Source organism: Mytilus californianus, unplaced genomic scaffold (genome assembly GCF_021869535.1).
Source record: "Mytilus californianus isolate M0D057914Y unplaced genomic scaffold, xbMytCali1.0.p SCAF_8, whole genome shotgun sequence".
NCBI lineage: Eukaryota > Metazoa > Mollusca > Bivalvia > Mytilida > Mytilidae > Mytilus > Mytilus californianus.
This window is the reverse complement of record NW_026262734.1, coordinates 70,362,485-70,434,573: the sequence shown is the minus strand read 5'-3', so window position 1 is coordinate 70,434,573 and position 72,089 is coordinate 70,362,485. Positions and strand designations below refer to the sequence as shown.

The window sequence follows — 72,089 nt, the reverse complement described above, 5'->3', positions numbered from 1 at the left end:
TAGTTCAATTTGCAATTTACAATATTTGCATGAAAATGGGTAGTATATTTAAAATCAGACTATAAATTTACAGAAGAACTATAGTTTCATTATAAATATTGCTTTACTTTTTTTTGTATACGAAATTTCAAATTTTAGAAATTTCTCGTTTCTTGGCATCTTGATTTACGTAGAAATTTATAAACTGATATTTTTTTAAAGTGGAATATTGTATATATTTTAGTCAAATTTGCATTGAAGAATTTGATTGATTGAATGTTTTTCTTAACGTCCAGTGACAAATATTTCAATCATATTCAAGGCAGACATTACAGACGTCAACCAAAATCCATATATTTATATCGAAAAGAACATACGGAGTGAGAGACTCACCGCTTTGCAGTAAATTATTCTAACCTTCGGAGCAATATCATGAGCCTTGTTTATTAAATCTGGCTTAATCTACTCGACACAATAAGTCAGAAAGTTCTAGCTCCACCTCGTCCATCATGTTCGGAGCAATTTTAACTATATGCAAATCTAACGCAATTCTAACGGTAAAGAAAACATCAAAATACCTTTTGTACGGGCCGCGGTAAAAACTGCATGAGTATGTATATGAAATGAAACATTTACAGTATCTATATGAGATGAAACATTTACAGTATCTATATGAGATAAAACATTTACAGTATCTATATGAGATGAAACATTTACAGTATCATTTAGGATTTGCAACTGATTTTTACAAGGCAGTGAGTTGCGTGAAGATATTTTTGTCGCATGCGTGACTCAAAATTTCCATAACCATACCTTGTAAATCCGCTACAAATCCTAAATAATACTGTAAATATCACGTTTAAGAGTAGTAATAAGTAGTAGTATATGTATAGTAGCAGGAGGCGGGGTATAACACTAGCTATAGTGCTTAACAAAATTTTGTGAGGTCTGGGACTATTATACTCACTACAATAGTCCCAGGTGAGGTAGACGAAATTGATCTTAAAATGATTGTATTGAATTATGATGTACAAAAATAGGCAGATCGGACATATTTCGACTTTATTTACTGACTACTTTTGTTTGGGATTAATTGTAATTATAACATTATAATGAGACTGAAAATTGTTTTGTTTTTTTTGGTTAAGATTAACAATAATTTTACCTGGCGTAGCCGTGCGTAAAATGTATTTCGGCATTTCTCTTCGAAAAATGACTTGTTTAATGGAATAAAACGTCTGATTTGTAAACTTTCTCTTTTTTCAAATGAACAGGCTATAAAAAAAATAATTTATTTACTCTATATGTGGAAAATTTTGTGAAAATATGAGAAATTCTTATCTTTCATACCTTTAGTTTCATTGATAAAAAATAATATGGACTCGTCTAATGTCCAGTTTGAAGGTCATTTAAGTTACTGTACTCATTCATGCACGTTCTGATTTTATCAATATACATGTATGAAAAAATAAACAGCCAGTTTTGAAGGTAAACTAATAATAACTTAATCCAATCAAATTGCGTAAGATTCAATAACAATGACCGGTCAACATCATAATATGTAATAGGGGTAAACTGGGTAGGGAGAAAATGACAGATATTCTAAGTTCAGTTTTTGCAATAACGAATAAAAATTGGCAACCAAGAAAACATGTCGTTCTGTATAGGTATAGTTTTCGGATCTTTCATTTGCGTATTTAAGGCAATAGAAAGTTTTGGCTTCAAAAGTCTACATAATTATTTACTTTACACAGAAAATTCGTCCTTTTAAAACATTTATTGTTTCACAACATGGATAAAAAGGAAAATCATTTCTTAAAACACTGCAAAAAAAAAAAATCATTCTGATTGGTACAGTGGTATTTTCATAAAGTGCGTTGAAATGAACCGCGGTAAAGCAAACATCGAATTCCCTCACAAAATGTTATCACACACTATAAGAAATATAATTATTTAAAAAATCATTGTGAGTATATTTAGCACTGCATTAATGCAAATAATCTTTATTAAGATTAATTTCAAGGTTGATCCCCTAATTGATAATCTGTGATTTTTGGATTGATTTTTTTTTCTTTTCCATTTTAATATCTAGAACGCCGAATCAGATGCAAACTGCTTCTGTCCTTTATTCTCCAGTCACAAATAAAATGATTACATATACGCTATCAACCAATAAAAAAATCAGATCGATTACATCTTTTATTATACAATAATATAGGAAGTTTAAATGTGTATGTGTATTGGGATGTCAATTTAATACAAAACAAACATTACACCGGAAACTGGACAAGTTTCCCTTAAAATAAAAGGTTACTATTGCCATCATATTTAAAGTTTGTATAAGATACTAATCTTCAATTTCACTTGAAAGCTATTAAGATGAAAATGAGCTTTGATTATTTAAAGGTAAGGATAAAGATACCAGAGGATTAGATATAATTCCTTTTCGAGTATTTGTTATTGCTCTACTACATGGAAAGAATTTAATCTCTCTATCTCTCTCTTTAATATATTTAGTTTTAGTTTTAATTGAAGGAATATGTTAAAAATGCATATTAATCATTAAAATGTAATTCTGTAGGAAAACTTACATTAATTTTGATTACACAAAACATCGAAATTTCAAACTGATTCAATGCGAAAAAAAAAGAAGATAAAAATCTATGTGAAAAAGAAGCACACACTAAAAAACTTAAACGAATCCACTAGCGTAACTATTAAAATTCATAAATCTTTAAAATAGAATAATAAGGTGTCTAGAATATCTTTGCGTCGAAGACCTATCCAGAAGATTTTGTGTTATTCGAGATCAGTAAAAAGACAATAGCATTATATGAAAATAAAACCTATTAAAAATTTCCCTTTGCGCAAGTCCAAATAATTACAATAAGCATTAATTTTGGTAGACTCTGTTCATATGCGGGTTTTACTCAAATTCTGAATATTTCATATTCCTACAAAACTTAATTTTCCTAGGATGATTATTAAGAAAAAGTGATGAAATATTATTTAAAAGTATATTTTAGCGATAAAACAATTATTAAATTTATAAATTTTCAATAATGAAACTGAATGAAAATAAAATATATATTGAACACATTTAATTAAAGGATTACATGATATTTTTTTCAGCTGTGAAATTGTTCTACTGCATTTTTTTATCATTTACCTTCAAATTGTGATTCTATTTAAACAACGGATGTTAAGAAAAGTCCTCGCTAGTAATGCTAATGCAAAATTTCTAAAGAAGTAGGACGGAGAGAACAATTTGTGTACCATTATTTAAAGAAAACACCTTCAATTTTTTTTTAAAGATTTTGACAAAACTATTAGTGTTGTATGAATAAGGGAATGTAAATAAATGTAGTAGCTCCAGAAATCATTTGGCTTATCATTTATTTGTTCGTAAGCTGTCCACTGGACTGCGACATTTTATCATCACTAAAGCACTTTGGAATGGGACATTGTTTGAATTATTGGTATAGGGGATCATGAATGTACTACACTTGTAAATATTTCCATGATGGGACCAAGATGGCAAATTGTTTTCTCATTAGCATGCTCATGTTAGTTGTTCTTTTTATCCTACACAGTTTTCAAATTCAGTTCAAATAATGTCAAAATATCGCAGTGTATTTACTATGATGTATTTTTTTATATAGATTTGGGTATATAAAAAAATAATTTGTTTTACCTTCTGATTATTATTCTGATTGAACATTTTTTCAAGAACTATTACTTTTATTTATAGGTTTCTACTTGTTTCAACGTAGTAAACATTATGATTATTTTGATACTGCAAACATATGTGGCTTCAACCTCGCCATGTAGACACCCGGATAAACGGAAATTGAGGAAAATTAAAATTGAGTTCCTGAAAAATAGAAGCACAATTTATTCTGATAGTTTTAATATGTTATATATAAATGAGAAAAAGAACTATTATCAGATTGACGACAAATTTAAGTCTCAAAGAACTATGCATATTAGCTGGCTTAATAAAAATTGTCCAAAATACGATTATGAAAATCCATGTCCGCATTACTTTGCACTCGATGTAGACGACAATAGGATTCCAAAAGTTTTATTGCAAGCAAAATGCAGATGTTCCGAATGTCTACAAATAGACGGAAATAGACCAAAACATCATGATCAGACAGGATTAGGTTGTCGTGAGATATATCATTATTCTGTGGTAATGAGGGCAACAAAATGTTCAGATGACGGAGAAATGTTATTTGAAGAAGTATATGAACCTATTTCTGTTGGGTGTGCTTGTAAACGACCAAAACGAATAACAATGTCAAATGATTCAATTGGAAATCGAATTAATTGAATTGAATAAGGTTACCTTAAATATCCCACCGTAAAATGATATGGTTATAGGAAATGAAAACAAATTAGATATTCAGGGAATTTGATTTTAAATACGTAACCAAGCAATGGCAAGATGAAAGCACCTCCTGCGAAGAAATATGCGTACATTTGTGCATATGATCGTAATTGTATATGCAATGTGTTATAGTAAAATAAACTGGTGGCCCTACGGCAATATGTCTCTTAAAAACCATGTATGTGTTCATATTATGATCTTATGTATACCTTGTTAATTTGTGTGAAATAAAACGTTTAATGCAAAACTGGTGTTCTGTATATGATTATATATCTTTGCACTTCTACTTTAACCGCGAAACATTTCCTAGAAAGATTGAAAGGCCGGGAATATACATACCAGGGACATGATGAATATGAAAATAGAGGAGGAGATACCAACGGTTCAATCAAATGAACAACGATCCACAGTACACTACAAAATCAGAACTAAAATTTAGTCACAAGAACCCCCCCCCCCCCCCTCCCCTATATCCAGGAGGGAAAATAGTTGCTCCGATATCATAAAGCATTTCCTGTTTTACTATGGTGATATCATAACCGAAGAAACTATTTTATTTCGGGATTGTGGTAACGAGAAGCGAATATATCCGTGGGGTTGTCTTACACATAACGGTCAATGCAACCACACCATGATGATGTCCGTAAAACTTTTGAAGAGTTTACTATTTAGAAACATTGCTTCAATTGCTTTTTTGTTAGCATCACCACTCTATTATGAAAATCATATCAACCATATGTCGTTTCAGAGCTATACCTGATATGCAGGTGCTGATGAAATTACAACGGGGAAAATTGAAATTGTCTCTTTTGTCATAAAATTTAGTTCTCAGAATTTTTGTCAATATCAATATGTACATTGTAGGTCAAGATATGAAACTCTATTTGTAGTATGATTATTTTAAGTTGAAAGGCATTGACGCGGTCAACTCAGTCAACAAACTTTGATCTACATATTTACGTAGCGGAACGTGTATTTAAAAAAACAATGCTCGATTTTCGTTCCTCTTGAAAAGCCCTGTATGAATTCAGTCTCATATAAGAATAATTGCACAATTCGACGTAAAGAGGAGCACAGTTGATTCCCTTAAGAACGCTACCTGTCAACGTAAACGTAACAAATATCTTGACAATACAAACAAATCAACCATCTTGACACTTGCAGTTTCAAGGAAATTTTTTGAATTAGAGCCATTATGATTTGTTTATTCCTTCTACAAGATTTTTCTATACGTAATTTATTCTTTTAAACAAATAATTGGAATGAATTTTTCAATGTGTCTTTTAAGTTTTAAATGAAGAAAAAAGTGTGTGCAGGGCAGAGAAATTGAATATTATTTTTTTAGTACAGAACGATGATAGCTTAATTCTCGCTTACTTAACGTCTAGTGGCAATTATTTCATGCATATTAAAAACGAGAAACTATGAACAATTAATAAAATAGATAGGTTCTGTAAGTTGGGACGACAGGAATGAAGGGCGGGAAATTCGGACTACCACCGGATAACATTTGTATGTTGAATAGGGGTAGATATATTTCCTTGCAGCATGACACGTACGGACCCCCAAAGAGTTGTTGCAAGAATTTTTTAAATGTGCAAAAAGCATGGCACTCTCTTCACACGAGTCATCGGATTTAACGTCCCAATTCTGATCGGACGTGGCTGTGAATTTATACATCCCGCAAAGCTAAACCGATTCCCCACTTTGGCCAGGGTTTACCCCTATGTTTTTTTATTTTTAGCCATGTCGGCCATGGTGGTTGGAGGCGGGATCATTAGACAAATTTAAACTAAATACCCAATAATGATTGAGGCAAAATTTTGTTCCAATTGGCCCAGTAGTTTGAGAGGAGAACATTTTCTGAGGACGGACGACGGGCGCCAAGTGATGTAAATAAAAGATAGTTTAAAGAAACTCAAACTCAAACGTTTTACCGCTTGAAATGGAATTATCTCAATAATATCTGATGTTATAAGCACAACCTTAAAACCTCAAAACGGAGTAACATGTAACACCTTCGGGTCAGGTGACCTAAAAGGTATTAATGTATATCCAAAATACTAGTATATACTGATAAAGATAACGATTTGAGGAATTTAAATGTTACCTTGATCTGTTTATCAATGTGCATCGTCCTTGGCATAGTGTTACTTCCGTATTTATATGTGTAAACGTCTAACAGATCTCTTAGTTTAAATAAAAACATGTGTAGTTACTTTTACGCATTTCCATATGTTTCCAACGTATTTATCAAACTTTATGTGTATCAATAAAAAAATAATGATCTAAAAAGATAAAATAGCAAAAACTATAATATCGATTCCTATGCACACGACATTTTGTTTGATGACCAACATAAATTAAAACGACTGAGAGCATAAAAACCCAAAGACCATAAGCTAAACAATCAAACCATTAACAAGTTTACCTGAGGAAGTTTAAAACTTAAATATAGAAAAAATTACATATTTCATAAGCTGAAACTTTTTCAGACAAATTAACATATAAGTCATCCCTTTTCCAAAGCACTTTCTACTGAGTGTATGGTACCTTCATGGGCGATATTTTACCAGCATCGGTACCGACTCAGTGGTTTAAATACTACTTCAAGACACCAACGTAGTCATGGGCAAAAACATTACCATCGGCCCAATGTAAAAAAGTCTTCCAAATCTAGATCGCCCTCCGGGAGCTTTGATGGCCTTCTTTCACATTTTCATCGTCAGCTAGGCTTACATAATATTAAAACTATTCTTTTTTCACTGCCTGTTAATTTTCTAAAATGTTAGAGAGATTATGCACTTGACAAGGGATGCTTAAATACATTTTCTCCAATATACAGACTGGTCAGTATAATTTGTGATGTAGCTCTTTTCCGTCTTTTTAAACCAGTGAGATCGGAACCTTTACATGACGGAAAGAGGAAATTCCTTCCAGTTCAGTTTACTAATAAAGGAATCGATGCTATCAACATCAGCAACGTTCTTCATCACAGAGAAGTAACAAAAATTCCACTGTTTTTTCAAAATCAGTCTGTTCAAGTATTTAACTATAAGTAACTTATAAGTATCAGTATGCTGGAGCTTCTTATTGATAACATATATTTGTTGAATTTGGAGGTAGACTTTTTCAATAAATTGTCGCCTCTCCTTGCCGACCTCTTTTTATTTCCATATGAGTCGGAGTTCCTTTAGACACTTGTCAAAACAAGAAGATAAAGAAGCCAGATCATTTAATTTCACATTCAGATATATTGATGATGTTCTTTCCATTAACAATCCAAACTTTTCTGATTGGGTTCCATCAATATATCCTCCAGAACTAGAAATTAAAGAAACAACAGACACGGCTTCTTCCGCCTCATTTTTAGACTTATACCTCGAATTTGACATAAGCGGTCATCTCAGTACCAGAATCTATGACAAACGAGACGATTTTAATTTTGAAATTATCAATTTCCCCCACCTTAGTAGCAATATACCAACTTCACCTGCATATGGGATATACATTTCCCAACTCATTCGGAATTCAAGAGCTTGCAGCTGCTACTTAGACTTTATACAACGTCACCAGTATCTGAGCAGAAAGTTGATGAACCAGGGTTATGTCAAAGAACGTGTCGTCCTTTCCAAAAAAAAAGTTCATCGGAAAATACCAAGTGTTACGGCCAGAAATCACCTTTAAATTGTAGCCAACAAAAGACACAAATCAATAATAAAGATTTATTCTACACAAGTTTACAAGAAATATTATACAAATTAAAATGTCAACTTAACTGTTAAAATATATGTCCGATCCTTTTGTCTTTTCTTTATCCGGAATTCTTCTTGTCACTGTTGCGGGAATCCAAACAGAATATAATGTCCAATAAGTCACAATCTAGTATGATGTAGTTAACGTAAATAAAAGTGTCAATCCAACTGAGAGAACTTCTGAGAATATCAGTTTATTAATGTCTAATCTGAAAGTCTAACTTTAGTGTCTGTATATATATAGTTGTCACAGAAATCTCTAGAACACTGTAGAAGAGAAACTCCTAGAAAACTTTAGAACGGAAACTTCTAGAATACAATAGAAGTTTAAATTACACATCGTAGATTATGATCATTCCAGAATTATTATGTAAGTCAAATAGAAAGTTCTAATCATTCCATCAGTATCTATTATTGTTCCAGTGATTTCTAAACTGCACAGTTATAACATTATTTTGTAAACAACTAAAAGTATTATGTAAACATATTATACATGTTATAAGGCCACACAAAACAAATTAGGCCAAAAGAAATAAACATAATAATTACAATATCAAAACACAAGACCTTGTTGATAAATATTACGTATCAACTTCACAAATAATACATGATGGTCTTGAAGTATAGATTCTAGGTACTGACGTTGTTTATCATCTTAATTACGTTTTATAGTGTTCTTTTATATGTCTTTGTAAATTAGTTAACTTTACTGTTTAGTCCATTTTTTTGGTAATATCCTTTTGGCGTGGCTCGGTAGTTATACATCCCGCCATTGTGTTATTTTCTATGGTCATTTTTTATATTCTTGTCTTTCATTTTTGCTTATGTGCTTTGTCTATAGAGTTTCTATATAGATATAAGAAGATGTGGTATGAGTGCCAATGAGACAACTCTCCATCCAAGTCAAAATTTATAAAAGTAAACCATTATAGGTCAAAGTACGGTCTTCAACACGGAGCCTTGGCTCACACCGAACAGCAAGCTATAAAGGGCCCCAAAAATTACTAGTGTAAAACCATTCAAACGGGAAAACCAACGGTCTAATCTATATAAAAAACGAGAAACGAGAAACACTTATGAACCACATCAACAAACGACAACTCCTGAAAATCAGATTCCTGACTTAGGACAGGTGCAAACAATTGCAGCGGGTTTAAACGTTTTAATGGTACCAAACCTTCACCCTTTTTCTGAAACAATAGTGTAACATCACAACATAGAAAGACACACTATAAAATATCAACTGAAATGGCTTAACTCAATCAATTAACACCAGTGAACATACACTGACCAAATAAATTTGACCTATGATACTATGTAAATACAAAATAAATAAACTAAGGGAAGAATAATAAAAGTAACATGTTATACCGCTATGAAATGTTAAACAATTTAAGAAAAATAATATGCTCGAACAAAAATATCAGCCATTTGCAATTACTTTAAACACATGCCATTTTGTTTTTCTTTGTTGACATATTTGTTTGTTTTTATAGTGATTAAGATTATAACACAATGTTGACTGCTGTACCCCTATTTTTGATAATTTTTCCTATTGTCTGTTTGTTTTGTTCCCACATTGTTGTCAATATAATGGAAAGTAATGCAATTGTCATACAAGTGAGAGGTTTAGCTAGCTATAGAACCAGGTTTAATCCACAATTTTCTACACAAGGAAATGCATGTACCGTGTCAGAAATATGACAGTTGTTTTCAATTCGTTAGATGTGTTTGAGCTTTTGATTTTGCCCTTTTGATAAGGGACTTTCCGTTTTGAATTTTCCTTTGAGTTCGGTATTTTTGTTATTTTTATTTTTTTTTTCAGATATGGGACTAATTTAGTGAGTCAGTAGACAAAGCACTTGATTGTGATTTTAATTACGATATGTTGTCAAACACAAGTAATTCTTTTTTAAAATTACTAAACTGTTTAGAAAATGTTGTTTGGAAGTCTACCAACTTTACAACCCAAACTGGAAATTGTATTGATTTATGTGTGACAAATCGCAAAAACTTGATTAAATCAGTAACTGTTCTTACTGCGATATGCAGTTCTCAATCTACTGTTTCAGTTGAAATTTCATTTAAAACTTTTAAACAACACTCGTTTAAAAGACAAATTCGAGATTTCAAACGTGCAGATTATGAGGGTCTTAAAAACCAGTTGATCGAAACTGACTACGATGATGTAGTTTTTAACTCAAATAATATTAATGATGTTTATTTGAACTTTGTCAAAACATTTCAAAATATTGTCAATAGATATATACCTACTAAAACTATTACAGTATGATCAAATGATACCATTTATGAACAACTTAAAGACATCGTAATAGATTTTACCATAAAGCGAAAACTTCAAATAATCCAGATCACTGGAAAAAACATTTAGAGAAATTCGTAATGAAGTTATCAATTTAGTTAGCAAGGCAAAAGACGACTATAAGCACAAACTGACATCACAACTTATTGATAAAAAAATATTCCTCCTGGAATGGTGGCGCATTGTCAAGTATGTGTCAAATTTTACAAACACAGAGATTCACCCTCATTTTTAGAACATGATGGCCAAATTTTTATTCATCCATTGGACAAATCAGAGGTCCTGAACAATCATTTCGCTAATAAAGCTAATATTGATACGGAACTAGACAATCTGATAATAACGAGCCTTCTCCATGTCATTTAAACAAATTTGTCATCACTGAGAAAGATATTTTAGACCAGTTAAAAATTTTGAATATAAATAAACCAGCTGGACCTGATGGTATCAGTCCTAGAATTTTAAAAGAGGTTGCTAGCTTTATTTATAAACCATTAACTAAATAATTTAATATGACTCTTTCAGTTAAACAGGTTCCATTGTTATGGAAAATTGCACATGTTAATCCTATTTTCAAAGGAAAAGGTAATGCACATTCAGCTCTTAACTATTGTCCTATTCCTGCTACTATAAAAAAAAAGAAGATGTGGTATGATGGCCAATGAGACAACTCTCCACAAGCGACCAAATGACACAGAAATTAACAACTATAGGTCACCGTACGGATTTCAACAATGAGCAAATCCCATACCGCATAGTCAGCTATAAAAGGCCCCGAAATGACAAATGTAAAACAATTCAACGAGAAAACTAACGGCCTAATTTATGTACAAAATAATGAACGACAAACAAATATGTTTCACAGCAAGAAACGACAAACACAGAAGTTTTGTTTGTAAGATTATGGAAAAGATTCTTTTTAAACACTTGAATATTTAAATGAGGAGTAACAACCTTTTTTCAAAGTTTCAATCTGGATTCCAGCCAGGAGATTCTACTGTTAATCAGTTAAATTGAAATATATCATAAAATTATCTGTTATATGGATAGTGGGAGTGATGTAAGGTTTGTATTTAATGATGTAACTAGAGCTTTTGATAAAGTTTGGCATTAAGGACTGGTTAAAATAACAGCTCTTATCTTGGATAGAAAGTTATCTTTCAGATCGCCAACAAAAAGTAGTTTCAGAAAGCTTTTCACAACTCGTAAAAGTATACACACAGGTATCTCTCAGGGATCAGTTTTGGGACCTTTTCAGTTTCTCATTTATATCAATGATATAGTAAATGATATTGTTCATGACACTTCTTTATTTATTATAGTAGACGATGAACATGATGTAGCAGCTGACTCTTTGACTGATGACTTTAATGTTATCTCAAACTGGGCTAAATCATGGGCTGTTCAATTTAACTCAAAGAAAAAAAAACCCAATATTGTATATCCTAGAAGGGAAAGGAAGCATCCACCTGAATTTGTTTTTGGATTAATGGTGAAGAGGTAAAAAAACCCAAAATAATCACTGTCATCTTGGGATAACCTTTCAGTCATCAGCTTCTTGTAACACACATATTGATAATAGGTATAAACTAGAGGCCCTAAAGAGCCTGTGTCGCTCACCTAGATCTATGTGCATCTTCCACAATGGACCCTCTCCAGCATTGTAGACTAGAATAGAATTCATGACAAAAATCTCTTGTCTTCTTGACCATTTTTGCTATCTAAAGTGGCTATATATCATGATTATAGTTTTTTAATATACTGTAATATGCAGAACATTAAAAATGTTTAAAAATCGTCATTAAAGAACAATAACTCCAATAAGGAGTAAACTGATAATTATAGCCAGTAGGTTTATTTGTAGATCTTATTTTGCTGATCTTATTTGGGTTTTTTAAGTTTCTATCTAGCTATCATAATTTTTCAGATATTAGGCAAAAAACAACAAAAATCACCGTTAAAGCGTACTAACTCAAATAAGGGGTCGTCAAATTAATTCAACCCTTTCACTTATCATTTTTGCTTATTTAAGTTTCTATCTATTTATTATAGTTTTTAAGATATTAAGCTGAAACGCAAAAAAATAATAAAATCGTTATTAAAGTGCAATCAATCCCATAATGAGTCATCTGATGATTTTGACTACGTTGACTTATTTGGAGATCTTGTCTCGCTGATCATGTTTGCGATGTTTGCTATCTATTACAGTTTTCAAGATAATAGACAAAATAGAAAAAAATGGTAAAATTTCTCATTTAAGGGTAATAACTCCTACAAGATGTCGTCTGACAGTTTTGATGATAATAGACAATAGGTAGATCTCATCATTCTAAACATTTCTGCTCCGTCAGATTTTCTCTATTTATAACAGTTTTCCAGATAATAGACAAAACTTGCATTTAACACCTTTGTTCTATTTTTTATGCTTGACGGTCATGTTGGATCACAGGCGGGGTCATTGGACACTTTTTTTTTAAAAAAGATACCCTAATAATTATGATGATTATAATAGTGATGAGAAAAGCTCACTTGTCCCTTTCGGCCAGGTGAGCTAAAAATACTCGTTTATCTGTACTTCGACAAGCTAAACATTTATTTGACAGGAATTCACTTATACGCATTTACTATGCTTTTATCAGAACTATATTAAAGCATGGTGGTGTTGTTGGGGTCAACTGCTCTCATCATGAGTCCGAGCTTCTTGAAAAAATTCAAATAGAAGCTGCTAAAACTATTACTGGACTACAACGTATTTCCTCAAGACATAAACATAAACGTCGCTGGAGAATAGACGAAATAAACATAAGATTATACTGTAAAATATTAAATGGTATGATACCTGTATACTTATATGAGTTAGTCAAGTCATAATTTCCCAGACAAACCCCTTATACTTTGAGGAATGAAAATAATACCCCCCTCCCCCCCCCCCCCGAACGCACTTACTAGAACTAGCTCTTACTTTAATAGTTTACGTTACATATCTCAAGATACTTGAATAAATGATGATTAATTGCCTACACACCTAAATATACTATACATTCAGTAATTAAAACTGTAAATAAGTATTTGTTTGTGTGTGCTCATAAGTAGCATGCATTTTCCACTATATAATATAATTTTAAATACAGTTGTTAATATTTGATTTATACCTTGTACATGTAATATGGAGAGAGCTTTTATAGGCTGTGCTCAATCTTTTTCATATTTTAATGAATAAAATATGTTTAAAATCAAATCAACACAATTATCACAAAAATGTATATTCGAACATATATCCCAAATGCAGCATACCGTCATATGTTAAAAAAAAACTTTATATTTTCTCTTTGGTGCGTTTTTCTACCGTGGAATGATTTTATTTTTTCTCCAGCAGTAAGTATGTCATGCAAGGCAAGATAATTATGAGATAATCAACTTTCAAAACATAAAATAATTGTGTCGCGTATAATATGATTTAATTTTCATATGAAGCCGTCTGTATATCTGCATATAGAATAGAATAGAATAGAATAGAATATTTTTATTTCCCAAATCACAGGGCCCATAAAGGGCATAAAATCAGATACAATTGATTTACATAATTGGTAACAACAACAATAATAGTCACTTGAAAATATATATTTAGTATATTAGCATTGGTCAGAATCAGAGCCAAAATCCACACATATTGTGAATAAAAGAATAAAATTACATTATATGCATTCATTCTCAAATCATTTACTTGACTTAGTGTCAATATGCATACCTGATCTCCTTAATTCAAAACAGTCACAAATATAACAGCCCAGTTTTTCCATAAGAGTTACATTTTCTTGAGTCAAGAGCCATACAAATTTAGAAGATTTATTTAAATTTTTAAAATTATAACAATTGTCAGATATGTATTGAAAAAAGTCTTCCCTTTGAGTATCATAAAGAGGACATTCTAACAAAAAATGAAGCTCATCTTCAACTTTACCAAGTGAGCAATTTGAACAAAGACGCTCAGATCTTTCTATATATTTTTTTGAATATCTGTCTGTCTCAATTTTTAAAGAGTGAGCACTTATTCTTAATTTACAAATTGACTGTCTTTTTTTAAAATCCTGTAGTTCTAAATATTTTTCTTTTTTAAAACAATTTTTTATAGAAAAATAAGTACCAAGCTTCCCTTTTTCAGAGTTAATTGTTTGATACTTCAGTCTATTCCAAAATGTTAAATAACTTTCACATAGTTTATTTTTAACATACTGACATAAAGAACCAATTGATTGGTCAAAATTTGGTAAATCAATCTCTCTCTGAATATAATCTATACTAGAGTACCATGTATTTACATTAGAAATATGTAATTGTTTACAACATATGAATGCATCAAATAATAATCCTTCTTTCAAACCTTCCAGTCTATGACAATATTTTAACATTGATAAAATTATAGTAAAATAAATAGGAAATCTACCAAGCTCTGACATCACAGCTATGTTACTGGACTTTCTGTTTACACCAAGAATATATTTCATAAATTTGTTATGAGCTTTTTCAGAGGAATCCTGACCAAAAACTTTTTCCAATATATAATCATTATCTTTTTTACATGCAGCTGAATCAGTACGAAACATTCCCCATATTTCACTGCCATATAATAGTATGGGTTTAATTGTATGATCATAAAGATGTAAAAAAGTGGCAATACTAGGGTTAGATGATGACAAGCACATCTGTAGCTTAAAACATGCTTTTAAAGATTTGTTGTATAATTCATCTTTACACTGCTTGAATATACCACTAGATGTAAATGTGATTCCGAGATATCTATATAAGTTTGCACATTCTATCATATATGTGTGCGTGTGTGTGTGTGTCTTAAAATTGTTGAATATGAATTAATAACTATCTCGTAAAAAATATGATTTTTATTAACATAACTACACAGCTTGTGTGAATCCTGATCCCCGTTGCTTGTGTCATACAGAAACCTTCCGTTTTTCTTTGGAAAATGTAAATATGTCGTATTAACCATATGGATCAAATGAATCATTCACAAGTTACAAAGTGTGTGAAGTTTTAAATGTTTTGTTAAATTTTCTATTACTTAACAGAAATAAAAATAGAAAATTTGTTAAATGAGATGGATTCATCTTTTATCTATACATTCATGTAACTTGTTCTTTTCTCCACAATAAAAAAAACCCCACAAATATTGCATAAACACAAATAAAAACCCGTTATAAGGATAATAGGATCAAAATATACAATTGTCAGCTTGCTAACCAAATTGACATTTACCTCGTAGATCTAAAATTTGCAATGTATTTTTGATACAAGTCAGTTTGTTTCCCATAGTGCTACAATTGTATGACGTCATTTAAGTTCTTGCAGGAAAACTTGATGTTTAGTATGATTATATGCTTCCTGGATAAAAAAAAATAATCAGTTATATACAGTTACACTTATCTTTACCTAATCAATTTACCTGTTGTTTAACGATACAATAATCTACTTTTTCTATAAACAGTCACTTCCTCTTCCGGGTTACTAACAGTTGTGTCCGATTGATGTTATGTGCAACACAAACGAACACACATGGCAAATTTGATATTCAAAGCTGTCTCAAAAATAGTTTTATTCTTTATCATACGTTTGAAGCCTTCTGTCTTAAAGTTAGACTGTAAATATAATAAAATACTAAAATACCGAACTTCAAGGAAAATTCAAAACGGAAAGTCCATTATCAAATGGCAAAATCAATTAAAAGCCCAAACACATCAAACGAATGGAAAACAACTGTCATATTCCTGACTTGATACAGGCATCTTCTTATTTAGAAAATGGTTGATTAAACCTGGTTTTATAGCTAGCTAAACCTCTTAGTTCTATGACAGTCGCATAGAACTTCATTATATTTACAACAATGTGTGAGCAAAACAAAGACATAATGGGTAAAAATGTCAAAAATTTGGGTACAGCGGTCAACATTGTGTTATAATCTTAATCACTATAAAAACAAAGAAATATGTCAACAGAAAAAAAAAACAAAATGGCATATATACTAGTCAACAAAACTAATGATACACAAGTTTCAACTCAAATTATTATAAAATATAATAAATAGGAAAAATGTTTAATTATCCAATGAAAAACATTTATTTGCAAAGCAAATGCATATGATTGAAAGAATCTGACCAAATCGGAAAGTGAGAAAATACCGTGTTATTGAACACAGGGGTCAAATTTATTTTGCGGAAAATGATGACAAAAGTCGGCACTTAATTTCGAAGATGAGAAATAAGTATTTAAATTTCTGCAAAGGCATTCAAAATTTTAAGCACACCATGTTTAAGTTTAAAGTTTTAAATTTTGATATCGATTTTTGAATTTTTGGGTGAAAATACGATTTTTTAAATAACAAAAATTGCTAAAAAAAGAAATCGCGGATTTGCCTTAAATCAATGGTTTTGACATGAAAATAACACTGTGTAAATATTAGACCAATTGGGCAATTATTTACCTTGGTACAGTGTATCCAATTTCATTATATATGGAAAATACATTGCCTTGTATCGTTTCTTTTGTTGACTAGTATAGAAACTCTATAGACAAAGCACATACGGAAAAATGAAAGACAAGAATACAAATTAAAAATGATTGTGGGATGTATTAATACCGAGCCACGCCAAAAGGATATTACCAAATGGACTAAACAGTAAAGGTTAAAAATATAAAAAGACAAATAAAAAGAACACTATAACACGTAATTTTAAAAGATGATAAACAATGTCAGTACATTGTATCTGTACTTCAAGACCATCATGTTTTATTTGCAAAGTTGATACGTAATATTTATCAACAAGGTCTTGGTATCTTTGGAATCCGATGAACTTTTTTAGAAAAAGGATCCTGGTGCATTAACTTTCTGCTCAGACACTGATGACGTTTTGCAAAGTCTGAGTAGCAGTAAAATATACTATCTCATAAAATCGATGATTACAAGCAATCTCCTATCTTATTTTTTTTGTACCCAACTGAATTTACGATGACACTTTTTTACATTTCCTGATTGTTTCCTATTTGACTATTTTGTAGGGCACGACATAAGATATATACTTATCATTATATCTAACGTTTTATCCAATGATTTCAGATTACTAGTACCAGAACGTAGACATTCGACTAAATATTTGTTATACATTAGGTAGAAAATAATTAGTTATTGGTGTCAACGCCTTTCTGCTAAGACTTCGGAGCCAGTTTCGAAATATAGGACTTATAATACTTCTAAGATTGCCAATCTTATTAGCCCTATTACTATATTTGGAGCTTTCTACTTGTATTTTTCTTATCTATTTAATTCACATTAAAACACTTATCCCATGCTTCGCATCCATGTTCCAAAATTTGTCTTTTAAAAGCTATATATTTATGATAAGCTGTTTTTTGGAAAGTGTAAACTTTAGGTTCCTTAGTATATTTACCTGTTTTAATGCATGATACTTTGTAATATTATTTATATGGTTAGTCCAGTTTCCATCAGATGAGAATGCGACACCTTAGTAGATATCAACAATTTCAACGTTTTCACAATAAAATACAATTGTAATTGCCGACGCTTTGGTATCTTTGGGTTGCAATCTTCCACGCATTTTTTACCCATCATTCTTTAGACAGTCAAGCAATAACTTATTAGGTACACACACGACATAACTATATAATATTTCCTATCAAGACTTTTTATTCCTTTTTAATCAAAAAAAGAATACAATTTACAAATATATAATTGATGACTAGAAATACAATGTTTGGCAGTGAAGGCTTGGCAAACAACATGTCATATAAAAGGTTAAAGGAAATGGACGCTTTTTCAATCGTGCCAGAATTGCCGATATTATCAACTTTTGCAATGAAGACTACACATTTTTTTTGCTGACTGAATACATCGTTTTTTTTCTTTTTCTTTTCCAGTAAATTCTAATTGTATTATTCTTTCTTTCTATTCGCATTTCTGTATGTGCTTTACTTCCTACTCTGTCATTGAAATTCAGTAACGTTAAAATCTATTCCAAGACTTTCAGTGCGTAAACTAAAATTTCAGTAGCAATTCTTTCAGTGTACAAATGATTGACAATTGTATTTTTTTAAGTAATATTAGCTTATCCGAAGGATAATGGTTTTTTATTGTTTTCTGGAATTGAACTAGATGTTAAAAATGTCCTTGATTGAAGACGTGGAGTTGGGGTATTCTATATCATTTTACTATAAATATCCGCGATTTATTCTCATATGATGAGTACACATATTATTAACTCAACTAGTTAAGATCTGTTATATCTTGGTACTTTCTGACATAGAAAAAACTGCAAGCGTTCTTGGTATTTTCTGACATACAAAAGCCACAAGCATACTTTTCTATGCGTTTACCCGAACTTGACGTTGATTAGTACAACGGCATGCTACTGCCACTGGTTCCCAAACTTCGTCATATTTAAAATAACCATTTACACAATTGGTAACACGAAGAACCCGGCTGTAGTAATCTACAGTTTCACATCCAGCATATGAACTGTTTTGAAATGAACCATACGAATTGAGCTCCAGGCATTTAGAACATTTACATTTAGCTTGGAGAATTACTTCTGGTATCCTATTATCGTCTACATCCAAAACGAAGTAATGCGGACAAGATTCTTCTACATATTTATTTCTTGGACATCTTCCTTCTTTTGGGTCATCACTAATGTGTCGTTTGTGAACATATTTCTGTCCTTCATTAGTTGACCTTCGAACTGTTTGTTGTGTAAGATGTGTTAAAGATCCAAAACTATCGTGTAACCTTCTCTTAAGTTTACGAAAGAACTCAGCTCGTATCCGTCTCATTGTCCGTCTACTTGGCCGGGTACATTTTTTAATACTGGCACTTTCTACAGTCATTATGTAGTCCAACAGTAGAATAAAAACAATAAATGTAGAAATCTGAAAACATACATACAAGTTAAAGTTAGATCCGTAACACAAGCTTAAGAGATGAATTGTAAAAGTTGTCGAATATAAAAAAAAACAGTTGTGTTGTGTACGTCTATATAAGACAGCAACAAAAGAACACAGCAACAAAAGAACACCCCGAATACCGACCGTGCGAGGGCTTTGTAGCCAGTCAAGGTCGTTAAAAACCCCCATAAGCACCCCGAACAAATAAAAAAAAGTAAAGACCAAAAAACAAAGCAAGAGTTCAACATAATAAGCAATTGCATGAACGGTATGACATCGATCTAGACAAATACAACCGGAAGATATGCGGTAACCGTTTCTCTTTTCTTTTAAGGAATAAAACTCTACAATATATATCACGCCATTTACAAGTTTGCGTATTTTATTCCCGAAAAGCACAAATTCGAATGCATTAAATATGTAAATAAGTCAGGCGTGGCTATATTCATGTGTGACTTGTAATTATAACCGGCGAGACTTAGAATGTTGGAACTTTTGGAAGAAATTATTACAAATCCAAGTAAGTTATCAGGTATATTGTATAAAATATTGTATACATAACAAGGTACACATAACGTGTTTGGCTTTAAATGGATTTAGTGCATACATCAACATTTGATAATATAGGTTTATCTTATATATGGAATGGTCTATTTTGCATAATAATGATATGAATGGTATAGAAAAACAAAAGTAATTAGGTACTTTCTATCCGAACTGGTATAGTGATTAGGGTAATTTTACTAGAGATGAATTTTATCTCTGTGTAAGGATATATCATCATCTGTTAAAACTTGATAAAATTTATCGTTTTACTAAATGTATCCTAATATGTTCAAATATAAAATTTCCTGTCGAAACAGGAAGATGCGTTTATACATCCATGCCGGAATATAGGATTTGTCATTTCTGTAACTTGAATGAAATAGGTAATGAATATCCCTAATGTTTGTATGTAACAATGTTAAAGTTACATCTCTTAGAATACAGTACATTCCAACATATTGTACACGCCATTCATCTGATCTGTATATAAAATATATAGACTATTCTGACATCGGACTCGGACTTCTCTTAGACTGAGTTTTACTGTGCGTACTGTTGTACGTTTGATTTTTCTACATTGGCTAGAGGTATAGGGGGAGGGTTGAGATCTCAAAAAACATGTTTAACCCCGCCGCATTTTTGCGCCTGTCCCAAGTCAGGAGCCTCTGGCCTTTGTTAGTCTTGTATCATTTTTAATTTTAGTTTCTTGTGTATAATTTGGAGTTTAGTATGACGTCCATTATCACTGAACTAGTATACATAATTGTTTAGGGGCCAGCTGAAGGACGCCTCCGGGTGCGGGAGTTTCTCGCTGCATTGAAGACCCATTGGTGACTTTCGGCTGTTGTCTGCTCTATGGTCGGGTGGTTGTCTCTTTGACACATTCCCCATTTCCATTCTCAATTTTATTTTCATTATGTAATATTCAAGTCTTCAAGAATATAGCTATATTTTTGAGGAAATTAGAAAAAATAGAGAAAACTGACGTGTCAGCAAGGGCCCCGGTAGCACAATTCTATGTGAGATAAAGACACTGATGCATACAAAGCAATTTGTCAATTTTCATATATTTTGACACCAGTAATTAATTCAGGATGTGTATTCGATCAAATCCAAGCACTATAAAATGTATTTTGATGGGCTTTTCCGTAAATGGTGGGCAACGACATCCTACCGCAAGAAGATGCTTCTCAAAATTTCAGTATTTTTTTTATCAAAAAGCACGGTGTTGCCATTTTTTTTAACTTGTTTGTCACTTTGAAATAACTTAATACTCATATATATTAGTTTTTATTAAAACCCTATTATAAAAAGACATTTCTCAAAAATTGTTATTTTTATACAAAAAAGAAGTTTTACCCAAATTTAGGAGCTGAATTGCAACAAAATATAATAAGTAATATTATATATTATACAAAAGAACAAAAGAAAATTTCATAGGCCTCTTACCTATACTTTTGGAGTTTTTGTGTTTACAAAAGACATTTCTCAAAATTTGTGATATTTTGATAAAAATGAAGTTTTCCCCAAAATTAATGAGCCAAATTTTACCAAAATGTAATATGCACATCTACATATTATGCACAACAACTGTGCAAACTTTCATTGGTTTACTTATGGAGTTTTTGTGTTCACAAATTGTGACGAACGAACGGACGGATAGACGGACGGACAAAGTGAAAATTATAGGGCTCCTGCGTGGCCCTACATATTGTAAACAATAATCTGTTCTGTTTGATAAAACTTTATTTAATGATATATATTTGTATATATTATCTGCCATTTCCATTTCAGTATTCATGTATTGATTTCCCTCTTGAAACCTCTGTGTGTCTAAGACTTTACAATAAAGAATTTAAACTTGAACTTGAAAAAAAGGTTGAACCCTGGTCAATGAAAGTCAACTGAGCTTTTCAAATGTCATTGCGAATACAAAAAAAAACCTGCTAAAAATAGACATACTTAATCATTTCAGTCCCGGCCACACAATGCGCGTGTGTGTTCTATTACTTTATAATTCATTGTTATATATATAAGAATAAGGCTATCAACCAAAATTCAAATGAAGTGGATGTAAGCAATTAAAAGCAACCGTACGGCCTTCGACAATGAGAAAAACCCATAACGTGTAGTCGGCTCTAAAAAGTCCCGACTTGAAAAATATAAATTAATCCAATTGAGAAAACTAAAGGCCTAATTTACAACAAAACAATTTACGAAAAATAAATATGACAGACATGAACCAACGACAACCACTGAATTACAGGCTTCTGACTTGGGAAAGTCACATACAAACGTGGCGGGGTATAAACATGTTTGCTGGCTCCAAACCCTCTACCTAAACTTGGACAGTGGTGTAACAGTACAACATAAGAACAAACTAAAAAAACACTTGAAAAGGACTTAACTCATCAGATCGATACTGTTGTTGTTGTATAAAAATCAGTCGAAAGGGGCCTTATTCATCAGATCGATACTGTTGTTGTTGTATAAAAATCAGTCGAAAAGGGCCTTACTCATCAGATCGATACTGTTGTTGTATAAAAATCAGTCGAAAAGGGCCTTACTCATCAGATCGATACTGTTGTTGTATAAAAATCAGTTGAAAAGGGCCTAACTCATCAGATCGATACTGTTGTTGTATAAAAATTAGTCGAAAAGGGCCTAACTCATCAGATCGATACTGTTGTTGTATAAAAATCAGTTAAAAAGGGCTTACGTGACATATAATTGTTAACTTCTATGACTCGGGTGGAGAGTTGTCTTATTGGCAATTATACCACATCTTCTTATTTTTATATTAACTCATCAGATGGATATCAATCTGGAGCATTAACTCCAAACTAATATTTACACGTTTTTTTGATTTTTTTTGTTTGTTTTTTTTTGGGGGGGGTTATAATTTCTCTTTTCTTGCGACCCTTTATACACATCCGCCTTGATGTGGGTGGTATATAGTGGTGGGGAGTCTGTACCGTCGTTCGTCCTAATGTCCTACCGTTATATTTGCAATGCTCCTGATATGCTTTATGAAACTTTCAGGTAATCTTACTCACATGATGTTTCTTTATCTGAACTATTTTGGGATTTTCTTGTGTTTATCGGGTTTTCTTAACACGATAGCAAAAACATGTTGGTATCCAAATTCAACCATGTATATAAAAACAATTAAACAAACAAAATGGTTCTTTTTTATGAGAAGGTCGTTTATTTTAAGAAACCTTTAATGTGACAACCAAACTGCAGTTTTCAAGACATTTGCCATCAGTAATGATTTTTCACGAAACATGAGAGACCGTTCAACTTGATACGTTGATATTTTTTGTCACAAGTAATATGTGAAATCGTTACTTCGTTTTTGAAAAAAAACTCAATCTATGCCTGTTTGTTGTATTAAAAGAGGTGGTATCGACGAATGTAGTGTTTTGAGATGAAAACTGAAAAGCCGCTTAAATACGATGATTTTAAAGATATTAATGAAAAATTATGGTTCATGTCATTTTCAGTAAAATAGCAGAGCACAAGGGCGCATTACATTTGCGCGCAATAAAGGGGTTACATTTTGACGTTGGCGCGCAGCTTTTGATAACTATTGCGCGCATTCATTTTAAAGGTAACAGAGGTAAATATAAAGATAATTTTTAATAAATGTGTCGATAGTTATTAATTTTGAACATATTTATCATTTTAGATTATGAATATTTCATATTAATTCGAAAATGTAATTATATTAATTAAGTGATTATCCATGTATTTTTGTGTTTCTTGAAATTATTTTAAAATTTCAAATCCATCAGATATAACAAACTAAGAGGACTTGAAACATCAGCAGTTGAACGTAGAAGTGAGATAGAAAAAAACTTGAGTATTTGATGGAGTAATTCCGATAATATCAGAATAGACTCCGAGAATATAAATCTAAAGCTTTAATCAAATATATAAATTTTGAGAGAGGAATGTAATTCATTGTACTACTTTTCACCTGCAAACATTATGTGTTTTATCTTATTATGACAACTGTTTTTTTAAAAATAGAACATTTTTTGTAAAAATCATGTTTTCAAATTTGTCATATAAGGGGAGATAACTTGAATAACCTTACTTATACAAAGGAATGTCTATGGAATTTACCTATTTTGTTTTGTAGAAAGAAAACGAGTCCAGTGAACTCAATTTTTCTTTTTATTTTCTGTTTAATCTTAAAAATTCTTTCGTTTAGTTTTCTTACTATCACACAAAATTGGTTTTCCATGTATAATTACACACAAAATTTGTTTTCCATGTATTAATTACACACAAAATTGGTTTTCCATGTATAACTACACACAAATTCGTGCTAGTCATGATAGATTTTTGCAATCGCGAAGTGAATCAATTTGTGTTAATTGTGGCATTCAAACTCAGCGTCAAATAATACTGTTTCCCTAAAACTTTTATGCAATTTCTTTTTTTTTAGTTGAATTCGTCGGTCTACGACGATTCCAGGTTGTTTTGGTAAACAATTTCGATTAATCAATAGAACTTTTACCCCTGAGCATTTACTGACCCAGGGAGATATGAATATGAACGGCTTTTTAAGGGAGTTTTTGTCGGACCGATAACAATTTAACTTTTATATAAAAAAAAAACAATTATCACGAAAAGACGTTAAAATTGGCACCAAAATACCTTTCGTTCGTATTCTATATACAAAATGTACTAAATCCTTGTAAAAACTGTGTGAATCCATTTTTTTGGGGGGAAAACCGTACGAGAACAGAGACATTAAATATCACTATAGAAATACTGTAAACAAGAGAAAATGCGAAAATATTTTTATCTACATGTAATTCCGATAAAAACCCAACATTTGTTGGATCTGTGTTAACGGTTGTATCTGCCTAATAGTGTGTGATGTATGCTTCTTTCTAAAAGGTATTCATTCAAGAATAATTTATTTACACTTATACCCTGCGTCCACATTACAGTTACTCACTATAGCAGGTATGATCGTGCTTACCTGTTGCAAACGAAGTCTCATTATCAAATGTTTACCTGAACTATAGGTAGGTTTCTATTTATACAACATGTACATATTGTACATCCTGATTTTCTTTTTGTTCATTTGACAAATGGTCGTCCATTGAAAGATAGCATTTATAACTTTTTTTTCCCTAAACAAATACTTACTACTGGCTCGTCCCTTCCACTACTTTTGACCAATTGAATATATAAGAAATAAAGCTACAATGCTCCCCATTAGATATAATGAATGAGATTTCATAGGTAAATTGAAAATAAAATATAAATAGTTTGGTGTTATTCAATCACAGTAAGAAGCTATTATTTGATTATACTAAATTGCTAATAGTATCGGAGAAATATGTGATCTATATAAAAATAAGGAGGTGTAGTATGATTAATAATTGAGAGAACTATCCACCAGAGTTCAGATGAAGTGGATGTAGTTTATTAACCTTTTTAATATCTTTATATATACTTCAAATAAATCATTCTTCGTATATAGAAAAATATGTAAATCTCCTTATTTTTATATATTATCATACCGCCTCTGCCAGTCTTGAGCCGTGGGTAATATTAAATTTATTGTTTAAGACATATTTCATTTTGAAGCCCTCATTGCAGTCTGTGCTTAAGAAATGTATTCAAAAATTTCTTTGAAAATCCATTGAATGAAGTCAATATTTAAGAGTAAGATTTTAAAAGCAGATAAATACTTTGATGACTCGACATTTTATTTTAAAGATGAAAAAGAGGGACGATAGATGCCAAAAGGATATCCAAACTAATAAGTCGAAAACAAACTGGCAATGCCATCATGGCACAAATCTCTATGGATGAATTCCAAGCTTACAGCTTAGCTTTCATTTTATCTCAGTCATTAGTTTAGAACCTTTTATTGTTCCCTTGGCAATGAACTTTTATGGTCGAAATGCTAGATCTATTTCTGTACCTTGTAATGTTTACTCTGTTTTATGTTCGTATGCTTTTCCTTTTAGTATACGGGCGTTTTTCAATAAAAACGTGATTTCTTGTCCCAGCCACTTTTAAAAAAATGTGATTGATCTTTACAAGTAATTTTTTCTGCAGTTAATACATTGAATTAGATTTAACATTTGTAAGCAAAGAAACATACTATTTTTAGAGGGATTAATAAGATATTGATTCCTGAATGGTTCAAAATAACCAAAATGACATGTCCCTAGACCTCCTGTTCAACATTCATACTCTAAAATATTGTAAAAAAAGGTAGAAATAAATGTTATTTTTACTTAATATAAGTTCTTTAATTGTTCAAAAGTATGTTTAGAGCCAACATATTTTATTAAACAGTTTTTGACAAAGGATTTTTAATTTTAGAAGGTGTGTCCCTTGACATTCCTGACAAAATGTCCACTACGAAACGAAGTCATTAAATTTTGCTAATAAACAGTTTTATGAAATCAATGTTTGCAAGAGATATAAACATTAGGGTCTTACAAAAGAAGTGATGCTTTTATAACGGCAGTTAAATTGTTGGCAAAAAAATTTGAGCACATCAAATGGACCAGAGTGATACCGTATTTTTGTTAATGTCCACTACGAAACGGGTCAAATCTCCTTTAGTAGCTGGTTTTAAAATTATGAAAAAAATATCAGTGTACAGCTTAGTATGTGCTTTGATGAATAGAATCATTCTTGTTACTATTGCAGTATAGGGATTGTAGGAAAAAATAAAACATGTGAATATGTCCACTACGAAACGGTCACCTACGAAACAAGTATGGAAGAAAAACGTTTCGTAGTGGACACTATTACTACCATGCAGTCGTTTTTTACTCTTTTTTCAATTATATTCGTGCAAAACAATTAACAAGGGTTAGTTTCATGTAATTTTCAGTATGTTTTTATCAACATAGAATAGGGTTGATGTCAACTGCGAAACTTTTTGTCCACTACGAAACGGTTTTGTCAACTACGAAACTCATCAAAATGTCCACTACGTAACGTGAGTTGTACCTTCATATGTGAAGTACTGTCTAATCTTTATCGATAAAAAATGGTTCTTCAATTCAGATAAAAATGAGATCTTTCTAAACGCACATCTTATTGCGTTTTAATGTCTCCTATAGACATTTCAGTTTGATTTACTTTATATACTAGAAGCAGTTTCGTAGTGGACAAATGTCCCCTACGAAACAGTACATAAATTATGAAAATAATATCATTTTAAAGAATATTTAAGATTGCACTTTTTATTTACAAACAGGTCTATAATAGAGGTATTCAAAATAACTCTTGAAATAAAATTTTAGACAAGTTGATTTTCCATTTTATTTAGGTCTGAAATTCACACTTTTATTGAAAAACGCCCATACACTTGTCCTATCCAGGATTTTGCAGCTGAGCACAAGACTTGATAATCTCGGACCAAAATTTTAAAATATGCATTAAGACAGATTCCCAACTTTCTCTTATGACTTAGATATGCATTAAGACCCTCTCTCTCTCTCTCTCATAACCGAGTCTCAACTCTGAGTGACGGTCTACATAAAAGCGAAGTAACAGAAAAAAATGTCCCTTCCTTGAGTCAATCTTTGTGAGATAAGAGTGACTTAAAGTTTTACTTATGGAAATCTAACAGGGACAAAGACAAAGACAAGAAGAAACAGTCCGGGTTAGGAAACTGAAGCCAAGGCACAATAATGCTGGTGCGAATATGTATGAAATAAAGATTTCGATATATGTATAGATAGAAAGAAACTTGTTTTTTCATTGTGGGTAGAAGGTTTGAATAATTGTCAAGGAGATGGTACATAATCTATTTAAGAATACTTTTACAAAGTAAAACCAAAAAATGCAATAAAGTTTTACAGTATTTCTATTGCTTTAGGTACAAATATAATCATCAACAATCTATATCCCATTCGATTACAATCTTAATTGTCTAGGATTGTCAGTTTTCCTGCCGAACACTCTGGTTTCATCCACCAATGAAAAAATTGCCACCATGAAATAGCCAATAGTGCTGAAAGTGGCGTTAAACAGTCCTTTGCATTCAAATATTCGGCTTTGAGCGTTCCTGATGAAGGTAAATCCAGAAAAGCGTTGCGGGCGCATGGTACTTATAAAGTGTTGTTTCCATTTTTACATTACTGGGTCGATGCCGCTGCTTCTGGACTAATATTCCCCGAGGGTATCATCAGTTCGGACGACAATACTTCGGTAATGACATGATTTGTTTAACAAACTTTTCTTATATTGTCCGTTTGTAAATTTAGAAGTAATGAAAAACTAATATTTCAACTCCCCTTGGCAAAGATGACATAAAATGGATTTGTATATTATTTTGAGGTACTTTTTTGGTCATATAGCTCTTCTACTGTTTCAGTTTTTATACATTCTTGGCTTTCAAATAATCGGGTTTGAGCGTTCCTGGTGAAGGCAAGTCCTGAAAAGCTCTTCGGACGGATGGAATTTATAAAGTGTTGTTTTCATTTTTTAACACATATCAATAAATCAATAAATCTTTATTCCATAAGAACAGAGATGGGCTGACACATAGGCTTTATAAATTATAATTAAATGTTTTAAACAAAAACATAAAACTTCTAAACTTGCCAATAGGAGAGTCCTCCTAGGAAGTATTTTCACCTTAATAACATCAAGCGATTCGACATTTAAAAGATGATAAACGCATTTGGCCTATCAAATTTCTTTTGCTAATTTTATAGCAGGTAATATTATAATATGTCGTGTACAAGTGGAAAGATAAATATAGATAGAAAAAGAGGGGACATTTTAAAAAGTATTTAAACATACGTACGGTTGCTTATAATTGATTACATCCACTTTATTTGAAGTTTGGTGAATAGCTGTCTCATCGGCGATTACCACATCTCCTTTTTTATATAGAATACAGGAATTATCTATTTGTTTTTCGAAAAGATCAGACACAAAAACACATCTTCAGGAATTAACCTGAAAATTGAGTGGAACGAAACAAAACGGCGTTTTACATTATTTCTTTTTTATAAAAGCATGTATACTTTGCAAATTTTATCAAATTGGAATTGTTTAAGTCAGAGAAACTCCATTTGAGTTTTTAATTTATAAAAAGTTGGCAACATATATCTCAGAGTCAATTCTGTGTCTTTTCCTCAAATTTGTGTCCTGTGTCGTAATGATACTCAAATATAGGGCCCTTTGTGCAGCCTCAAATCTTTGTCCTTTCCTCGGATCTGACACTCAAATCTGTGGCCCTTTGTCCAGCCACAAATCTGTGTCCTTTACTCACATCTGTGTCCTGTGACATTATGAAACTGTGACGTGACTTTTGACAAGCACACATATAATGTGGCAGGGTTAAAGCGCTCAAACCCTCCCCCTTCTAACCTTGGACCGCTGTAACAACGCACCATTGGATCAAACTGTAAAAATAAACTGGAAAGGACTTTGCTCACCAGATCGGTACAAATCACAAAAAATCAAAGAAACAAAAAGACACAAAGTAACGATCTATGAGTACTCAAATATATTTTACTGTTTGGCTTTCAAGGCTTCGATGCATATTTGACGAACACCCAAAAAGCGAAGATTTATATTCTGACTGTTTTCACTTCTATTTCTTTGATTTAAAAAAAATAATAGTAGTTTAATAATATTAAGGTAATAACTGATTGACAAATAAAAAGTATAAAACGTTACAATTTTATTCATAGTTCAACACACGTTAACTTTTTAATAGCCTCAACTGATATCGATTTAATTCGAATGTCAAAGTCGTATGATGACCCATGTCTTTGACAACAAAAATCTTTCCCCGATGGCGTTTTCATAATTCTGACGTAAACATATAGGACATTGTTGAAAGGGACAGATTTAAAGAAAAAATGGACATAGATTTGTGAAGTCTATGACGCAATATAGAATTGGACATAGATCTGAGGAAAGGACATAGACTTGAGGCTGGGCATAGTTTTGAGGAGGCTTACATACATACTATTTTAAGAAGGATATTCGGACAATTATAATATTCAAATTATTCTTAGTTTTAACAAACATCCTATATTTGCTCAACGAGAGAAAGATGCAGGGGTCATACTTTTTTTTTTTTTTTTACATTTCCCGGTACTTACTATGAAACTAACTCATGTGTTATATTAATATTCAATAATTGAAGACATAATATTCAATACAAACATAATTTATTAACTAGTTTTCTTTAACACTATTTCATTTAAGGCATCCACGTTTAGTCTTAAACATAAAAAACCCAGCACACATCAAACTTTCCGGCGAAGCATCATTGATGCAGTTTTCATGGAGTAGTAGTCACCCTTAAACTTTTCCCAATTGATACCCATGTTCTTTCCCGTGACACCATCGGTTCCCTTGATATACTGTCCATTGAGAGAGGAATGACTACAATTCTCGTACCACCATGCACCTTTATTTGACCCGGCGCAGTCTTTACGCTTTACATCATTATCTTGGTCGCGTGTACTGAACTTGACCTTGTGGTGTAAAGCTAGACCATCACCTGCAAGGAAAAACCTATCAAATTTATTTACTATCTATATTTTCATTATAATTTACTTAATTTTATTATGATTGTTTGTTTATGCTATATCATTTTAATTTGGTGTAAAATAGACAAACGATTGAGTCAAATTGTGATTGGAAGATCTTTAACTTTTTAATAGCCTTAACTGATATCGATTTAATTCGAATGTCAAAGTCGTATGATGACGATTTAATTCGAATGTCAAAGTCGTATGATGACGATTTAATTCGAATGTCAAAGTCGTATGATGACCCATGTCTTTGACAACAAAAATCTTTCCCCGATGACGTTTTCATAATTCTGACGTAAACATATAGGACATTGTTGAAAGGGACAGATTTAAAGAAAAAATGGACATAGATTTGTGACTACTACTCCATGAAAGTCCTTTAATCTGAGGAAAGGACAAAGGTTTGAGGCTGCACAAAGGGCACCGTATTTGAGTGTCATTACGGCACAGGACACATATTTCAGGAAAGACACAGAATTGACTCTGAGATATATGTTGCCAACTTTTTATAATAAAGACTGAATTGAAATATACTACTATTAAAGGATGTTGACCTCTGACTGTGTCTTTGATTTTATTGCATTTTGGGGTTTATGTCTCATCGACGTATATATCACATCACTATATTTATTCAAAATTATATTCATATTTAAAATCGTGAATTATTCATATTTAAAATTGCATTTTTGGGTTTATGTCTCATCAACGTATATATCACATCATTTTATTTATTCAAAATATATATTCATATTTAAAATCGTGAATTATTCGAAAAAATATCGTCTGATCTTACCAGCGTCTCCACTGTAACCATCTACATACAGTGTATACTTTGATAAAGCATCACCGAGCCTAAATGTCGAGTATTTAGCGTATCTTTTCTCGTTGTCCCATGCCATTACATCAACTCGAAGTTCTGTAGGTTCTTGTGTGAGTATATGTAGCTTTTTATTGCCTGTAATTTCAATTACTACAAAATCATATTCATCGATACAATTTCATACATGTGTGTTTCATAACAGCTTTACATTAATTTGTAACAAATTAAATTAGTAAGAAATTGAAAAGTATCATTTACTCATTGAAAGAAATGCACATATTTTGTTTATAAGACGTATTGCTCTGTACTGGGATAAAAGAACGAGTACCAGTGTAATAAACAGTAGAGTTGTAATATTGTAACACTGTAATATAACTTGACTATTGGTCTCATATTTACTAGTATAACCTTCAAATACAGAATGGCAGCATTTACCATGAATACATTTAGAACTTTGTTTGAATATATACTAAAACAGACTTGCATTGATTGCGTACAGAAAATGGATGAATCCATGCACTGTTTACCCTTCCGGAACACAGTAGTTCATACCTGGATTTTAGCAAGGTTCGTGTTGCTCAGTCTTTTAGTTTTCTATGTAGTGTTTTGTGATCTTTTGTTCTTTCGTCGTTTTCCGTTTTTTGTCATGGCGTTATCAGTTTTTCTTCGACCTATGAGCTTTAAATGTTCCTTTGGTATCTTCCGCCTCTTTTTACATAACCCGACACTTAAGTTATGTTAACACGAGTTTACATATAATTCAAAATATATTATTTTTGTATATATTGCCTTTGTATAGTTTAAAACTCACAATAATTGCAGAAAAAAAAACATAAAACAAACAACACTTTTGCAATTTGTATTATTGGTTTATTTTCTCACATAAGCGTAATCCATCTTGTATAAGCATATCACATAGATTTCGTGTAATAAATGGTTTAAATTCATTACTACTTTACAGGTTATGCTAGTATCCTTGATCTACAAACCGTCTAGAATGTTTAAAAATAATTACCTAACCAGAATTCCCTGTTGATGTCACCAAATCCGTTTTCATACGACACCCAATCTTTAAAAAAATCTATCGTACCGTTTATTCTTTTTTGGAAAACCTGTAATAAAGAAGGAAAAATGTTTTTCCATATTTAGAATAATCACTTCTTGTGAACACCTATGAAAAGACTTGAAAATAATTATGTTATCTTGTCAGACAATTTATTTAAAACACATTATGCAGACTGATTTCTTCTGTTCTTAAGTAGATAAATAGGTACGAGTTAAAAAAAAAACACACATTCACTGTCGAACAAGTATACTGTAATTATGAATCTAAAATGCAACGATTGATTATTTTGTAAGATCGACCTTGTCTAAATCTAGATGTAAAACATTTGGTTTCTCTGCCGTAATGTCTTTTCGTAGACGCATTCGTTGACTGACAGGCACAGTCAATGTACCACGTGATCAAAACCTAAGTCATCATTACCCAATTATATTACTTTTCAATTTTTGCACCTACTTTTTACTTTTATTTTAATTCATAGTTGTGTTATATCCAATAAATTGTTAGCTTTACATGCATCTATCCAAATTTATTTTTGCAAAGAATTCCGCTCGCCGGTCCTAAAACTTGCAGAGTTTTTTTTTTGTTTTTTTTTTTGATCCGTGTTGAAGGCCTCACTGTGACTTTGAGATGAAGAACAGCAATAAAAGCGCTGTTCCCTTGCTTATTGCGTGGTTTTTTTGCAGCACTTAGAAGAAATGGGAAATTAAAAACTGATCCAATTAACAAAGCAAATATACTAAATTATCAATTCCAAATCGGTCTTCCCCGCTGCATGTTCTATCAGTAAAAGAGATATTGTCAGGAAAACACTCATGACAGATCTACCAGAAAACCATCCAAACAGCGAACATTTATTCATCACTAATAATGGAGTGGAAAAACAATTGAAAAATCTAAACCCACTAAAGGCTGCTGGACCAGAAACATCAAACCAATGATACTGAAAGAACTAGCCAGTTAAATTGCTCCGATCTTCACCATCATTTACAATTTTGCAATGGAGAAAGGAAAGATACCTGATGACTGGTGAACTGCAAATGTCACTCCGTCATATAAGAAAGGCCAGAAATACATACCAGCTAACTATAGGCCAATATCCATAACAAGTATCTCTTGAAAAAAATCGAACATATAGTCACCAGTAACATCATGAAACATGCAATGTTGAATAACATCCTATAGCCTCTACAAGATGGCTTCAGGAGTAAAATATCATGCGAAACACAACTCCTTGAATGTATCGACGATACCACAACAAATATGGAAAACGGAAAACAATCAGATCTGCTAATACTGGACTTTTCAAAAGCTTTTGACAAGGTGTCCCACAGTTTACTCCTACTTAAACTTCACCATTATGGCATCAGAAGTAAAACAAACAAATGAATAAAGGAATTTTTCACGAACAGAACACCAGTAGTAGTGGTTGAAGGCGAAACATCAGACAAAGTGAAAGCAGAATCTGAAGTACCACAAGGATAATTCTTAGGACCAAGTCTCTTTCTTTTTTTACATAAACAACCTACCAGAAGGACTACACTCAACAGTAATACTGTTTGCGGACAATAATGTTGTCTATTTGACCATTTCCTCAAACAACGACTACCATAAACACCAAGAAGACCTGGACAAACTGGCCAAACTGGGAAACACTTTAGAAAAAAAGCAACGTCCTCACAGTCACAACAAAAATCATCAAGTGGGACTACAAACTTCAAGGCGATACAATTGAGCATAAAAAATCGACTAAATACCTGGGCTGCACCATCGAAAATTATCTAGATTGGAGAGAACACATAAACAACATCACATGTAAAGCCAGCCGAAGCCTTGGTTTTTTACATCGAAACATCCACATCAGCTCTAAATGCTTCAAAGAGCATCCCTATAACATATTACTAGTAAGACCACAAATGGAATACGCCACGACAGTATGGGATTCGTACCTGCAAAACCACATAGATAAAATTGAAAAAGTACAAAGACGAGTTGCACCATATGTAACCAGCAGACATAGAAATAGATCACGTGTCAGCAACATGATAAATGAATTAGGATGGAAAAGCTTACAAACAAGACGAAAAGAAGTTCGACTCATCATGTGTTACAAAATAACAAATGACCTTGTAGCCATAGACAAGAGTAAATACCTACAAAAACCAACAGGAAGCTCCAGTCGGACAGGACATCATACTTAATTATTACAGCCAGCCACTAAAAATTGTAGGACACGGTCAGTCTTCGTAGACACCGTCAAGAATTGGAACAAATTCCTCCAAATATCGCCACAGTAAAGTCTCTTGAGATATTCAAGTCTCAAGTGACCAACACGTCTAATCAATCAATTCAACAATTTGTTTTAACTAGTTTTTAATCATGCGCAACTTGCCAGAATATTCATCATGTTGAATGTGGGCAATATTTGGAAGAAGAAAACATCATATAGATCACAAGCCGGTATTCAAGAACAGATAAAAAAATTATTGCTTCATGTTGCCGTATTTTGAGATACTGCGAAGCACTTCGTACCTTAAGAAAGGCTAAACTTGTAAAATGTTATTTTCATTTTTAACACTTGATTAGATCTTAAGTTTGAATATTGTTTTATCGACACTAACATTTATTTTGGGAAACCTGATTTATTTATTAGATGTAACTGGCCTTACACTAGCTTTCCATTACTGTGAGTACTTTTAGATCGGCACTCCGTGTCTTTTTGCTAGTAGTTTTTTGTGCTAAGTTGTTACTGCACTGTCCCAGTTTAAGGAAGAATAAATTGCTCCAAACATGTTTGACCCCGCTAAATCATGTTGGGCCTGTCCCAAATCAGAAGCCTGTATTTCAGTGGTTATCGATGACCGCTGTCTATCATATTTGTTTTTCGTATATTGTTTTGTACGTGAATCAGACCTTTGTTTTTCTCGTTTCACATTGCGTCATTTTAGGGCCTTTTATAGCCTACTATACGGTATGGAAGTTACTCTTTGTTGAAGGCCGTACGGTTAACTACAGTTATTTACATCCACTTCATTTGATCTTTGGTTGATAGTTGTCTCATTGGCAATGATACCACATCTTCTTATTTGTATATATGTGTACCGGTTAAAAATTTTAATTTTGAAAAATTGATTGTCCACAGTAGAGTACTAATGACCGGATTAGATACATATTTATATATAATAAGCAGAACTTATAAAAAATATAAAAGAAATAAAAGCCACCAAGGGGCAATTATAGAAATATTTGTATAGTTGATTAAGAATTGAATCAGTTAACTGTCAACATACTATTAGGATGGCATTATAGACATCCTGTTCTATGTAAATAGGAAGGGTGGCATTATTGGCAATCTGCTCTATGTGAAAAGGAAATAGGTTTCATCAAGTATCAACCGATTGAACACCATTTAAAGGTAATGTGTTTCTTCCAATATTTTATTTCGTTGTAAATTCTACTAGTCTTCCTTTATAAATATATTTAAAAAGCAGAGCATTTCCGATGAGTTAAACACATCGCATATTGCCTAATATTGCATTCCATACTTTCTCCTTAAAGTTTGGTGCGAACTAGAGAAGACCCGAGTAAAATTACATTTGCACACACGCAGCTGGGATGAACAAGGTGGCGGGAATGGGCATTGCATCCTTACTTCAGGCATCAGATATACATTGGACAAATTATTATCAATGGTTCTGAAACATTTTGTACCATATTCTAATATGACTTGCTTTTTTCGCTTTGTAAACAACACCGTGATAAAATTCTCGATACATCTATACTTAGCGCAGACTCAGAAATGTACATAATAATGTTTGTTACAATATACCTCCCACGTAAATCCACATGTACCGTAACCTATGTGCAAACGCTATGCCGATTTCGCTGTGTTAAAAATTGCAATTGAAAAAAAAACTACAGAACCTTTATTCTTATTCTGATGCATAACAAAAAGAATTAATGCAGAAGAGCTCGGAAAAATGTACAAAACCAAAATAAAATAAAATCTGCAAATTCCAATAATGCTTTTGGCGCATTAAATTCATTTCAAAACATGACATCATACATATGAAAACGCCAAAGCTGAAGGTTTTTTCATTACGTGAACCCTCCAAATTCGGATAATACTGCATTAGAATGGAGTTTTGAGGTAGGTGCTGTTTTATTTTCTATTCTATTGCATTATTCGCACATTTACTGATTTCAGCAAGTCAATATGGCGGCTCCTTAGTAACGAAATGTCAACTGTGGATTTGACGGTAGCTTACGAGAAAAAAATGTAAATTAAAAATGGCAAATGTTGGGGTTGAGAATTAAAAGAATTAAACACATTTTTTTCTAGCAGTTATTTTAGAAATAATTCGTGCAAGCTATATATCTATTGGAAATTTTTAGCTTTATCTAACAGGGGTAAAATAGAACAGCCACACATAAGGCATACCTTCCCTCGCTTCAGTTTTTTTAAATGACCGTATTTGTCCTATTAGAATCGAAATAATTCATGGAAGCCATAAATTTCCAACAAGTCTAAGGCTTCCATGAATTATTGCTTAATTAAAAATGGGTTGTTGTATCAAATTGAGAATATTGTCCCTCACAGAATATCAATACACTCGCAATCTCATGAATATGATATACTGCTATAGCAAAGTTTTTTGTCTATAATAATTGAATACTCGAATATACTGTAACACTGTCGCTTTAACATGACCAGTTGTAAGAAAAATTAATACTTGTATCAGTTTGAGTGCAAAACTGTGGTTTCGGATGCACGAAATGTATCCATTGTTAAGAGTAGCTCTTTCTCCTTAAGTATTTTATGATAACAGTCAAGAGTCTTCAACTAAACTGTACTCATTATCTCCATAAAAATATAACAAGCAAAAATGAAAACAAAACAATTAAAAACAAAAAATATAGACAAATACAATATAAATAAACTCTACTTTCTTAAACATTCAAGCAGGGTTTTGCTCATACTTTTTCTTTTAAAAAAATATGTTTATAATGATGAAAGACAAGAGAAACTATGGAAATGTTTAAAATAAGATATTATCACCACCCCTTGTTGCCATGATAATTCATGGAATGTAAAAAGTTTCTGAATTTCCCAAATAGCTCTAAACTTGATTTGTTTTAGGAGGTTTGTTATCTTTTAAGTAGATAACTACACTTGCGCCCTATTTTTGTGAAATAAGGGTCTAAAAGACCCTAATCCTTCAATAAATTAATAGATATTGACTAAAAATCCAATTGACTACTCATCTACATTAATGTTGCATTATACTTACCAGCCATCCTCCGCCATCTGTTGTCATATCACAGTACACATCAAATGATGTGAATCCTATTGGTGTAATACTGTAAATACCATTTGTTCTCATACCACTCTGCTGCCAGTCGACACAATCTCTCATTACGTCATCTGTGTCAAATATGAATTAAGTGTGACGTAGGACATTTTTCTTAAATGCCTCTATTCAACGTCTTTTAAATTTAACTTTACCAATAAAGTTCTAATTATGATAATGCCAGAGGCTCAAAAGAGCTTGTATAATGAATCGCCCATTACAATACCCTCCCTTTTCACGAATGTGACTTACCGAATTAGACTATTTACCGGATTTGTAATAACATAAGCAACACGACGGGTGCCACATGTGGAGCAGGATCTGCTTACCCTTCTGGCGCACCTGAGATCACCCCCAGTTTTTGGTGGGGTTCGTGTTGCTTAGTCTTTGGTTTTCTATGTTGTGTCATCTGTACTATTATTTGTCTGTTTGTATTTTTATTTTTGGCCATGGCGTTGTCAGTTTGTTTTCGATCTATGAGTTTGACTGTCCCTCTGGTATCTTTCGTCCCTCTTTCAAATAACCCCTTAATTTCTTCAGAGAAAATAGCTTATGTAAAAAATAGGGGAGTAGTATTGGAGAATAAGATAAAAATAATGACTTTCCATAAGGTTTTAAATGGAATTATGTGTCGCCAGTTGTACTCGATCACCATTAATTTTAGACCCTCTGTAAAGGGTCTTTCAATCTTTTTAAAACTCAAAACATTCACCTTGTTAGGATAAGAATATTGAAATTGCCCAATCAAAATCAATGATTGCCATTAGCGGCCATGTTTTTAACCGACCTAAACTAAATGATAATCGTGCGTAGAAGACTTCATAAATCATTCTTACAAAGTTTGATTGAAATTGGCCAAGAAGACGCAGATAAGATGAAAATGTGATGTTTCATGGGGTGTACAATGATAAGTACATAAACTATGAATTACTAGTGTCTACATACAAATGCATATGCCACTCTGTCAACATTTGACAATTGTTTGAAGAGATATTCCAACTAGCAACCTCCTAAAATTTTAGAAATTGTAGTTTTAGAGAAGACATGATTAAATCTACTAATCAGAACCAGAGGTTAACTCTTGTGACTACATGTTTTGAGGCGTTTGAAATGAAATGACCACTGTTGTAAGAGACCTTCCACCCTGCTAAGTTTGGGGGAAAAAGACATGATGACTTCAAAGAAAATGATAAAAACGTAATTTGGCTTAAGAAATAAGTACAGGTTGAGTTAGACATCCTCATTTATCATTATTTAGATCTCATTAACTGCCGAAGTCGAATGTACCGTATGCACAACTACCATACAGATAAAATGAAAGGTTTGACTATATATACTTTTTTATGAGATCGGAAATGAAGATTATATAATAGACGGACTTGAATCGTGAAAACTAATTCACTCTCCCTTTCCTAAATTTACATGTATCACAAGTAGGGAATATAAATCTAAAAATGTTAGCTGTATCAATACATTACGCGTATATCATATACAAATGTATAACATACTGTTTGAAGTTCTGTTCTTGAAGTCTGCTAGCAGTTTAATGATTTCCTCTTTGGAATCCTTCATTGATAGCAAAGCTGAAAATAAGTGATTATGCATACTCAATTTTAACGCTTTTTGGACAGTGTACCACATATTAACAAAACCAATACCATAGAACAAAGAATTTAAAGCAAGCATTACTACATACATTTGTAATCACTAAATAATGTGTCACTTCGGTAGTGTATATCCGATGCTTTGGTTACGCGTCGGTTTTTTGTTGTTTTGCATGTCTGATGAATTTTTTTAATGCCTTGCAATTGTAGGCTAAGTTCCACTAAACCTAGCTTAACCAATCACATTTATCTGCATTGATAAGTGTCAACGACAAACTTTCGCATAATAAACTTAAAGTTGTACATTTGCGCGTTTCACATCTATAGCATTACAGAGAATTCATCATTATTAGAGAACATGTTCATCAAACGTAAATCAAAAAAGTGATATAGTGGCGGGTAAAGCTGAGGTCTTAAAGGGTGTGCATCTCCTTAATTGACAAATTAATTTATAAACCGCCACATATTCATGTGCTAAACCGAAATCAAGTTCAACCTCGTCAGTGGTTGTGTTCCGTCTTTTTTCCTGAAAGTTTTTGTTTTCATTATTCAGGAAATTTGATGTTGATCATCACGTGATGTCAGGTTGTTGATCGTGATGTCAGGATGTTGATAGTTTCTGTTTAAATAGGTCTTTCCACATTTCTGTGGAAAGACCATTTGAATTTGTTCTGATCATTTTTTTCTTCTTCCTCCACTTTTTTTTCTTGCATAGTATTGTGGTTTTGCAAGATGTCGATTAGATATTTTGCATATGATATCGAATACTTATTGTGCATTTGAAACTCACCCTATTTAACCGAATACTTTTTTGTAAGAGTTATACCCCCGAACACTGTTTTCTTGTCATTTCCTCGCTACCGTAAAGCAAAGTGACAACAGAAATTTCTAAATTGATCGTTATATCCTCAGGATGTTCTGTTCAATGTTAACTGAAGCGATATACAAAGATACATCATGAGTTATTTCCCCTTCTGTATTTAAGAGAGTGATATATATGTTCCGGACCACATGAGTATTTGGACCATATGCGTATGGTCATGACCATATGCGTATACCCAAATCATATGAGTATTATACTCGTTTTTGGTTATTAACGGGCAATATGAGTATTTAGACCAAATAGGTATTTTACAAATAAAATTCTAACTTCCTTGGCAGGAGATATATAAAAAAGAAGATGTGGTATGATTGCCAATGAGACATCTCTCCACAAGAGACCAAATGACACAGAAATTAACAACTATAGGTCACCGTACGGCCTTCAACAATGACACAGCTCATTCTCCGAACCCAAACCGGCCCGAGTTACTAACTGAATTCCTTTATCTTTACATATGCATTTTGTCTGAATCTTGGTAGATCTGTGCGCCAGAATCAATTTAAAGCGTTTTATCTTGTCGACTTTTTTCGTCCGTAAGTGAAACCACAGGCGTTTTGGGCATGGATCTTTTTTTATTTTTTCTTAGTGTTTAAATCATTATTTCAGAAACAATTTTTTTTCTAATCTCAACTTATCTAAATTATTGTGTTCTTTATCCTATTATTACCATTTTACTGTTATTGTAAGATCGTATTTATAAGAACAAGAACAGATTAAATAACGAAAAACAATTTAGGATGTTTAAGAAATTTTAAAACACTTATATAAATTTAAAAAAGAAAAGATAGAGGGTTCAATGACTAAAGTTCCGGCCGTGAGTAAGTAATAATTATTGACTTGAAACGAATATGTTCCGGACCATATGAGTATTTGGACCATACGAGATCATTTAGATATTTCTTGCAGTTATTTTCATAAGTCGACATATTGCGTTCCGTACAAATCAATAATGACCACGTAAAAAGGATTTTACTATTATTCTTACTTGAAAGTAAATTTCACTTTATTTCATTAATCATGAAACAATGATTACAATATGATTGAATAAGTAAAAAAAAAATTTAAAGAAACTCTTAATATACATGTAGGACACCTTTTCAATGTTCATCGTTTTAATTGACCGGACCATACGCGTATGGTTGGACCATATGAGTATATACGCTATGGTCATGATCACACGCGTATGGTCCAAATACTCATATGGTCCGGAACATATACATGTATCTCATGAACAATAAGTGATAGAGATCTAGGGAACTTTGATTTGAGGTCCTTGATAGATCAAAAGGGATTTGAGGTCAAGCTAATATTCTAAATTTTGACATTTACTTCATATCTCTTCTAATCAGAAACTATTTTAAGATATTGACAAACAAACAAAAAATTTAGTCTCGATATTGTCGGACAATTTTAATCGAGATGGTACCGTGACATCTTATTAGGGGTTCAATGCCCCTGAAATATTTATTTTTCTAAATCAACAAATAAACTTCCATTGTTTTATGTATTCTTATTGTATTTGAACCAACAAACTAAAATTGCAGAAATACCGAGCGTCCGTTCATGCGTTGGTACGTCCGGTCGTGTAAGCGCTCTCACATGTACAATTCTTGCCAGATTTTAACAAATCTTATATAATTTTTGCCTAAATTTCTTGTTAGATATTTATCAAAAAGTTAAAAAAAAATAATTATTTTAGTTATTGCCCTTGGGCAGATAAAATATGTTTAACGCGGGGGGAGGGGGGTTTCTTTTATTTATTTTGTCTTTAAAATGTAGTAGATTTTTTTTTTTTTTTTTTCATTTCGGGGACTTTTATAGCTTGTTATGCGATATTGGGTTTGCTCATTGTTGAAGGTCGTACGGTGACCTAAAGTTGCTTACTTCTATGACATTTGAATTATATACCACATCTTCTATTTTTAAAACTTCATACGTTTTTACCTTTTTCGCTCTCATTTTTGAATTTATGGAGCAAAGCGATAAGTTCTGTATGATCCTCTTTTGAGTATAGAATATAATTATCTGTAAAAAAAAAAAGATATCAGTTAGTTCCATAAGATCCCATAAGAATGAATTAATCTGCATGAAATGTTCTGGTGTTGAATACCTTTTTATTATTTGTTAGCCCAGTACATTTTTGTAGACTACAAGATACCAAATGAATCTTCAACATTCTTTTGGGGTAACTAATTCGTCTATTCATATAGTTTGTTTGGCCAAGTTATATTTTCACAATCAATATATGTGTTCCTGACCTAGGTGGATTATACACCTATCTTCCTCATGCCTATCTCTGATTCCTTGACCAGTTTTGGATTAACTTTTGATTTTATCAGTTCTTCCACGTGTATATTAAGTTTTGGACTTTCAAATATTTTGGCCTCTAGCATCACTGAAGAGATATTAAATGTCGAAATGTGCTTCTGGTGTATTAAAATTTGTACCGATAATGTTATCAAATACATTGTTTCTCGAAAAAAAAAAGGTATTCATGTGTATCGATAAACTAACCGACTCTGTTATATATTTTTCGACGGCAAAAGGACAAATACAATAATAAATTAAGTCGAAGATTACTATAAAGGGCTTGTGTATTTTTGTATTTTCCCTGTTCCTGTCCTGTTGTGCTTCTGGTCATAATAAGAAATTCGAATCGTTTTTCTGGATTTACCTTCAGGAGGAACGCTCTCAGGTCCAAAATTTTGAAAGCCAGGGGTGCATAACTAGAGGTTCTAAAGAGTCCCTGTCGCTCACCTAGGTATATGTGCATCTTCAAGAATGGACACTCTCCAACAATGTGGACTAGACTATAATTCATGACAAAAATCTCTTTTGTGTTGATCTAGTGTTGCTGATTATTTTTCTGTTTACAGTTTCTCTCTATCTACTTTAATTTTTGCCCAAGACACAAAAAAGGGTAAAACAAATTAGTCATTAAAGGTAATTACTCTATAAAGAGTCTACCAACGATTTCGGCATATTTCACTTATTTGTAGATCTTGTCTTGCTGATCATTTTTGCTATTTAAGTGTTTATCTTTCAAGATAATAGGCAAAAACGTAAAATATTGGTAATAATCGTCATTAGAGAACAAGAACTCCAATAAGGAGTCGACAAAAAATTTCGACTTTGTTTACTTATTTGTAGATCTAGTCTTGCTGATCATTTTTGTTATCTAAAGTGGCTATCTATCTATAATTATAGTTTTCAAGATAAGAGGCAGAACACTAAAAATCGTCATTAAAGAATAATAACTCCAATGAGGAGTTACTTGACGATTTCGACTAGTAGAATTATTTGTAGATCTAGACTTGCTGATTATTTTTGCTTATTTAAGTTTTTATGTTATCTATTATGATTTTTAAAGATATAAGACAATATCGCAAAAAAAATTGGTAAAAATCACCATTAAAGGGTAACTATTCCAATAAGGGGTCGTCAGACGATTTCAACCATTTGACCTATTTGTAGATCTTGTTCTGCTGATCATTTTTGCTGATTTAAGTTTCTTTTTATTCATTATAGTTTTTCAGATTAAGGCAAAAACGGGGGGGGGGGGGGGGGGGGGGGGGGGGATCGTCATTAAATGACAATAACTCCAATACGGAGTCGTCTGACGATTTCGACAATTCGACTTATTCGTTGACATGGTCTTGCTGATCATTTTTTGCGTGTACATTTTCCTCTATCTATCATAACTTATAAGATGATAGGCAAATATAAAAAAAAATGGTAAAATTCGTCATTGAAGAGGAATAACTCCTATAAGAAGTCGGGGATCGAAACCTTGACCACCTGGCCTTGAGACGAGCTAGGTACCACGAGACCACCGAGCTTAGATAAATATAAATACCACGATACCACCGAGCTTAGATAAATATATCAAATGCACATTGTCAAGAACATATATAACAAATAATGTGCATGTGTTAAAAATCTTTGTGCTATTTAAAGAACATGTTTATCTACATACCATAAACGACACTTCATAATACAATTTGAGTATTGAAACAAATATGTATAAGTGTATTTTATTGGAGCTAGACTAAGTGTTGTGTGTGGTGATCGATTTTATTCTAATTCATCTTATAATTAGTATCCAGTTTTTTTTTATATCTTAACTTCATCACCTTTATTTATCGTTGCATTTCCATCAATCGTTTCACTTTGTTGACGCTGCGCTGCATTCATTGATCCAACTGTAGAAAAAGTAGTAACATTTTAATATAACAAACATGCACACATCGTAAACGATCATCTGTTCTTTACCAAGCTAATGGCACATATTTAGAAATTATACAATATTGGGAGTACCATGAAAAAACCGTGTTACATTCAGTTAATAATCCAATTTTCTCTTAATTTATATCACACCAGAGTCATTTTAAAAAAAGTCTTGACAACATTTATGTACGTTTCGGTAATAAAGTTTATCGACAGATTGTAGGTATTCCTATGGGCACCAATTGTGCCCCTTTAATAGCAGACTTGTTCCTGTACTGTTATGAATCACAGTTTATTGCCAATCTCAGTAAAGACCCGTCTTAATTCTATTTAATTGATAAATTCAACAACACTTACCATTATCTTGATGATATATTTTCGTTAAATAATCAAGAATTCTCTAAATATACTGCCGAAATTTACCAACAGTAACTTACTTTAAATAAATCAAATATTAACAGCAATAAGTGTCCTTTCCTAGACTTAGATATTTCAGTTTTACACCAGAAACTCTACACAAAAATTGACGACATAAGGGATGATTTTTCTTTCCCTATTGTTAATTTTCCTTTTTTGGAAGGTGATGTTCCTCTGGCACCATCTTACGGTGTTTATACATCCCAACTCGTTCGTTATGCCCGTGTCTGTAGTGACGTTTTGGATTTCAATGAGCGTAATCTATGTATTACTAGTAAATTATCAAGTCAGGGTTTCGTTACCATAAATTACTTAAAACCTTTACTAAATTCTTCCATAGATACAAAGATTTGGTTTGCAAGTTTGGCTGTACCTGTAAAAAACTTATTTCAGACGGAATAGCACATCATAAATTTTACGGTGATGTTGTTAACCGAGCCTGGAAATTTATATACGATCCGGGTAAAATTATCAATCCTTTAAATAAACTAATTCTAAAAGGTTACCAATTCAACACTGTAATTAGATCTTTGAATATTGTTTTTATTGGTATAAATATTGATTTTTTTATCGGTAAATTAAAATCATACTAAATAGTTTTGTTATACACATATGCACTTTAACGGTACTACAATCTGTCGATACCTTTATTTTGGCATTGCACAAGGTCATGTTTTTCTCTGACTGTTAATGACGACTTTACACTAAATCCATTGGATGTTGGATATGTACTGATTGATATTTTAGTCTAAGATATATGATTTTTTTTATTAGTTGTTATTTAAACTATCTGTCAGTAACAGCAAGTACTCTAAGATCTGTACTTAGTGTCCTTTTTGTTGTTAGGGATTAGGGGTGGATAAAATACCCTGCCACGTCCAGTCTGTGTTTATGTTTGATGTTTTTCTGCTTTGTATCGATCTGATGAGTTAAGCCTTTTTCAACTGATTTTTATAGTTTGTTATTATGTTGTGCTGTTACACCACAGTCCCAGGTTAGGGGAGGGTTGAGCGTTCACACACATGTTTAACCCCGCCACATTCTTTATGTGTCTGTCCCAAAATCAGGAGCTTGTAGTTCGGTGGTAGTCGTTGGTTCATGTCTGTCATATTTGTTTTTCGTTAACTGTTTTGTTATAAATTAGACCGTTAGTTTTCTCGATTGAATTGTTTCATATTTTTCATGTCGGGGCCATTCATTGGCAATCATACCTCATCTCCTTATTTTTATATTTCAATCCGGCTTTAATAATCCATAGTATCACAGCCAAATAATATGTGAACTTTAAAGTGGTCCATTTCTAAACAGGCCACCAAATTATAAACGCCTGAAGAATGCCAAAAACAGCAATTTTGAGAGAGTTTGGTAAATTTAGAATATTTATCACAAAGATGTTTAAGAAGGATGTCGTTTTCCCAAACCAAAATTATGTTTGAAGTAATGCAATTTATTGTCTTTCGGATACTATGAATTAATTTTTGATTAGCAAAGTCCTCCGATTAAAATTTAACAAAAACCTGTAGAATTTAGCAACTCTTAAATTTGGACCCTGTGAGTCACACAAATACAGGGGAAATTGGCCGTACTCTTTTCAACTATTGATATTTTTGCAAGAGAAACCTAAGAGGACCGTTTAAAACTATCGTCAACGTTTTACAAATACAAAAAAATAAAACAACTCCCCCCCCCAAAAAAAAAAATAGATGAACGATAAAATAAAAACAACAACAAAACTGCCCCTCCCCCAAAAAATAACAACAACAGCAAAAAGAATCAACGTAAACAAAACCAAAAAAAACAAGTCCTTGACTTATATTCAGTACCTGTCATCAGTGCTTATTGCAGTTTATATTAATGCTTGAAAACAGTATAGTCAAAGGTCACCATGACCTTGAAATGTCACAAGATTGCTATTACTGTGAGAAATCAGGATTAAAATATATGCATTAAAAATGATAATTTAAAAAATACAGTACATGTATAAACTTTTTTTTTCAAATTTACCAATTGCTTTATCGTTGTGGAGAAAACTTTCCAATTCAACAGAAGTTTATATATAAGAGGTGTTCGTGTCTTTAGTTTTTCAAGTTAAGTTTAGTAGATTGTTGTTTTTCCTTGGTCGTTATTTCAGAGGTGAATAATTCTTCTTTTTACAGCTCATACTTTCAATGTAATGCGGATACTAATGAGTATATGGTATTGTCATTTAACGGGTAGTGTGGCCTAAACGCATCTAAAGAAATGTCAATCGAAATAATAGACATATACTTCATTTAAACATGTTCAAGGCACGACTAGTGAAAACAAAATCTCCATCATTCCGGACTCATTGATATTTTGAAATAATAGAACTTCTGTTTTAGTATTTGATGACATCATTCTATCTAACATAATTAAATCGATCACGTGACTTTTGTTTACAGACCTGGATCAAACAGTTAATGAACAAATCAAAATATGCCGTATTGTTAACGTATTCTCTTGCATAACGATTTAATCAGTAGTGAATTAGTTTAAAATAACTTTCATGCCAAGAAAAACGGCAACAATTGAACCACGGAATCTGTGACAGTAGTGTTGCTTGTAGAAGAATGTTATTTCTTTTTAGAGTAGATAGAAAAATGAAAAATCTCTCACCATTTGTCTGAACATTTCCTTGTGCATTGTTCTTCCCAAGAGAGAAGAAAAGATAACTTATTCCAACTGTTACAAAACATCCAACAATCAAACCACCAGCAGTGTATATCAATGTTCTATTACGAACCCAGAATGTGCGTTTCTGACTTTCAATCAGATGTTCGTCCATACCCATATTATCCATTCTATCTATTTCAGTATACGCTGGTCTACTATTTACTTCAGAATCAAGTTAAAATAATAGGTGGTGAGGTGAATTGTTCATACTTTAAAACTCACACGATACCTTTCACCAGATGGTACTTAAATTACATTTGAACGTCGTTCGTTAAGAGTTGTAAGTAAGGATTTATAAAATGACATCCCGTAATAATACACATTCAAGCAGTTACATCCGACGATGATAATCTTTAAGCGCCTTGGTTAAAACACTGGGTCAAATTCGTTTATTTACTTTAATAAGACGATGGACTTTAAGTCGTTCTTAACACTGATCACAAACGGATGAGTAATTTGAATAAAATAAGATCGTATATGAAAGTGACAGCAGCCCATTGAAACACTAGACACAAATGTAATCTTGAAATAGGTCTTTCAACATGCAGTTGACAACAGTTACTGACTATTCAAAACGTCAATCTAGAAAAATTCATAAATAAATTTAAGGTCAAGTTACAGTAAATGGGCTATGTCACAGATTTTCGTAAAATTTTGCATACAACTGTGACTCGTTGAATTCTAAATGAAAATCGAAAAAATAATGCATTTATCTCCTTTATCATCTGAAATATTACTGATTGAATTCTTTCAAAATAGATTAACATTTGTATAGATAGCACATAAAATTGGCGAAAAACCTTCTTAAATTTGTCTTAAAATCATAAAATCTCTAATTTCTAATACATAGATTTTTCTTAAATGTTGATACATAAATTTCCGTTTTAATAATGTAAAATAATGATAGGGTCTCCGACCTCATTTTTAAGGTATACATCATTCAAAGTGGTGTTCTATGTGAAAAAATACCACAAAACGTCGAAATGATCGTAACGTCATAGTCTAGTCAATTTAGTGAACAACCTGCAACTAATTGCAACACAAAGTTTTTCTCTGAAAAACAAGTCTGTTACTATCTATGAACAACATACTAAAACTATACAGAAATCTATTTTGCGGAAAGTGGTGTAATTTATAAAAATGTTTTGTAGTAAAAGTAAGGTTATATGAGTTGCTTCCCCTTATTTGCCAAAGTTGAAAAAAATAAAATTATACAAAAAAATGTTCTGTATTTTTTAAAACAGTTGAAATAATACAATACAATACATAATTATTTCAATTTAAAAGAATAATATTACAAATGAATCACTTTCCTGTCTCAAAATTTGTATATTTGAATAAAGATATAGACCGAGATTGTGTTCTGCTATTTTACAATTCAAGAATCTAATTCTCCAAAATAGTGTTGGTAAGTAACCTTTAAATGGAAAACTATACTGAATTAGAGTAACCTACTTAGTCACATTCTTACTGGGTATTTGAAACAATTCTGCCCCTGTATTAAAGGCACAGACAGTTTATTTTATGTTCCAGAAACACATGTTTTGTTCTTTATAAAAAAAATGTTATTTGCAAGATTCAATGTCTTTAATGTATTTTTTCTCCACAACTTTAGAAAGAAAACAATATATTTTTTTCATTTACGTTCTGGAACAAACATGTTAAGATTTAGAATCCAACAATGTTTCATAAAAAAATAAGAATGATGAGTGTTAAATAATTTTATGTTAAATATTTTTTCACAAATGAAAATTTCAGGCTCCTCGAAGCAAATAGCTACTCATGTAATTTGCGACGATCTCAGTACTCACACACTATATAAATAAAGCTATGACTGTAACACTGAATCAACTTTTCACCTTGGTTACTAGTAGGATGTATATTTTTTTCGGTGCCAATAGTATTTATTTATTAACTGTAATTACTAAGCTTTGAACTAACTATGATAAATCAGTGTCTTTTTGTTAATTGGTTATATACTCCGTGCTGGTCTTTTTGAGTTGAGCCCTTTCCAACTGGGTTTTACAATTTGTTTTTACGTTGTTTGCTATTTAAATAAAATTGAGAATGGAAATGGGGAATACTGTATGTCAAAGAGACAACAACCCGACCAGATCAAGAGCAGATAACAGCCGAAGGCCACCAATGGGTCTTCAACGCAACGAGAAAATCCCGCACCAGGAGGTGGTCCTCAGCCGGCCCCTAAATAAAAACTGTTCCTGATTATTGGAGGGTTGAGTGCTCGCAAACAGGGTTAACCTTGCACACTATGAATATGATTATCACAATTCAGTGGCCATTTATTACTTGGTTGTTATTGTTTGGTGTCTGTCATATTTGTTTTTCCGTTTATTGTTTTAACATTAATCAGGCCTTTAATTGAGTTTCTCGTTTGACTTGTTTTATATTTTGACAATGTACTATAGTTGTTTACATCCACACCCACATCATTGGTATCTCTTGTGGAAAGTTTTCTCATTGGCAATCATACAACATCTTCTTATGTTTTTAAAGTGGGGAGACTTTATAATAAGTGATGGTTTCATTGGCAAGCGATCAAACTTACTACCAAGAGATCACTGATAGAGTTTAGTGGACCTTAAAAGCTAAACATTTATATTCTTTTGGCATGAGGTTTTATTTTTTAAAATATTTTTATAGTTTCGTTCAAATGAGTTGAATACAGGTCAGCATTCCGGAAGCAGAAAACAGCGTCTTTAACATTGATATATCTGTAATAGAGTATATTTATGAATAAAGAGAGATTTGAGGTTTTTAAAGTCAACGAGAAAGCAACCCAAACGACTAACAAAAACCAACAGACATACTTTCAGATTAGACATGACTAACTAAACGCTATCTCTGGCCATCAAAGTCGCCCACAGACACTACAAATTTTAATTCATACACAGATGATGCATGGTTATTTTTTTTTACAGTTCTTAGGCTAAAGCTGATTACCTTTCATTAAATTAATTCAATAAGATATATTAAATAAAGAACTTGGTAATGCTTTTCTTTATATACTAGTAAGTATATATATTATCTTTGACCATAATATTTTCATATAGCAGACAACCCATGTTAGTTCTTTGTCATTACCATTTGGTTGATGTTTCAGACCACCACATACATGCATGTTTATAGGGTACACACATAAGGCGTTGTTGCTATTAACACTTCCTCCAGGAAGTGATCCCATTAATTCATTCAACAGTGCTTATCTCATTTTCAACATCCAAAATTGGACCACTTTAGTACAATTACTATCTAAATTCAAACTCTTGAGGTAAACTTATAATCGTACTGATAAAGCTGCTCTTGAAATTGCCTTAAACAATTTCAGATCTACATTTAATTTTTGATCAATGAGTTTGACTGTCCCTCTGGTATCTTTTGCCCCTCTTTTAATGCTAATTCAGTGAACTAGTATATGTTCCTAAATTAAAAAAACTTATACATCTGAAATTAAACGTGGATATTGATAGAGCTTGCTAAATAAAATAAGCAACACATTAAGAGAAATCTGCAATCGCATCGTCTGTGTTAAACTGTGACTTTATGCAATTCAAATATTGTAAAAGTAGCTAATGAAAAAATACACAAAAAGGACTACAGTCAATGACGATGCAAGGACACTAGAAAAATGACTTTTCCAGCAATCAACAATTACATGACAAAATTAAAGTCAGTTACCAAACTGATTTGCAGTTATTTTTTAACACAATCATTTTTTGTTTATTATACCTACACGTATAATTACTATAAATACATAACCGAAACATAGGATAAAATTTCAAACTCCCACAAAATGCACATATTTAAAACTGAGTTTGACTGTGTGTTTGTTAATTCTATATTGTCTAGAGAAACTAGGGGAGGGTTGAGTTCTCACACAACATGTTTTACCCCTGCCACATTATTGCACCTATCCCAAGTCAGGAACCTCTAGCCTTTGTTTGTCTTGTGTGTGTTTTTTTTTTGGTGATAATTTTGGTTCATTTGTATGTACTGGAGTTTAGGGTGGTGTCCACTTTGCTGAACTAGTGTACAAAATAATTAAGGGGTCAGGTGAAGCCCACATCCGTGTGCCGGATTTACTTGCTATGTTAAAGACCCATTAGTGGCCTTGTTTTCTCTTTGACACATTCCCTGTTTCCATTCTCCATTTTTCGTTTTTAAAAATCAAACTAGAAATAACCAAGATTTTAAAATTTTCATTTTATATGCCCCTCACTTAGGGGCATTATGTTTTTCTGTCTGTGCGTCTGTTCGTTCGTCCGTCTGTCCTGCTTCAGATTAAAGTTTTTTTTTAAAGTTTTTGGTCAAGGTATTTTTTGATGAAGTTGAAGTCCAATCATATTGAAACTTGGTACAAATGTTCCCTATGATAAGATGTTTCTAATTTTAATGCCAAATTAGAGTTTTGACCCAATTTCAGAGTCCACTGAACATAGAAAATGATAGTGCGGGTGGGGCATCCGTGTACTATGGATATATTCTTGTTTTGTAGTTAGTGTGTAAAACAAAATATTTCACACAACAAATTGATTATTATTGATATCGATAACAAGAGGAATACATATGCGATAAACATAAGATAATATAGTCTGTCTATAAAGATCCTATGTTAAAAGTTTTAACCTCTGTCTATAAAGATCCTATGTTAAAAGTTTTAACCATGAATAATCGAGTTTTTTATTTCCATTTTCACAATTTTTCTCTACAAATCACATTTTACACAAGAATGACATTTTTTAAATACTAATAACTATAGGACTCCTTAAGATAAACATTAGATAGTATTCTCTATTTTCTGTTAAGATCCCATTTTGAAAGTGTTAACCATCAATAAGCGAGATATTTTCATTTCCAGTTTTCCGGGTTTTCGGTCTTAAAACATATATTCAACCAAAATTACCAAAATATAGATATAGATAACTAAAGGACTTCACAAATAAAACATAAAATAGTATGTTCTTTTTTTTATATAGATCAAATTTCAAAAATATTAACCATTAACAACGGAGATTTTCTACGTTTCCAGTTTTCAGCGTTTTTTCATTAAAAATCACTCATTTCACCTCAAAATTACTTCATTATGAATAATAATAATAACTAGAGGACTACATAATACTCTATTAAGATAAGGTTTCCCGTCTTCAACAAGCTTTAGGTCTAAAAATGTAACCATAAATAACAATTTTTCTTCTTTTCCAGTTTTCAGCATTTTTTCTCTAAAAAACACATATTTCACCCCAAATTAACCTTTTCCGCAAATTATATCAATGTATAGTTTTAGTATGTTGTTAGTACAAGTCTATATTATAATTTGCACTAAAAAAACCTTGTGTTGCAATTAGTTGCAGGTTGAGCAATTTTAGAGCTAAATTGACTAGGCTATCATCGCGTTGCAGGCCGTAAAACGTTATTTATTTATTTACTACCAACTAGGTAACAGATTGATTATTAGACAAAAACGAAGTCGGTGACCATATGTTAATTTATATCATTAAAACGGAAATTTATGTATCAACAACATATAGTTTTTTAAGAAAAATCTGTATTAGAAATTTGATGATTTTAAGATTTTATGTGCTTTCTATACAAATGTTCATCTATTTTGAAAGAATTAAATCAGTAATACTTCAGATAATAAAAGAGATAAATGCATTATTTTTCTATTTTCAGTTATAGTTCAACGAGCCAAGGTTGCATGCAAAATTTTACCAAAATCTGTGACTAACCAACCTTTTATATCAGGAAACTTAAAGTATCAGTATACAACTTAACACAAACACTAACGAGTTTTCTGATTTGGTATAGGAACATTAAACCTACAACCGGATTACACCATTATTTTGGGCACTAACCCGGCAAACAATTCAAAGAAGTTATAACTTTGTAACACCATGTACCGTAGTGACAAAATTGCAAAATTACTTAAATACAACTCCAAGACACGTCCTGACGAACATTCAAAATATTTCTGTTTGAACCCGTCGAGCCGGAACTTGTTAATTATTGGTAATATTAATTATGTAGAAAAAATGGCTTGGAATGGTGTGATTTTTAATCAGCACCATTGTCCTATATTAGTTATTTATAAAGTTGAATTCTTTGATTCGTCATTTTTACGTCATGCCGGCTAACACATTGGAAAGTACCTACGCCTTATTTTAGCCAGGATTTTTAGTATTCGTATTGTTATCTTATAAAGTCATGCTGATTATAAGGTACACAATTTTCTCTGCTTTCAAAATCTTTCTGTTTGAACCGGACCTTGTTTTCTTACTTCACTAGTGGACTTCTTACTTAAAGTTTGTGTATATATCAACGGTTCTCCAAGATAGCGGAGGAACAATATTAAAACAGAATAGAACTACAACCGGAGACTATATGTGACATATACTATTTGTATCGGAATCGGATTCGACCCGGAACTCGTTAATTATTGGTAATATCAATTATGTGGAAAACAAAATGGCCTGGAATAGTGTAATTTTTAACATTGTCCTATATTAGTTATATACAAAGTTCAATTCTTTGATTCTTCGTTTTTACGTCATGCCGGCTAACAAATTGGACCTCGTTATTTTAGTCGTTTAAGATTTCTATAGGTTATATGGTCATTAAATGGATTTGTCAGTCTTAGCTTGTATAATATTTATATAGGTCATATGGTCATTAAATGGATTTACCAGTCTTTTGTATAATATTTCTATATGTCTCTTGTATAATATTTCTATAGTTTATATGGTCATTAAATGGATTTGCCAGTCTCTTGTATAATATTTCTATAGGTTATATGGTCATTGAATGGATTTACCAGTCTCTTGTATAATATTTCTATATGTCTCTTGTATGATATTTATATAGTTTATATGGTCATTAAATGGATTTGCCAGTCTCTTGTATAATATTTCTATAGTTTATATGGTCATTAAATGGATTTGCCAGTCTCTTGTATAATATTTCTATAGGTCATATGGTCATTGAATGGATTTACCAGTCTCTTGTATAATATTTCAATATGTCTCTTGTATGATATTTATATAGTTTATATGGTCATTAAATGGATTTGCCAGTCTCTTGTATAATATTTCTATAGGTCATATGGTCATTAAATGGATTTGCCAGTCTCTTGTATAATATTTCTCTGCTTTTTCAAAATTGATTTTATGTTTCTTCAAATTTGCAATACCGATGCCTGTCTTCCACATTGTGCTTTTAATTCACGCATAAAGAAATAATAAAATTCCATTACAGTCAATCAAGAATATCTGTCAATCAGATAACAATTTTATGCTTACACTTTCACAACTTCATGTCAATTCCAATTCGGCTATTGTCATTCGTCCGCAAAGATCTTATACGTCACTTTGGAAAACTAAGGTGAAAAAGCATATAATAAAAAAGCCAGTAACTACGATCATTCTTTACGATGGAATAAAATTGTATATTATTCATTATGTGTTTTTGTATTTGTATCTTTTGTGTTTTTTTCTTTATTTTAGAGTCAAGTACTTTTCCTTTATTTATTTTGATTGTATGTTTTTATTTACCTTTCGTTGATGCATCGATCAAGATTAGACGAGTACAGTGTTGAAATCTCAGAAAACAAATCATACCCCATAGTATGTCCCATGAAGATAAATGGTCGGGGCCTTAAGAAATCGTTGTACAGATTTGGGGTACTTTGAAAGTTCTGAAGATATCATGATTACACAGGCTACAAAAGCGTAACAACAGGCTCAAGAATGGTTTGGAAATGAAATCTCTGGCCTGATGATAACTGGAAATAATAACCCTGTCCAAGACAGGATGTAAATGAATATTCTGTCCGAAATGCAGGACAACGCAGGAAAAAGGTGCGTACGAAAATATCAATAAATAAGCCTTGCTTTCAACGGGTGTATAATGAACACTCCATTTGCTAAAAAAAATTCCCCAACACACCTTCATAACCATCTGTCTCGTGGTTATTTTTGTCGTTTGGACATTGACTTTTAGCTCTTTATTCTTCATGTGTGTAGATGAATAAAGAGAAACGCAAGGTAAACTTCATAATGCATCAACCCGAAAACACAATAAAATAAAATGAAGGTCAACATACGAGTAGGCTTCTTGCAATATCGTAAATGTGTCTAGCGGTTAGTTTGATGAAGATCTGTTTATAGAAATAATAACTTCCAATACACCAGTTATCTAATTAAAACATGATGCCCCGTTATTCCATTATTTATATGGACCTTGCAAGTTCATATAACATTCACATTGAGATTTTATTTAAAACACAGTTTTTTTGTGCATAAAACTTAATCAAACACTACAGATTTGCGAGATTTTCCCGTGACAATATCTAAGAATTTCAAGAGTATATTCGAAGATGTTGTGACCAAATGAAAAATATTGAAATTCTCTAGTTATTCAATTATAAATAAAGTGGTTTGCCTGTTACTTATTTATAGGAATCAATAAGGGAAAAGGAAAATAATGAGTTCCGGGAACTTACTCTTATTCATTCTTGTTGCGCACTTAATATTAGCTAATACAATACATTGTTTATAATATTATGTCGATTTGTAATAGTATATGATTGAACTATGTAGATAAGTGTTTCAAGGTCAGATTTTATCTTATAATTTCAAATTTATATAAAATATAGAGTGGAAAGTAAACTTTTCGAAAGACAATTTGACTATCAGCAAACGGTATAAAAATATATTATGATACCAAACAATGTTAATTCGAAGAAGGACTCACAGTGACATGGTAAAACAAACCAAAAAAGACTAATACTGCGGTGAATGAGGGCAGATTTAAAAAACTGTAATCCCCGAACCGAACACACACCTATATTATATATCATTCGAAAAAGGAAAACTTGTAATATAAGAATATGTCTGTTGTAAGGTTCGGATATGGTCACAATTATTTTAAACTGAGCTCAAAGGTGAACTTTACAAATCTATGAAAATTTTGAAGGATTTCAGTTTTGACATTTTTTTTCTATTTCTTACCTCCGTCTGTATAAACACGATACTGTTTGGCTTCAGTAATGTTTGGTTTTATACATAAACCTTAATCATAGATTTTTTTTGTCAAAACATTTCTCAAAACTACTTTTTTTTAAACAAAACTTCAAGAATCAAGTTTTCAACCCATACAATTTTTATGTCACCTTAACCTTACAAATTATTTCATTTTCACATAAACATCAAGTGTCATGAGAGACAATACTTAATTATTTTCAAAACTAACTTAGAATGTGGGATATCAAGCCAGAAGCAATAGTACACTTCGTTTTTTAATTTACTACCATAACCCTTCTTTTTTCCTTGCAACGTACCACGGAATTCAAAAAGTACTCAAGCTTGATCTTCAGAATCTTCATTTTTCGTCAACCATCAAAAGACATGTATCAATGTTTCCAGACATTTCACTTGCCTGGCATGAACACAGGTCTGTACACGCTTAAAGCAAGCACATTTTTTAAACACAGATATTTCTTTAGGTCTCTTAGGAAGTCCGAGGACATTTGACTCTCGAAAAGTACCAGCTTCAAACCATCCTTATCAATCCATCCAAGCTTTAACGAAGATCTAAGAGGTGGTTAAGGAATGTGTGATGTCATCCATATACTTGTCTGCAAAGATGCTCGAATCAAATGTTTTCTAAACGTTGATTGAATAGGGGGAAGCTTGGCCAGAGACACATCTTTAGTAGTTGCAAGTTTTTCACGTAATTTATTAAGATTACTGTGTACGTTTTTGAATTTTCCCTTTTGATTATAAACAAAAGGCACGAGCTTTCTTGCAACTAACATCACACTTTGCCAGGTTTACTAAATCGGACACATCACTAAACACCTGTTTCAGGACTTTGAAAACCATTTTTTTTACCTATCCAAACATTGCGTATGTGGAGTCACATCCTGAAATTGCATGCACGGTAGGCAAGCATTGACTGACGATGGAATTCAAAGAATTGCATAGTTCATGTATACGTATAAAGCGTCTTGCATTCTCGAAGCTGGTTACAGTTCCTGTTTCAAACCTCAGTTCTTCTGTGTTTTTCAGGGAAGGAAAATAGTGAACACAAAGAATTAAAACGTCCGTGTCAGGAATTCACTATGATCCTTCCTTTTAACAGCTATGGCTTCCAAACTGTTTACCGGCATGAATAGCGTGCAAAATCATACGCGTATTAGCGTCCTCATTGGTACTGTAAAGTTTCTCGACGCCGTCAATGCCAGTTTTTGCACAAATGCGTTCTACGATTTGAGGATCGGAAAACGTTCCAACTAAAGTTAGTTCATTAATACTTGCTAGCGCATTAGGTTTGTTTTAGTTGTAACAAACTATAAAATTCCAAGGAAGCTATAGCAATGCCTACTAGTACTTATTTTCGTTGAAGATAACAAGTTTCCCAGTCTGAAAGAGAGCGATCTTCAATTTTACTTGGAAGAACTTTGGTGTAAAGTTATATCTTCAGTCTCATTCGACTGCCTTTATAGAAAGTTTGACGTCATATCTGTCAAAGATATCAACAAAAGAGCTCTTGAAAAACAACTGAGCTGAGATTGGACGAACTCTATCCCAAGGTCACCAAATGTTTTCAAATTTTTAGCTTTGACACACTGGATAAAAGACATACCATCCTTAATCAAAACGGTACGCGATTTATCGAACTCGGAGAGAGAGTGACAATACGATGTTTAGTTCTTGAGTTGATGGCAATCATCGACTTGAAATGATTTTCTTGTGGGTAATCATCAATAATTTAATTTTGGATGTAACGCGTCTTCTGATTGGCTGACGTTGTTTTGTTTATCAGCTCATAGACATAATTTTGTCATGTGACCGTGACGTCATCAACGTTTTTTCATGGTTTACTACGGTTAAAAATGGAATTTAGAATTAAATTATAAGAAATGACTGTAATATTTTTTCTGTCTATTCGAAATAACATAAAAAATGTGGTGCACACTTTAAAATAACCCGCTACGCGGGTTATTCAGTGTGCACCACATTTTTGATGTTATTTCTTCATAGACAGAAAAAATATTACAGTCATTCCTTAATGAAAAAAGGTTGTAGGGATCGGAACCATCGGAAATGACAAAACCTTTTCAACAGTGACGTCATTTCTACTATTTGCTAACACCAATGTTCATCGGAACACGAGTTCAGGATTGATATGATGATTCAAATTTTCTCATGTTCTACATTTTTATTTGTTTTCTTCCTTAGGTCCTCAAATACTTTTAACTTTGACCGAGGGACCGAATCAAAGAAACTACGAGTCTTCCGCAAAGGTTCCATCGATGAATGATTTTTCCAGTTTGTTGAAGAGGGTTTTTTTTTCGATGCATGTATTCCATTTGAAATGTTTATGAGATGATTGAAGCTGTTGATTTTCTCCTTGATAATATTTATGTATGTTTCGGCAACAAAGTTTATCGACAGATTGTAGGTATTCCTACGGGCACTAGTTGTGCCCCTTTAATAGCAGACTTGTTTTTGTGCTGTTATGAATCACAGTTTATGACCAAGCTCAGTAAAAACCCGTCTAAATTGCATTTAATTGATAAATTCAACAACACTTACCGTTATCTTGATGATATTTTTCGTTAATTAATCAAGAATTTTCTAAATATACTGCCGAAATTTACCCAAAGGAACTTACTTTAAATAAATCAAATGTAAACGCTAATAACTGTCCTTTCCTAGATTTAGATATTTCAGTTTTACACGGGAAACTCCACACTTAAATTTACGACAAAAAGGACGATTTTTCGTTCCCTATTGTTAATTTTCCTTTTTTGGATGGTGATGTTCCTTTGGCACCATCTTACGGTGTTTATATTTCACAACTCGTTCACTATGCCCGTGTCTGTAGTGTCGTTTTAGATTTAAGATGTATTACTGGTAAATTATTAAGTCCGGGATTTCGTTACCACAAATTAATTAAAACTTTTGCTAAATTCTTTCATAAATATAAAGATTTGGTTTTGAAGTTATTTGAAACGGGATAGCACATCCTCATTTTTACGGAGATGTTGTTTACCGTGACCGGAAATTTAGAAACGATCATGGTAAACTTATCGATCCTTTGATTAAACTTATTCTAAAAGGTTACCGATTCAACACTGTCATTAGATCTCTGAATGTTGTTTTTATTGGTATTAGTATTGATTTTGTTATCAGTAAATTAAAAGCGAACTAAATATTATTGTTGTATACATATGCACTTTCATTCATGGATCTACAATCTGTCGACTCCTGTATCTTGGCATTGCACATGGTCATGTTTTTCTCTGACTGTTTATGAAGTCTTTACTTGGATGTGTAATGATTGATAATTTAGTCTTAGATGCATGATTTTTTTATATTAGTTGTTATTGGCGTTGAACTAGCTGTCAGTAACTGCGAGTACTCTCAGATCTGTACTTAGTGTCTTTTTGTTGTTGGGATGTACAAATACCCGGTCACGTCCACGTGTTTTTGTTATATGTATTTCTATTTGTATCCATCTGGTGAGTTAAGCCTTTTTCAACTGATTTTTATAGTTCGTTCTTATGTTGTACTGTTACACCACTGTCCCAGGTTAGGGGGAGGGTTGAGATCCCGCTAACATGTTTAACCCCGCCACATTCTGTATGTATTTTTTGTACATTAATTAGGCCGTTAGTTTTCTCGTTTGAATTGTTTTACATTTGTGATTTCGGGGCCTTTTATAGCTGACTATGCTGTATGGGCTTTGCTCATAGTTGAAGGCCGTACGGTGACCTATAGCTGTTAATTTCTGTGTCATTTGGTCTCTTGTGGAGAGTTGTCTCATTGGCAATCATACCACATCTTCTTTTTTATATCAGTGATGGGGGATGGAGTTCTGTAACTAATGGGTCATTTTTTCAAGATTATGGTCTACAATTTTCTGAAATCATCCCGCGTTAAAGCTGTTGGCTCCACTTCATCATGCTTAACGATTTTGTCGTTGATGCAACCAGACCTGGTTTTAATTTCTGACAAAAAATCTGCAAGGACATGTCGAGTAAGTGATCATCTCATTTGATCTGGCTTTTAAAGTGTGGTACCAGCACAACACTTGGAATTCTTAATGACAGATTTTTCAGTTGTCATGTCGCTCCATTCTCCATTTAACTTTCCAGGATTTTGACTATCGAAAACTCTTCTCGCTGAAATGCTAATTCTACATCCAGTGGTAAAGAGAGCATATCTATCAGGTATACAGATAGTCATCTTGAGTACTAGGATCCTATTTGTAACATATATATAGAGCGACATGGCAACAGTGGACCTAAATTAAAGAGACTTATTGCCCTCTCTTTCTGATCTAACGTTATGAAGAAGTATTTCAAGGGCTTGCAAAAACATGTACCGGAACCTAAATGAGGGAGACTATTTACAATCCCATCTACTGAACTCTGGAAAATTCAGGTATGACGTCTGAAAGAGTGCTATTGTGTCTACTCAAGAAAGAAAGTTGGGGAGTATCAGATGGAAAAGCAAAAAGTAAATCAAGAATACCTCTGGATAAAGATCTTAATAAAACCCATAAAATATCATGTGAATTTGTTTTGTCTGAGTACAAAGTGATAATTTTTCATATGCATTAGGAAATCTGGGTGGTTCTATTCGAATTTACGGTTTATGAAAATACAACACAATTCATCATGGACATGGCATCCTATTTCAGCGTCACTGATCTCTCGTTGCCTCGTTTTATCTTTACCGGTTCAAAAGAGGATTCTTTCGAATTACTGACTTCAAAAACTACCAGTGCCATTGAATGAAAGGTGTTTTTTTCAATATAATTTTTTTTCCGTATTCAAATAAATATTATCCGAGACCCTTACCGGGGAAACATTATAGGGAACGTACACACCATCTTTAGTTTGCTAAGTTTCATGGTTGGAAATACTTGTTAGATAGCGTCGAACTTCACTGTACGAAACACAAAATCCATTAGCATTCAATGTTTCACCAAGATGTTTTAAACTAAACTCATAAGAAGATGTGGTATGAGTGCCAATGAGACAACTCTCCATCCAAGTCACAATTTGTAAAAGCAAACCACTATAGGTCAAAGTAAGGCCTTCAACACGGAGCCTTAGCTCACACCAAACAGCCAGCTATAAAGGGCCTCAAAATGACTAGTGTAAAACCATTCAAACAGGAAAACCAACGGTCTAATCTATATAAAAAACGAGAAACGAGAAACACTTATGAACCCCCTTCCTTCCCATATAAAAACTAAACCATGACATACACAAGTTTACTGGAAAATGGCGTTAAACATCAACAGACAAACATTATAATCATGGATGTAAATTCTCCAGCATTCAAAAACAATCTAAGTATTTTAAACTGTACACAATACTTTATCTCCATGTTTATGCAGTATTTTCTATCACATTGTTTCATTATTCAAATTATAGACAGGCTTAACTTCATAAAGACGGATATCACAGAGATGACTACTATATCTTGCTGAGGTAAACTAACATTTTCTATAGAATTACAATCTTTGTTTAATAGAAATTTCTGATCTTTAAAAAAATAAGAAAATGAGGAGATGTGGTATGATTGTCAATGAGACAACTATCCACCAAAGTTCAAATGAAGTGGATATAAGTATCTATAGGCAACTTTACGACTTTCTTTTTTCTATATTGGCTAGAGGTATAGGGGAGGGTTGAGATCTCACAAAACATGTTTAACCCCGCAGCATTTTTGCGCCTGTCCCAAGTCATGAGCCTCTGGCCTTTGTTAGTCTTGTATGATTTTTAATTTTAGTTAATTTATATGATTTGGAGTTTAGTATGACGTCTATTATCACTGAACTAGTACACATTTTTGTTTAGGGGCCAGCTGAAGCACGCCTCCGGGTTCGGGATTTTCTCGCTGTGTAGAAGACCCATTGGTGGCTTCGGCTGTTTTCTGCTCTTTGGTCGGGTTGTTGTCTCTTTGACACATTCCCCATTTCCATTCTCAATTTTATTTCCGATGCAAAGACCCTATGAGTGAATCAATATTTATTCCAAAAAAAGGCCATCTTTGATGACCTGACAACAGTATCGTAACTATATACCCTCCTGAATAAGTCTGTTTAAAGGTTTGGTTAGCTTTTGAGGTGAATGACGACATTTTTGTGTTTTGTATAGAATATTACGATAAAAGATTGGATGTGAAATACCTGAACGTATAAGATGTCTGCACGTTGATTTATATTTACGAATGATGTCCTTGTACCGATGATAAAATTTAATAAATGTTTTGACAAGTTTGTGATATCGAAAACCCTGGTGTTATTATTTTTCAGTAATACAGAGATTTCTTTTTTCACCATAGAGGAAACATATGATTTGATGAGGAGATCTCATATGACCCTAAACCTTGTTGGGAGGGACAATAAGTTGAAGGAACTCAGCAAAAAGTATGTCAATGTTCATTTTGTTCCGTTGTTTTCCTCTTATAGTTGATGTGTTCCCTCGGTTTTGGTTTGTGACCCGGATTTGTTTCAGTTAAATCGATTTATGACTATTGAACAGCGGTATACTACTATTGCCTTTATTTACCGGAAATACAATTAAGTTTTATAAATCCCTATGTGAAGAATGTTCACTGAGACAACGTTATCCAAATAAAGGTGTTGTGGTTAAACCGATTCTAATGAAGACTTCAACTCTAGAGACCAAGTAGACCTGCTAGACATGCAAGGTATGCCTGATGGAAGTTATAAGTTTATAATGAACTATCTTGTAACATGAACAAAACCGAAATGTAGCATTCAATATGTAGGGCAAACTGGACGTGAATTTTTCAAACGAACACAAGAACATCTATACCGCTTCCGCAGACCTACGAAATTCAAAAGTTTAAGTTACCAACGTTTAGAAAAATACAAACACAATATTAAATTTATAAAATTCAAACCGCTTCAAACCGTCCAGAAACAACCAGGACAATCACACAAACAGTTTGAAGATTCCCGTAAACTTTGTGAACTGTCTTGGATTAAACGACTACAGACAGCGTATCCCCTAGATCTAAATGACAATATCATGGGCCAAGGGGACATATCTAAAACTTTCCCTATTGATATCATGACTATTGTTGATAAAAGACAACGCAATCATAGGTCTCATGGCAAACGCATTAACCGCAATTAACGAAATAAGCATCGTTCTTATCTTACACTTGATGATTTTTTTTTATCTATATTTAAAAACAAATGGTAGACATCAATTATTATGTAAGCTGGGTCAAATACCAATTAGTAAATTACATAATATTTATAAAGAGTGTGATACAATATCGTTTTTCAGTCCAAAATATGAGTGTACACGAATTATTACAGCCTTTTGTCACAATAGACTGTTCCCTCACATTGACAAACCTGACGATCATAAAAAATATTTCATAAAAATAAAATACATTAATACAGGTATTGATTCTATTCATTTGTCTAGTATTTTTCATGACTCTACCGTTCAAAACTTTATACCTCCATATTTTGATAACATAGAGCCACCTATACTTTCTTATTCGTATAACAAAACCCAGACGTTTAATTTTTAATTATACGCCAGTTACATCAAACGTTAGTATAGAAAATAATGCTCCTTCGACATGAAACTGTGCAACATCAAAGTTTAGATATGATCCCTATGGTCATGTAATTACAGGGGACCTCAATATCGTCTAAGACCGATAGGTTATAAACTTTCTGAAAAAGGACCAAAATATCGTCCACCGTCGAAAATAAATTGGGAAAAGTGTCGTCAGGTTATTAAAGATGCTCTTTCATCCTATTGTAAAAATTAGTGTAAACGGGAGAAATCTGACAAAAAGTCACTTGATTCCTATTTGAATAAATGTCTCAATATTGATGATATTCGCATATCAAATTTCGAAAATAATTTAGAAATAATTAAAAGAATAAGTAATACGCCCATTTCTAGGATTAAAAACAAAATTCAAGTACTCGCAAAGCGTTTTGTGTTCGTACCAGCCGACAAAGCAGCACACAATGTAAATACTACACGGAAATCCTTAAGAATGAAATTATACATTCAACTACATTCAAGGCCGTACGCTCCACAGAGAGTCATATAGTATATAATCATGTCACAACCACAGCTCAACTTATTTTTTGTATTAAAACATATGAAAATAGTAGAATTAACCATTTTTGGAGTGTAAACAATTCTTTGGATGTTTTAGATAAATTACGCGCTTTTTATGGTCCTTTTGATTCGGTTGGCAGTTTTGACTTTTCCACTCTTTACACTACACTTCCACACAATCGTATCAAACAAAAGTTTTCCTATTTAATTAAATTGTCGTTCGATAAATTTAATTGCAAATTTATTTGCTGCTACTCATATACAACCTTTTTCTCAAACGAGAAAGGAAAATACGCTAGATATACTTACCGGAGGTGTGATGAGATGATTACAGCATTTTTGGACGGTGATGTTCCTCTGGCACCATCTTAAGGTGTTTATATATCCCAACTCGTTCGTTATGCCCGTGTCTGTTGTGACGCTTTGGATTTCAATGAGCGTAATCTATGTATTACTGGTAAATTATTAAGTCAGGGATTTCGTTACTACAAATTACTTAGAACACTTTTACTAAATTCTTCCATAGATACAAACATCCTTAATTGTACGGTGATGTTGTTTACCGAGCCGGAAATTTATATACGATCCGGGTAAACTTATCAATCCTTTAAATAAACTTATTCTAAAAGGTTACCAATTCAACACGGTAATTAGATCTTTGAATATTGTTTTATTGGTATAAATATTGATTTCGTTATTAGTACATTAAAATCATACTAAATAGTTTTGTTATACACATATGCACTTTAACCGTTCTACAATCTGTCGATCGTTTGGCATTTTGGAATTGCACAAGGTCAAGATTTTCTCTTACTGTTAATGACGTCTTTACACTAAATTCATTGGATGTTGGATGTGTACTGATTGATATTTTAGTCTTAGATACATGATTTTTTTTATTAGTTGTTATTGGCTTTATAACTAGCTGTCAGTAACTGCAAGTACTCTCAGATCTGTACTTAGCGTCCTTTTTGTTGTTATGGATGAGGGATGTATAAATACCCTGCCACGTCCGGTCTGTGTTTATGTTTGATGTTTTTCTGCTTTGTATCGATCTAATGAGTTAAGCCTTTTTCAACTGATTTTTATAGTTTGTTCTTATGTTGTGCTGTAACACCACTGTACAAGGTCAGAGGGAGGGTTAAGCGCTGACAAACATGTGTAACCCCACCACATTCTGTATGTGCCTGTCCGAAGTCAGGAGCCTGTAGTTCAGTGGTTGTCGTTGGTTCATGTCTGTCATATTTGTTTTTCATTAATTGTTTTGTTATAAATTAGGCTGTTTATTTTCTCAAATGAATTGTTTCATATTTTTCATGTCGGGGCCTTTTATAGCCGACTATACGGTATGGGGTTTTCTCTTTGTTGAAGGCCGTACGGTCGCCTATAGTTGCTTACATCCACTTTATTTGAACTTTGGTGGATAGTTGTTTCATTGGCAATCATACCTCATCTCCTTATTTGTATATCAAGACCTTTTAACAAAGTTCTGTCTTTTTGAGTTTCTATCTTCAAAACGAGATGCAGAGGTGGCATACAAGCTCCTTACCAATGCCTTTCTTGTGTTTGGTGCTCCACATATCCTGCAGAGTGGCAATGGGCGATAATTCACTACTGTCATAATATCAAAACTGAAAGAACTTTGGCCAGAACTCGTTATCGTTCATTGCAAACAAAGACATCCTTAATCCCAAGGAAGCATTGACAGGTTTGTGAGGTGGATGCGTGACAATGACACTACAAGATGATCAACCAGTATAAGTTTGTATGTTTGTCTCTTTCTACAGCCAATACTTCTAAAGATTCTGCCTATTTTTCAGAGTTTGTTCATACATCTAACTATTTAAACCCGATTAATGAAATCACAGTTGCAACTGCCACAAATGATTTGCCTGAACAATTAGATAGTTTAGTTCCTCTTACATGTTTCATATCAGATATACTAATGTTTCTAAATCTTATTATGTGTTATATATATAAATATATCTTTATTATAGCCACATATGTATATGTTGACGATGGAGACAACTATGTAGAAACGAATCTTAAACCGCTATGTAGTGTTGCTAAAACCATTGGAAAACTTCGAACAGAATGACATTTTAATGACATTTTAGTCAATTAAACTTTGAATTGATGACGACATAGTATATGTAACTAAGGTCTGTCCAATTATTTTCCTCCTACACAATGTATCATTATTTTTTTCATCCGGCGTTTTGAACATATTTGCTTTTGATTCAAGACAAATCAAAGAGACCTTTCCCAACTGACGTTGGATACCAATGGGGGAATCAAAATTTGTTTTGGAGAAATGACATCTGCTTCTGTTCAAATACAGAAAAACTTGTTCTGAAACCGTAAGACCTAGATCAAATTCAAAAGGCGGAAGACGTTTGGTCAGTCCACAAAATGATATGTTCTCTTTAGTCGAAGCGATTTGAAAAGTCATTGTAGGAGCTATAGCCACTTGTCAAGAAACCAAATTCTTTTATTTTTAGCTTGGAAACATTAAGTCCTGCTCTTATCATAATGAGGTCAAATAGCAACCATTAGTCATTTATGATGTCCTTAAGTTTTGATATACTATGTACATTAAAATAATCTGTAGCGCAAATAAATACCAAGGTTACAGGTCACAGATGATCTTGACCTTTAACCTAAATCCTACTATCTCTCTATGTCGAAAACCGATATAAATAGTGGCAGTATATTTGGCAAAAACGATCAGCTTGTCAAAATCTACATTTGGTTCATGGGTCCTAACCTGTCTGATATCTATCATCACTGTTATTGGTCATGAGTCGATGTCGAATATGATTTCTTTCTGAAATAACTCGATAAACGTTAGAGAAGAGCCATGTGATCTACACCATTTATCTTCTGTGACCTATGGTGTATCTGAAATTGCCAAAAGTTCAAGGTCCCCAAACTTTGACTTTAAACTTTATTGCCATTATATCTTGAGAACTGTTAGAAATGGAAGCAGACATGTATTTTCAAAATGTTAAGCTTCATTTTAAGATGCATCCGACTTTTCTGAGGACTCGTATTTAAGTTATTGCCCATTGGTCGTTATCGTATGTGATGTTGTCAAATAACTCGAAAACTACTAGCAATGAGACCATTTCATTCAGCTTAGGTGACATATAGTGTATCCGAAAATTTAAAAAAATCAAACGTCATTGTTTATTATCATCTTTTGCCTTGTTATCGCTTTAACTCGGAAACTGTTTAAGATCGAAGCAGATAATAAATGGGTGAACGTTAGTCTTAACAAAATCTACCATTATTGGAGCTCAATTTCAAAAGTCGCGAAGGGGGGGGGGGGGGGGGGGGGGGGGGGGGGTACAATCGTTCAATAATAAGTGCCATGCAAGAATATACGTACATTTATCACGTTTTGAATTTGAAACAAAATTAATATAGATATCGACAGGTATGTTTCACTTCGACTTACACTTGAAAATGATACTTATGATTTGTTGCAAAGTAAACCATTACGACAAATAGGAAACAAACCGACGGGTGAAACATGTTGAAAAAGAATTTTGAAGACCGAACGACACTTTGAAATATTTATTGACATTAAAATAATCAAAACTCATCAATTTACAAAGTTTTTGCAAAGAGGACATTTTAGTAGAGAGATTTAGGTTTCTAGGAACAGTTGCAACTGTTCACTATGAACTCATTTGATGCATTACGTCTATTGGATTCTTAAAACAATACAGCTTTTGCTGACCTTAAATCTTAATAAACTATCTACATTAGAAATAATCTGCAGCGCAAATAAAATGTTGTTTGCTTGTGCATGGATAGTCGTGCCATTTGAAATTGTCATAACCATCCAAGGCAACACAATGTTCATATCCAGGATCTGGCTGCCCTGTTCCCCAGTCGCTGAACTTCATGTTCATTTTACTATGGTCCCAGAGCCAGGAGTTATTGTTCTCTATGTTATTACAACCAGTAAAGTACACATTCTCATCTCCTAAAACTAAAAATGAAAAACTATTCGTGCCAAAATAAACATTGAGCAGAAAAATAAAGTCATATTCTTCTCTTCCATTTGCCTAGTTCCATGTCTTAAAATGAAAAAAAACCAAAAACAAGTTGAATTATAAACTTGATCTGTTGGTTCGACTCTGTCTGTAGCCTTATTGAATAAAGTCGGTTAACGGGAACAAACGACACACTCCATCTGTAAGTCATCCTTATACACCAAAGTATCAAAAATCAGCTCAAGAAGTGAAGTCATTAGAAATGAAATCAGAAAATTACAATTTTCAGGAAAATATCATGTTCAAGGACCGTGCCAACTGGAACAAAATGCAAACTCCATCTGTAAGTTATCATTTAACGCTAATTCACTCTAAAAAAGCCCAAGTTCTGCAGGGAGAACCAAAAAAAAACGACAAATGATGATTGCAGAATGTTAAACGTACGGATCGACCTACATAGGTTGCACTAAATGTCCCGGCTATCTAGTGGTAGATGCATACAAATAAAATGGGAACTAGATATAAAGGAATCTTTTTGTAACAAGATTGTCTAAATTCGTTTAGTGATTAAGGAGGATTTAGCCAGCGGAGGTATTATGCAGATGACTTCAATGAGGTATTTGATACTTTTTCGAAGGGGATAAATAAAGGCAACAGTAGTCTACCCTGTTCAAAAGTCATAAATCGATAAAGCGAAAACAAATCCGGGTCATAAACCAAAACCGAGGGAAACACATCAACTATAAGAGGAAAACAACGGAACAACAGAAACACTGAACTGCTACAAAAACAAGCGCCAACATACATAGAAACGGACTATTTGATAACAACTGCCATATTCCTGACTTGTTACAGGACATTTTAAGAAGAAATGGTGGGTTGAACCTGATTTAATGGATAGCCAAACCTCCCGCTTATATGGCAATGTTAAAAATACCGCTAAATGACAACATTACGTGACAGGAATACAGTATAAATAAACACAAGAACACTCAGGACAGAGAAATACATAAATAAATAATATAATAGTACATTACAACATGTAAACCACAGAATAACAACGGACACCTCCCATGGATTTACGACAGTACACCACAATAGAATTATGAACTGTAGGTCACACGAATGTATCAACGCCACAAAAAGTGACGTATTTTTGTGACGTTTATTTTATCACAGGTAAATTTCTAAAAGTAGAATATAAAATTGGGATTGAGTTTGTAATGGTGTTATTTTATGTATTTTCTAACCATTACAAGAATATTAATATAGAATTGTGTTTGTAATGGTGTAATTATTTGTATTTTCTAACCATCTCGGTTTTTCTTCTAAATCAAAACTGTGTAAAAACAAATAAATCATGTACATATAGTTGCTTTAAACTAAAAATCATATAAATGAACTAGCTGCTTAATTATCTTTACTTTTACATACATATAGAAAATAAAAATAGAATTCAAATCACAAACGATAAGACATAACACAATATCCAACCAGACTTACAAAAGAAACATCATAACTAAATACACGAATGTTGGATGTATTAATACAGAGACACGTCTAATAGCAATGCGAATTCACACTCGGCAAAACAGTCATATTCGGGAATAGGTCACGTTCGGTACTTAGCAGACCAGACGACGTAGATGGTAAAACACAATCTAAGACGTGGAAAAAATGTCGTTAGTTAGTTTAGACACAGACACATCGTATAGATCAACCAATTCGTGATGGTGTCCATTAAATTTACGGAGTGTCATTTTTAATCTTTCATCCTCATAACTCTGTTCTGTAAAAATAAGTTACTGCTACCATTAGTACTTAAATAAGCTTGTAAATTTGCACATAACCCTAATCGATCAAGAAATCGCTTCGAGTATAATATTTTTTTTTACTTTGCTACACATTATTTTCCATCTATTGCTCGGTTCAGTTGAAAAAAATCAATAATCCAATGAAGCATAATTGCATCTTTTCAAAACCCAAAATGAACATTTTACTCAAATGTTTTCCTTTTTTTTTTGTAATTGTAGCATAGTAGTCAACACCTTTGTTAGTCTCATAATTATAAATTACCTGTTTACATAACTTTGAATTTTTCAAAATAATAAGGATTTTCTACAAAAGGAATAGATTACCTTAGCTGTATTTGGCAAAACCTTTCGGAATTTTGGGCCTCGATGCTTTTCAATTTCTTACTTTATTTTGTCTCTTTAACATTTTTTATATGAATGTCACTGATGAGTCTTTTGTAGACGAAACGCGCGTCTGGCGTACAAAATTTTATTCTTGGTATCTATGATGAGTTATTGTCCTTACCTTTCCAGAAAATGCTATAAAATAATTCAGACTTACCTTGCTTATCACTTGCTAGACTTTTCAAGTATAAGTTTTCTTTTTTATCATATATCTCCACCAAATACCCGCCTTGTATTTGACAGAAAACCTAGCAATAGAATAATACAAAAAATGAAAAAAGCTATTGAGCAAAATGATAGAAAGATTGGTTTAAACATATTCGGGCAAAATAACTAAATATAAAGTTTGTCAGACAAAAGTCAAATACTTTAAAACTCCTTACCACTTTAAGAACTCGATGCCGAGTTCCTCGAAGTATCTAACATGATATAAGGACAATTCAAGTTTTCTATAGTGCTTTTGATACATTAACACATCAAATAGGCTAACTATCTTTGTTCTAACTGTGCTTAAATGTGGGTAATGCACAGCTAATGTGTGCATTAATTATTTTAGATAAACTGCACAGTTCAAATGCACTCTTGTCTTACAGTTACGACATAGTTTGATCTATCAACAATTTTGCACAAATGTCATTGTTTCGAAATATAAATTAAAATAAAGGTTGTTAAAGTGTTACTTCTTCCTAAAACTGGTAGCATTTTATGATACTTTATATACAATATAAATCTTAAACTAGTGTCTCAAAATCTAACTTGATAACTATATTTTGTAATATCTGCCAACAAATAAATGTAATTTCTATTAAAATCCAAAAAATAAAAATTTGATTTTGATTAGTTTTGTACTGTTCATATCTAATTATGTGCCAAAACAGGAAAAATTGAATCAGGTGTAGATCAATAGACTTCGTTTAGAGGGGCAGTTAAATATTGAAAAGTATTACGCTTTCTTTTTACTTTGCACAATATATTTATATTTAGGCACACCTCTTTCTGATTAATCTTCCGTGCATATTCTTGAGAGAAAGAAAAGCAATAAATCTATACTAAATAACCCTTAAAATTATGATTTGTCATGAACCGATTAACAAGTACACCAAACGGAACTATAATTATGAAATAAAGGAGAAGTGGGATATACGTCAATG

General features: G+C 32.4%; 2 protein-coding genes across 2 annotated transcripts; both read right to left on the bottom strand.

Moving 5' to 3' along the window:
- Positions 1-17,633: 17,633 nt before the first annotated feature.
- On the bottom strand, positions 17,634-24,983 carry LOC127712179 (uncharacterized). The gene is made up of 2 exons (XM_052218482.1): positions 24,963-24,983; positions 17,634-19,402 (listed from the first exon to the last, which is right to left on the bottom strand). Exons 1-2 carry the CDS (start codon positions 24,981-24,983, stop codon positions 18,839-18,841), a joined length of 585 nt encoding a protein of 194 aa, XP_052074442.1. The 3' UTR covers positions 17,634-18,838.
- Positions 24,984-30,133: 5,150 nt separating this feature from the next.
- Positions 30,134-47,871, bottom strand: LOC127712172 (fibrinogen-like protein A). The gene is made up of 8 exons (XM_052218467.1): positions 47,522-47,871; positions 44,374-44,442; positions 42,185-42,265; positions 39,262-39,336; positions 37,694-37,827; positions 32,355-32,451; positions 31,313-31,474; positions 30,134-30,485 (listed from the first exon to the last, which is right to left on the bottom strand). Exons 1-8 carry the CDS (start codon positions 47,703-47,705, stop codon positions 30,229-30,231), a joined length of 1,059 nt encoding a protein of 352 aa, XP_052074427.1. The 5' UTR covers positions 47,706-47,871; the 3' UTR covers positions 30,134-30,228.
- Positions 47,872-72,089: the final 24,218 nt, after the last annotated feature.

Coding starts and splice junctions, on each gene's coding strand:
- LOC127712179 (XM_052218482.1), bottom strand. CDS start 24,983: ATGAGACTTCGTTTGCAACAG. Junction 19,403..24,962: donor TGAGACTTCGTTTGCAACAG/GTAAGCACGATC, acceptor GTATGTTTTCAG/ATTTCTACATTTATTGTTTT.
- LOC127712172 (XM_052218467.1), bottom strand. CDS start 47,705: ATGGATAATATGGGTATGGACGAACATCTGATTGAAAGTCAGAAACGC. Junction 39,337..42,184: donor CAAAAATGAGAGCGAAAAAG/GTAAAAACGTAT, acceptor ACTTATTTTCAG/CTTTGCTATCAATGAAGGAT. Junction 31,475..32,354: donor CAACAGGGAATTCTGGTTAG/GTAATTATTTTT, acceptor TTGAAATTACAG/GCAATAAAAAGCTACATATA.